The sequence below is a fragment of a genome, unplaced genomic scaffold, assembly GCF_019419815.1.
Source record: "Pyrus x bretschneideri cultivar Hongxiangsu unplaced genomic scaffold, Pyrus_bretschneideri_v1 Contig13, whole genome shotgun sequence".
NCBI lineage: Eukaryota > Viridiplantae > Streptophyta > Magnoliopsida > Rosales > Rosaceae > Pyrus > Pyrus x bretschneideri.
Window position 1 is genome coordinate 1,804,040 of NW_025999424.1, and position 56,456 is coordinate 1,860,495.

A 56,456-nucleotide genomic window follows, 5' to 3' on the forward strand; every position below is an offset into this window, starting at 1 on the left:
TATATATTAATTTCGCCTTTTTTCGCTGTGACGTCGCAAGTTGGCGGGAATAACGAGCTTTTCAACGCCAAAAGCGGTGGAAAATGCTCCGATGACAGCGCTGCTCGTTACAGGAATACGAACTTTGATCTCACTTTACCACGTGGCAGCAGGGAAAGCGAAGAAGCCTCCGCTTTTAAGGGACCGCGACTTAATGATTGGCCCGCTTTTGAAGATTCCACGTGGACCACGTCCAGCTGGATTCAGCTGGTTCGCCGCTCGGTGGAAATGTGGAATGGGCCATGAGCTAACTGGAATTTGTGGGCCCAAGTAAGTAAAAAATAGAAAGATAAAATATATTTTTAGGCCCAATTGAGGTGGAAATTGTTGGCCAATGGGCTGACAAGGGGCTATTTGGAAAATAAGACACTCTTTTGGTTGCTTAAATTAAGGAAAGAATCTTATTTTGTAGTACGGTCATGGAACAAAAGTTTAGACAAAGATCAAATGATTGATATGGTTGGGGACATCTATTTTTTTGTTTTCTTTTAAATAGAACAACTGGTGATGAGTCACTGTTATCTATTTTTTTTCAGGTTTGAAGGAGACTGATTGGAAATTACACTCTATAGATGATTACAATCACGCAAATTCACAACTTACAAAATAATGAACTCAAGACTTCTCGTTAGTTTTTTTAAGGAGTTGCTATTCGCATTTTTTCATCAGGTCACTTGTCGTGGTGGTAAGTTGGGGACATCTACTAATTCCTTTATATTTATTACACCATCAAATACAATAGTAATGCTATTTAAATACATAAACCTGATAACATTGTTGACAAACACTCTAATATAGGTGGATCCCTAATACAATAATAAACCTCATCTTTATTAAAAATAGTGTCCACAATGCGGTTAGTTTTGTGTATTCGACGTTATGAAAATATAAACTTATTGTTCATCTATATTGTTGTAACAAGTGTGTTACCCATGTAATACTTGAAATGAAAGACACTTGTATCAATGTGAAGGTCAAAAATCTAAAAATGAAGCTTAATATGGTAAAAATTAAATAATAAATGAAATAAATAGACCCGTGATTAAGATACCGTATCACTGTATTAGCAGGATGATTGGAATAATTTTCAAGGAAATATTGGGCAACGATGTTACGATTTTGCTTGGCCAATTAATTATCGAAAAAGAATTAGTCGGTGAGGCACCAATTCCATGATAGGGAATCTAAAAAGGATGCAGCAACAAACAAGTTTATCAACTAACAAGAGACGGTGTTTAACTATAATTAATTAATTAATTAAGTGGATTTCAACTAATTAAGTGGGAGCTGTCTCATCTTTAATACCAGCAACCCCTATTTAGCTAAGGTTGGTGTAGTGTGGGTGTCTCTCTTCGACCAGTAGTTTGGACCATTAGACTTATGTGTCCCACATTTTCTGCTATTGATTTGTCGACTATTGAACCTATCATAGAAGATTCCAAGCTCTTTATAGTCGCTAAAGTTTCTATTGCTCATGTTCGCCGTGATGCTAACTATGTAGCTCATAGAATTGCTAGGTTTGCTCTCTATTCGGAGAGTAATTATACTTGGTTTGGCAATCCTCCTATGTTTATCTGTGATCTTCTGGAGGAGGACCTCCTCTTTCCTTGTACTGTTTAGCCTAGTTTATAATCTTGGAATGAAATATATCGTCTTTTTATCAAAAAAAATGTATCCCACATTTGAGTTTTTCGTAATAAAAATTATATGAAAAGGCAACTTGTTATATAGGTAGCCGTGCGTGTCAATGGATCTTCTATACTAGTAGTAGTGGATGAATCGTTTTCTAAAATAAGGTTTAATTTCTTTATTAGAAGAATAAGCACGGTTATTGCTTTGTCACAACATTCCGTCGGATTAGACTCCTAACTTGCTCGTTAGAAGTACTTAAGGAACAAAAAAATTAATCATGAAAAGATAAAATATGGACATCATTTGTTAGAACATTGTAGGCCTTTGAATTTTGGTGAAATACACATAGTAAGAGGTGAGGCATCAAACGTGCAAGGGGCAATATGACTACTCTAGTCAACTAACCTAACCACCTCCAAATCACAAACTAATTATGCATTAACGAAAATGGGGAGAGAAAGAGGTTGACAGCTTGACAGGGGTGGAGATTAGGGCTTGTTGGGTGGGCTAGATGAGATTTAGCCTTAAGGATAGTATTGGATTGACAAAGACTTGTAAGACGGGACTTGTAACTTATGTATAATGATATGTTAGATAACCCACTCTATTGTTGATTCATAACTCATTCTGTCCAGTCTTATCCATCTAACATTTTGATACAACAGACAATGTACTGAACTCAAGTACATTTTAATTGGTCACAACCTATCACATCCAGCCTACCAAACGGCACCTCAAAGCCCTCGAAGTAGCCAACCATCCTCTTGAAATGAAATCAACTGGGTTGAGAGATGCAGCAACCACCTTGATCAGCGCCTGGTCCTCCAATATTTCAGGAACAGCCACATTCGGATCGAACTTCAAAACATCTGCAGAATTTCCGTACCCTGAGTACACCCACGCCTTGTTTACAAATGGCACTGAAACTGGATCACTTGAAGCTGCAGCAGCCATTGATGCGCTGCAAAACCACAAAAACTTGCAAAGGGCCCGGAAAGGGTTGTTGTTGTTGTGAGCAAATGAGTGAGATATGGTCACAGTCTGAGATCTTGACAGCGTGTCGTTTGGTGGCGAAGGAGAAGGATGCGGAAGCTCGGTGTTTGCCTACGTGGCCATGCAAAGAAAAAACTCCAAACCATGCATCTGGATGCATTGTTATTTGAGGTTCATTGTGTGCGACAGCATGTTATGCATTTGAAGTCCTCTTTCTTTTAGTCAAATCTGACATTGCGGACTTTATAGATAAAAACTAGCACTGAAGTTCTCTTCCTTATTTTTCTTATCATATGTTTTCTTCCTTATTGCTCACACCTACAAGAAGAAATGTAAGAAGAAAAAAACCGACAGTTTTCAAGTTACTTAGCTCATTTGCAAGTCCTTACGTAAGAAATCTCTGTAGTTTAAGCGTTTTTCAGTGAAAGTGCTAATGGTAAAATCAAATCAAAGTTTTAAAACTCACGGGCACTTTAATATTTTTCAATCGAAACTTCACAATCATGTCATCAACACAGACCTTCATTTTCCCAAGAAGTAAGTCCACGTTATGCTTCTCATTCTCTTTGTTACATACAAATGGCCATCGGTATTGGAAATGAGATTTGGCCCAATCGATAAACCAATTTTCACGTTGAATGTCAGGTCTAAGTCAACCGTCCGACCAAATACATAAAGGGATACCCTACATTCGATTCCACGTGAATAGGACCGTACGAGACCTGAATGTAGGGATCCCTGTACGTATGAGTCTTTTGTGGGACGGCTAACGTCGAATGGAAGCTAAAGAATTTATCCTAGCCTAAACATAATTTTGTGCCGAATCATCAAAGAATCATGACGCAGATGCAACACAAGCATAGCTTTCTCTATATAAGATAAAAGTACATCACTTTTTCACCGTCCATCTATATCTAAGTATGAAGAAGAACTACATGGATTTTAGAGTACAAAGGGTGTAACCAGAGATGAGGGAGCTTGAGGCAAAGGCGACGAAGGCAAGGAAGGACAATGCCACGGACGCACAAGCCATTTCCGGGAACTTATCTTTGCCCCAGTTCGACTCCCAGTCGTCAACCCGAATCGCAGCCGAAGAAGACGCCGACATCAAAAGGTAAGTTAAAATCTGCCATGCCAACCAAAACCATTCAACTAATAAGTTTCACATAACATAACATAGAGGATACAGCAAATAATCAGAAGATACAGTAAGTAATCAGAATGCAGAATATGTATTGGGTTTTTATTTTTACGCTTCGAGAATCCGCGACCACATAAAAACAAGGATACAAGTGCAGAAGAACAGAATTACAGGAGTGTGAAAATCGTTGCCCTTCTGTACGTTGTACTAATTTAAGTCGTTTAACATTTTTAAGCAGTCACACTGGTCATTCCAATAAGTTTGCTTTAAGATAGAGTGACCCCAAGCTAACAAGATTCTCCGCTTTGTGAGGGTCAGAGGTGACCCTCTATCATACGCAACCTTACTTTTTCTTTACAAAAATGCTATTTCCACAACTGAAATCCGTGACTTTATCATAACAAAGAAGTAACTTTTCCGATGTGCTGATGCTAATATGTTTGTTTTAAGATATTCTAAAAAAATATGAACACAAATGGAAATGTAGAATCATTATTGGGTAAAAAGGCTAGTAGAAAAGGTATAAAAAAGGTGGAATAAAAAAAAAGTCGAGAACCAATTGATCCAATATTATCTCATGATGAGATTCTGTTTGGATTAGAAGAGAAACTTCTATAGACCGTTATGACAACTCTTACATCGAGAATGATACTAAACCAAAATCCCATTGAGTTTTTTGTGAGCACAGTCGGACAGTTTGGGTGAACCGGCTGCCTTATACAAATTTTTCAACCCTCCGAGAAGGCAACAATTTCTGGGGCTAGATTAGGTAGAATAATTAAGTATAATATTAAAATTAATCACTTGCCTGATCCAACAAGAAATCAAGGTAATAGCGGAGATGGTGCTGGATTACATGCTTTCCACTGGTGAAGAAATAAGTTAAATCATAAGTTTGCAGCCCCGAATACACAAATCCTATCACATTCACTGCCAAGCAGAACCTGCAAATTCACGTCAAATTCACAAATCCAATTAATAATCTTCTTCCTTTTTAATATCTTCCTCAAACCCACTATCATTTTTTACCCCAAAAAACACTAATAATTCAACAAAATTAGAAATGGTGATTGCTTTTCTAAAAAACACTTTTGCTTAGAAGCGTTTATATTAGAAGTGATTTTCTTTACAATCTAAGAAATGTATTTAGTATTTCTGCTAAACATAATTAGACGGTTTTTTTATTGACTGAAAACACTTTTAGCTCTTCAGGAAACACAAATTGTTACTATACAATAGGAGAACATAACAAAAACGGAAATACCACTGTAATGATATACGGTATTGTGTTATCCAAGACAATCACACACTTTCATTACACTACAAAACGAACAGCTGTGTGTATTTGACTTGCATGCCGTCACAGTGATATTTTCGTTTTTTCGATATCAGTGCTTAACTGACAAGTGACAAACCTGAACTCCTTGTAGCGATAGAAGGAATCTAAAGCCCAACCCTGGTTCTTGTCAGCCGCCATGACAGAGAAAGAGATCAAACACAACGCAAACCCAGAAATCCTTAACCCAAACAAAGCCCTCCTCACCACGCTCTCCCTCCTCGACCTCTTCAGTATCGACAACTTGGGTCTCAAAGTTGGAATATTTACACCCGAACCACCACCGATTCTACCGCCACTCTCTCCCCGAACCGCCGTGGTCCCATCAAACCCATCTCTGGAATTGGGACCCACAACCTTGGGCTCAGCCCTGAAGGACTGGGGCGGCGCAAGCTGCGGCGACGCCGGCTTGGTGTCTGCAGGTGCGACTGTGATTTCATAAGCGAGAAAGGTTTGATGCGTCGAGGAGGGTGTTGGAGAAGGGGATGGTGTTTCTGGGAAGCTCTGCTTTTCTGCTTCTTCTTCATCATCTTCTTCTTCCTCTTCCTCTTGCACTTGTTTTTCGTTGTGTTTTTCTTCTTCTTTGTGTTGTGGTGGTGTTTCTGGTTGGTCGTCTGAAACTGTTTCCATATTTTGGTGTGGACTCTGAGTCTCAGTCCGAGTCTGAGATGGGTTTTTCCCTACATCTACAATTTGACAGTTTTTTTTTCCGTTTCTTCAAGAAATTAATATGGAGTGACCAAAAGAAAACAAATCCAACTTGTCGCTTTCTCATTCCCTGCACAACAGATACCCACGTGTAATCAGAGTTCGACTCCCGTAAATGACTTGTTCAAATTTTTAAGTACAGACGGTTCGTTTGAAATTCTTTAAAAAAATACTTTTAAAATAATTGAAAGCGTTTCTTATGAAATAAATTTAGGATTATAAAAGTACTTCTGCTCAACTTATTTAGACGATTTTTTTTTTTACTCAAATCCCTTTTAGCTCTTAAAAAACATAAATTGTTACAATACAACAAGATCAAACGTAAAAAATACACCATTGTAGCTGTATGTATTGTGTCATCCAAGACAATCACACAATTTTTCAAGGACCCGTTTAGATTTTTACTAATGGTTTGATAAACATTTTCACAAAAACGTAGTGTTCTGTGTTCCTAATCAATGACGACGTTACGTGTTTTAAGTTTTTCGTAATTACAGTGCTTTTGGTTTTTGATATGGTCACAATGACGTCCTGGCACAAGGTTAATAGCAGCATCCGAAACCAATAGTTGATTGCCACGCATTTTAAACTTTCTTAAGCAAGCATTGCACAATTGGGTTGAAGATTTCGAGTCCGGATCCTCCTAGTGAGGATTCCGGAGATTCGTAAATCATGTCTGTTTATTGTATATCGTGTGGTTAAAAATTATTTTAAATATTTTTATTTAAAAATAAACATAAACAGTACTTGATAAAAATTGATCGCATAATGTACGATAAACAAACACGATTCACATATTCTTATAATTCTCATCAAAAAGATCCAGAGAGAATCCTGTTGAGAAGTTTTCCTCCTAAACTTGTTCATGTTGCTATCGTGGTTGGTATCAATGGGACCACCAGTGACACCGCCAAGCGCTAACTGCTCCACAAATGGTTCTGGGCGGTGGGGAATAAAACCTGCTAAAATCAGTTGAAAGCAGAAACAAGTAAGGGCAACCGAAGCCAACAAGATTCTGTGCTTTGTGAGGATCAGAAGAGGAATGTCTATCATAAACAGCCTTATTCTTGCTTTGCAAAAAAACTGTTGTCATGACTCGAACATGTGACATTTCTATCACAAAAGAGCAACATTTCTATTGCATCAAGACTCGTCATGAGAAAACATAATCAAATCGATTGGATTAATGCAGTATTAGATTATTTCTTTGTCATTAATAAGAATACATGATTCATACAAGTACAGAAACATCAGCGAAGACCATGCCCTTAATTATTAATGTTACAAGCCTAAATTATGCATCATTCATCCAGCCCTTAAGCAATCCGAAGGCGGCCCCGCCCAACGAGCCTTGGCCAGACAGTCAAGTGGTGCGGGCGTCTGGACCGAAGAACTCCTCCGCCGAGGAGTTTATTGCTCAGTCTCTTGTAAAGAATTCCCTTGCTTCATGGTATTTCTCTAGGACAACATTGAAGAGGGGATGAATTGGTTCCAACAAATTGGAATAGGGACCCATGACTGCCCCAGGCAACACCGGAGAGTCTTCGTCGTTCGACCAAATGTGTTGACATACAGAAAGACCACTTAGACAGTAGCATGTGTGGTAAAAGTCTCTCGATTTCCCGGGTTTGTCTTTCATTCCTCCCTTCCCCTCCTGCATTGACAAAATCAAATTGATATGTAACCCCCTCGGAAGTAAGAAACTTACAAATTAGAAATATGACCGATTAAGATAACATTGCTTGAGATGTATCTTGCATCCAGTAATCACAGTGTAAAGTTCTATCTTAAATATCAAACCTGTGAGCATAAAAGTATATATTGTTGCAATGCGATGCTGTGAAAAAGTGGCTCCGATATTACAGGCCTCTTGAGAAAATCATAGCCGATATCATTCAAATTCACTGCACACGAAACATTTAGCCATGCATATAAGAACGGGAAAATTGTAAATTTATAAGATAACCACATAACACATAAATTAGAAAATATGGGTTTAACGAGGTGAATCCGTTCTTGTAAAGGATAGATGGACAAAATCTTAAATATGCCCAAGTCGCTGTCAGCCTACCTCCTGGTGATGTAGTGCCTTCAAAAAATTTCCCCTCTTCAGATATATTAGATGTTGTAGAAGTCTGCGCGCCATCCTTGGTACACTGCCCTCCATCATCCCGAAGCGTGAGTTGTTCATCAATAGTTGAACGTACTCTTTGTAATATTGGAAAAACACCTCCCTGGTCACTGAATAGTTAACATAATACATTCAACTATGATTGAGAAGGATCCTCAAGGAGAAAAGACAAAGAATCACCTGCCAGAAGGAGTAGCAACCGTCGACCAATTTATTAGTCCTCCCCTGAAATCCACACTCTTTCCCCTGTCGAAATGTCAACCAATCCTAATACAATAACAAACGACTCAAACTGCAGAATAAAAGCAGATAAACAAATAACTATACAAATTTTCACATTTAGAAGCAGTTATAAATATCTGTAATCTGCATCGCACGAAAGAGATGAAAATTTTCTTACAATTAGTCCAGGCAAGTCCAAACGATTGACCTGATTGATTAGAACCATTGTAGCTACCCCACAATAAGTGTACCTGAAGGGAAAAAAAAATCGGATCTAAGAAAGGCTCCAAAGGAATGCACACATGTATTTTGACATGTGAGCGAATGGAAAATGGAAAAGGAAGTGAAAATACATCGTCTTAATATTTCACATGATTTGACATTAGTAGTATATGCAATCTTCTGAATGCGTAAATGGGAAGAACATAAAGATAGGCAGGCAAAAAATTGACATTTAAGTCTGAAACATACCCACCATGGGCTTCAGCACCAGGCTCCCCAGAAATACCACCTTCATACGTCTGACAACTGCAAAGAGAGGACGTTTAATTTAACCAAGATATAATGCCATTTGTATCAAGAAGAAAATCTTCAGTCCATGACTTAACGCAATCAAAGGCAAGAGAAAGAAAGTCATTAAAAAACAGATGTGGAAGAATCAAGGACCATTGGGCAAGCACTCCACAATAGCACAACAACAATACAACGCATACTTCAAAATATCAAACAGACCTAAATTTATTTTCAATAAAATGAATGACTCGGTAAGCAACCTTAAGATGAAGCTTCCAACATTTTGAACCAGTTCATCATCCAAAATGTTCAAAATGCTTGCTACCTGCAATGACGAGTAAAATTGTCATGATGAAAATTAAGCAAGCATATAGCAAGCCGGTAACAAAGAACAGAACTATAATGCATTAGAAAGGACGCTCAGACTAGTACTCTGCCCCAATGTATTTGTGTTTGTGTGTGTATGTGTGTAGATAGACGGAGAGAGAGACTAACAGAAACCGCAGTGTAGCAAGCCCGGACATCAATTTCTCCACCATCATGCATCCTAAGAAGAAGTAATTAGTGATGGTAAATGTACATCAAAGGTATTGAAATGATCATTGTACAAATAAGTCCTCAAACTATAGAACCACACAAATCAATGCGATATCTAACCTGAAGCCTCCGCTTGGATGTTTCATTTGCCGCAAAAACTTGTAAATTTTACCTCTGAAAAGGAAAAAAAGAACATGTCAAATCACTTTCAGAAGGCTATAAATTGCACTGTTGTGAAAAAGAATTTTTTCCTTAAATGGAGCATAAACTGATCACCTATTAATTGATGAAAGCGCCTCCTCACCACCGAGGGTTATAAGTGCATTAACTGCAGCGTAAGTCGTTGCAAGATGTGGCATCTGAGAAATCAAAGAACACGCTAACAATTGTAACCAAAAGAATGCAAAGCACTATGTTGTATAAGCCTGGTCAAGCTATCACAACTAACACCAACAGAGTTAAACAAAGAGATATCGATATTGGAAGCCACAACGTCAAATACTGAGACCAATATACTTGCCTGTCCAGGTCCGCCACCATATCCACCCTCTGGGTCCTGGAAGCAAAACACAACTTCGTGACAATCTAAACATACCATTCTATGATAACAAAACACTAAAGATCACTGTTTTCTTTGTTCTTAGTGGTGAAGGAAACTAAAACACCGGCCCTTCATTACATTCCAATCGATTATTCACAAACCTGACAACGGCTTAGAAAGTCAATGGCATTATGTTCCAGTTCATCGTCAACAGACTCCTCTAGCAAAGCCAATGAGTGCAGAATCCAGTAACAAAGCCAAGGCCGACTGCAAACAAATGTACACAACAATTGAACATGCCAAAAAAATCAAAACCCCAATAAATAAAAAAACCATGAAATTCAGCTCAAAAATCACCACAGAGAGAGAGAGTGTTATACTTGGCATCCAAAACGCAGAAGGAGGAAGGGAGTCCTCTGAGGCCTCTGGTTAAATACTCTATGTGACTATCACGCTGAAGCTCAATCCTTCAAAAACCAAAAACCCAACAAAAGTAAAAGAAAATAATCAAAAGCTACAACAAGAACGAACAACAACAACAAAACTTTATCCCACTAAATAGGATCGGCTCTATAAATCTTAGAACGCTACTGCGCTCGGTTTCACCAAACTTCTACAACAAAAACGAACAATTAAAAAAAGAAAAAAAAAAAACCAAGTTCGAATCTCCTTCCTGCAGTTTAATTAGATAAGTTTAAAGTAGAATATCGCTCGTATCGAGAAAAAAAACAAAAGGGAAATTCTTTGTAAACCCGAAGGATTGACTGAGAGTGGAAAGTAGGAAGCTTTTTTTCTTACATGACGGATTGGGCTTTGGGTGGGAGGTTGCCGAAGATTCCGTAGATCCCAAAGACCTGACTCTCCACCATCCACTGATCGCGCTGAGTCACGGTGGCGACCGGACTCTCCATCTCCGCCGTCCTCCGACTGACTTTCCACTAAATTCACCGTTCTGCAATTCTGAGCTCACCCCACTTTTCTCCCGTACAAACAGTGAGCCGAGCTTGCTGACCGGGAAGAAAGAACCGAGTTTAATTGGGCTTAGTTTATGTATCAAAGTCACGAGCTGGGTTCCTATATAAAAAGCCCAAATTTTTTGGGCTGTCAACTGAGTGGATGAGGCCCGTTTTGGATCAGCTGCTTTTTGTTATAAACCGCGGCTAGGTTTGATTGTTTGGTATGAGCCTTACATAAAAACAAAGATTTTCGTCGGATTCTCTTTATAAACATCCTTAAGATCTTTTAATTATATTCGTTTACCGTATATTGTGCGATCAGTTTTTATCAAGTACTGTTTATATTCAATTGTAAATAAAAAAAATTACAATAATTTTTCTAAAAGTGCTTGTAGCTATTTTAATAACACATTCAAACGAGCTCTGGATTGTTTTAACGAATTTCTACAATTTGTAACACTTGTTCTCCAACAATTTAAAAAAAATTTAAGAGATTTTCTAAATCTCATGTGGTAATCTTTTGACTTTTTAATTCTACATCTTAAAAAAAAAAAAAAAAAACTTTGTAACGTCGTTGTCAAATTATTTATAATATTTTTCTTAAGTGCACGGTTCGTTAAAACTGAACTATTGCATTTTTTTTTTTTTTTTTTGAAACCACTGAACTATTGCATTTATGACAAACATTAAAAGTTATAAATTATAGGGGTTCAATTCGATTTTGCAAACTTTTTCAAATATGGACATCAATGTTTTAAAAGATGGTAGGCGTACGTCTAAGTCACTAAGATGGGATGGTCTAGGCAGGGATGATGCGGACTAGGTAGATTTAAGTAAATGTATTTATATCGTATAAATAAGTGTCCTAATTATACTCAAAAAATACATAATTACAATGAGATATATAAATTGTAAAATAAAATGACATGCAAATTAAAGTATTAGAACACATAGAAAATATGAGAACAAGTAGATAACGAGTGTTCATCTAAGATTCAACAAGTCTCTTATAATTTATTAAACAAAAATAAAATGCAAAAAGAAAGTTGTCGATTTCTATTTAAGTGAGAGTCACGTCGTCGCGACCTAGACGAGTCTAGACGGAGAAGGCATGCTAGAAAGACGCCTAAGGAGGTATATGCTCTATTTCTTAATTTTCAAATGCCTAGAGATTGATCAAGCATTGACCACTAGACGTAATCTAGACGATGGTAGTTGGAAATTTTTAGCACATAAAACTTGTTGTGATGCCACTTTTTTGGGTACGTAGTCATTCCCGCGGGCAGGATGCCACCTCCACAAGATAACTTAAACAATTTTGTATTTGCCATGTGGTCCAATTATTGGATGTATCTTCCACGTAAGTGAGTGGATTAGGATTATGGTTTTGTTGATTACTATTTTGATTCCCTTTAATAATTAATCAAGTTCACGTTTTTATTTTCTTTTTGTCAATGGTGCATTTTTATTCACCATTCTTAAACGGTAGTGCTCACAACCATATTTATTATTGTTTGATGAATTTAAATTTTAAAATTTGTGTCTAACAACAACATAGATTTTAAAATTTAAACTCATCTAACTGTTATAAATTTGATGTTGAGCATCACCATTATTTGAAAAAGTTTTTTATTATACCGGAAATAAGGTGCAGTATATCAAGTGTTACAAAATAATTTATTGAAATTATTTTATTTCAAGTATCCAATCAATTGTTTTATCATTTATGATACTTGATATATCTGAGTCATGTTTCTTTTCATTACATTAGAGTGGCGGCCAAAAGTATTCTCTGTCGAAATTCAAGTTCGAGTTGAAGACCTCAAATGAAATAGTGAACTCCTGCCCCAAGTGTATACCTTGTCGGGTAAGTGCCTTTGGCGCTTGGGCATTTTTTGACCAAATGCAGATCACGTGTGCCCACCAAATTACAAAGAGCCTTTCACCACTTCCACGGGACACAACCACCAAATTTCCCCGCCCCGCCGGCTCGAAAGCCTTTGCAGAATCACAAAGGGGACAAATTGAATTTTGATAGATCTACTCTAAGAGCAAGTATAGTGGGAAGACAAGGGTTAGGTGCTAGATGCTTTATTTGACCTCTTAATATGCAACTATTCATGAAATTTAGCGCTCACAAAATTTTGTTGTTTTAATCGTGTGAAAGGCTAGGGGCTAAAAAGTGTTAGGTGATTTGGTTTCGTTGGTTACCTGTAGTGTCCTAAACTGTCCTCTAAAAGTGTTTGGGCAAGACTTGGGGTTAATTTGGCCTCATAGGGAGCCTTGGATACCAACTAGCCTAGGCTGATGGAGAGATATTTCAGTGTAACCGGTACACGAGGTGATACATCACGTGTTATTATACAAATGGTAGGAAATGTGTGCTAAAAAGTTAATAACTTGGAGCACTTCCCCCGTGTGCTCCAACCTGAGGGACAGGCGTAGGAACAGGGCCAAAGAGCTCGAGTGATGAAGACCAACATGTGTTTTGCGAGCGAGCTCAAGCAGGCCCGAGGGAGAGGCTAGACACAAGTCGCCGGCCTGAGCGCCCAAAAGGAATGTGACATGGGTTGATGTCAGGATGATGTCAGCCATGTTTTTTATATGCGCGTGGGTGCGTGTCATCCGACAGAATTTCAGGCTTGGGGCCCGCGGCGCACATGGAAATGTTACCGTTGGGAAGGCCACGTGACTTCCCCACGTCCGTTGGATTTCAACGGCTACAATTTCTAGACCATTGAATTCCAACAGTAAAAGAAATAATAAAAAAATCTTATTTAATATCAACCGTTGGATCTGATATTAACTGTCCACGTTATTCATCTTTATAAATAAATTTAAAAAAAAAGAAAAAACAGTTTAAAAATCAGAAATCTTACAGTTGTGCCACGTGGCACAATTTGGAGTGTTGGAATTTAAAATTTTTTAAATCCAACGGTAGAGATTAATTAGGTGAAAAAAAAATGTAAAAAATTAAATAAAATCCAAAAAAAATGATTTTACTTTTCTGTAAATACTTTCTCATTATATGAAGGATTCATAAAGGATTAGGTTGTAGATAATGTCATGTGACATGCTGTCATTCGTTAAAAATTTGATCGAAATCTATCATCAAAGATTACAAACCGATTGTTACACGTGGCGCGAAATGATTGGTTAAAAATCTTATTGGAAATATATCCTCAAAGATTATGAAAAGGTAATGACACGTGGCATGACGACATTGGATAAAAATCTTATCGAAATCTATCACCAATAATTGTTTTTTCGGATAATGATACGGGAAGCAATGAGAACGATTAAAAATCTTATCCAAAATTACAAATTAAATTATTTTGTATTATTTTATATAAAAAAATACTAATATTTTATTACCTATTACCAGAGCTATTCAATATAGGGATGTAGATACAAAATGCAATTACTGTTAACTGGGTGAATTAAATAGTGAATAGCCTGGGGGGCTTTTTCCACAGTGGAATTGCTCTTAAAAAATAAATTTCCCACTTTTTCTATTAAAACATATGGTGTACTACTTGTGTTTCCATTACAATTAAAAATTTCTCGAGATTGATGACGCGAAGGGACAAATAATAAAAAATAAGCATCGAGATGATGAAGAAGAGAGGAGCTGGGATGGACAGAGCTCTCTTTTTATTTGCTTGTCTATAAATAAATGGGCAGAAGCCTTTGAGTTGCACACAACACACACACCCCTTCCTTCTCCTTCAGATTTTTTGTTTTTAATAATTATTTCAGACAATTTTTAAGCATCATCTGGCAAACCAATTAGCAGGGAAAGCTTAAGAATCCATGGCGAGTAAGGGTGTGATTGTTTCTGCAGTTCGAGCTCTTGCTTCATCAGGAAGCTCAGCATCATCAACAACTTTCACCAGGCACCTCCATGTAAGCCACTCCATAATTTCATATATAATTCAGCTTGTTTAATTGCTGATCACCTCTTAAAAATGCCATCTTTAGCTTATGGGGCTTTTGCGACTAACCAACCGAGCTATAAGTCCCTTTTTATTATTATTAAAAATTAATAATCCAAATTTTGGGTTGTGTTGAATTGATGTGGTTTTGGTATGAGCAGGCATCTGGTGGAAGCAAAAAGATTGTTGGGGTGTTTTACAAGGCAAATGAGTATGCAGAGTTGAACCCCAATTTTCTGGGTTCTCAGGAGAGAGCTTTGGGGATAAGGGACTGGCTGGAATCACAGGGCCACAAGTATATTGTCACCGATGACAAGGATGGACCAAATAGTGGTTAGTAGTTACAAAAAATTGCTTCTTTAAGGCTATAGTTAGTTTGAAGACGTGGGTTAGGCTAGTTGGCCATGGTAGTATGGCCGCCCACTACCCCCGAGTTGGATCTACCTTCCTCGTAGATTAGAATAGTTTAGAATATCGCCTTGCAAGAAACACGAAATAAAAGGCTACACTTTGCTGATTAATGTGACTGATTAGTGTTGGTTAAAAGCTTTTAGACTCAATTATGTTAAATTTGTCCCGCTAGCATGTATATGGCATTTAAAGTTCCCTAATCACTGACCGGTAACTTGTTAATTTGACAAGATTTTCGGGTTTAAGATTAGTTTTCGTTGGACTTTTAAGCTGATTTTTCCCTTTTGGTGCTGTTTGTTCAGAACTAGAGAAACACATTGAAGATCTTCATGTTCTCATAACAACCCCCTTCCACCCTGCCTATGTCACGGCTGAACGGATCAAAAAGGCGAAGAATTTGCAACTGCTTCTAACAGCTGGAATTGGCTCTGATCACATTGATCTGAAAGCTGCAGCTGCTGCCGGTTTGACAGTGGCAGAGGTCACGGGAAGCAATGTGGTTTCGGTTGCAGAAGACGAGCTCATGAGAATCCTCATTCTCGTCCGCAACTTCGTACCTGGACATCAGCAGATTGTAACCGGGGAATGGAATGTTGCAGGTATTGCCCACAGAGCTTATGATCTCGAAGGAAAGACAGTGGGGACGGTTGGTGCTGGACGTATTGGTAGGCTTTTGCTCCAAAGGTTGAAGCCTTTCAACTGCAATCTTCTCTATCATGATCGCGTCAAGATTGACCCCGAATTGGAGCAACAGACTGGGGCAAAGTTCGAGGAGGATCTGGATGCAATGCTTCCGAAATGTGATGTTATCGTTGTCAACACACCGCTTACTGAAAAAACAAGGTACTTATGTCAAGGCTAATCTTCCGACTATTTTATTCCATTCATTGATATTGTGACTCGGAGATGTTTGAAAAGATAGAACTGCAAAATGTAATACTATTCAAGCAGATGTGAATCAAACTTAATCAACGTTGATCTTGTGACACAGAGGACTGTTTGACAAAGAAAGAATTGCGAAGTGTAAGAAGGGAGTCCTGATCGTTAACAATGCTCGTGGGGCAATCATGGACACGCAGGCTGTTGTTGATGCTTGCTCCAGCGGACACATTGCAGGTAACTCATGATCAGGTCATTGTTAGTCGAATTATTTCTGTTGATTTTTGGCTAATCGTTTCATATAATTCTATGATTCCCCAGGTTACAGTGGTGATGTTTGGAACCCACAACCAGCTCCAAAAGACCATCCATGGCGTTACATGCCAAACCATGCTATGACCCCTCATATATCCGGTACCACAATTGACGCACAGGTACATTTATTTTCAATAATTTTCTCCTTTACGCTCGTGGTTTCACTTCTTATGTTCCCACAACTGAAATCCATCATGTAATGTGTAGTTGCGTTATGCTGCTGGGACGAAGGATATGCTTGACAGGTACTTCAAGGGAGAAGAATTTCCAGCACAAAACTACATTGTCAAGGACGGTAAACTAGCAAGCCAGTACCAGTAGTTCGGTGCTCGTGATGAAGTCTGCTACTTCGTGTTCGCTTGCAGACGCTGACGATGGTGTAGGTCCATATGAATAATGTAGCCAAAAGCTTTCAACTTTAGGGTCTGTGCACCCAATGTTTTTATCTTCTTTGTTTCACCGGTTGTATGGCCGTATAGGCCACCGGTTTAATCTGAGCATGCGTCACTATGTCTATGTGAGACTTGTGAGAGTATTTTCCCTTTCAATAATAAGAACTTGTTACTGTTCTAGTTTATAAATGGAAGAGCATTAACGGAATTTGTTATTAGCGCTACAAAATGCTCTCCGCTCATAACTTGGAAAGAGTTTGTAATCAAGTGCTCAAAAGCATTATTTCCGAGGTCTAGAGTTCGATTTTCTCTTGGTCAATATAGTTGTATCAAAAATGAAAAATTGCTCAAAACTAAAGCTTGAACGGTTGAACTTCGTTTATATATATTCATAAAAATAGAAAATTCAATCTGGACCACACGTCCATTGAATTTGAAGACGTGTACAAACAGGATCTGCTCATGAAAATGTGGAAGATCAAACGGACGTTGGTCCGGTAACCTTTCTTTTCAAAAGGCGATTTCGACGGTCACCAAATTCCACAACCACACACATACTCTCACTGCTGCAAAAAAACCAATTTCATCTCTCTCTCTCTCTCTCTCTCTCTCTCTGGATCTGCAATTTGTTGTGTGTGTGTGTGTGTCTCTCTCTCTCTAAACGGTAATTCCAAAACTGAATCCTATCTGCATTTTCTTAGTTTTCTAGCAAAAAATTCATCTGAAGAGGGATAAAGGTTCTTGCTTTTTTAGCTGCTGAATTTTTTTTTTTTAAATTTTCCATTTATTTTTTCTTCTGTTCATCATCGTTCATCAAAGGCTACATCCCAATTGAGAATGTTTGACTAATGATGTAATTTGTGACTAATTACAAAAGGCTAAATGTTGCAACTTTATGGCCATTTGTGACGTTTTGTTCTTGTATCTTGTGGCAAATGTGGTTAAATTTGAGTTCTGGATTCATGTTTGTATTGGTTAAGATTGTTCGAGGTTGTTCGGATTGTTGACGTGTTTCTCTGTGTTGGGTTATCTTAGAGCTTTTTGTTAGAAATGGCGGAAACAAGACCGGCAAAGAGGAAACCTGTCTTCAAGAAGGTTGATCAGCTGAAACCGGACACCAAGGGACATACCTTGGTTGTGAAGGTTGTTAGTTCGAAGATCGTAATGCAGAAGGTGCGTCCTGATGGAATCCAAGTTCGTCAGATGAGGATCGCGGAATGCTTGGTTGGAGATGAAACCGGAACCATCATTTTCACCGCCAGAAATGATCAAGGTAGTGTCTTTTATCCGACATTGATCTTTGATCTTATCTTGATTTTCCGGCGTCCACACTTTTTTACTTTTGTTGTTGTTGGATTGCACAGATTTTAGATGAGATTGTTCTTAAAATGTCTTTAAATTTCCTGTGGACAGTTGACTTGATGACAACCGGTGCAACTGTAATCCTGCGCAACGCGAAAATAGACATGTTCAAGGGTTCTATGAGGCTTGCTGTGGACAAATGGGGTCGAGTTGAAGTAACCGAACCTGCCAGCTTCTCCGTGAAGGAAGATAACAACTTGTCACTAGTGGAATATGAGCTGATCAATGTTAATGAACTGGCTAATCCTGGTGCTGGTGAAGTGGTTAACGCTGTTTGAAAAGTGACCTTCCCTAACGCATTTCAAAACCCCGCTTGGAAACAGATTTCGATCAGTATAAAGATATGGTTTTTCTGGTTAATGAGGTGGTACGTTGATATGTAGCTTTTCCCGGTGCCTGCCTAAGAAAGTTTCTTGTTTAGCAGACGTCGTGGAGCTATTTCTACGGGAGTCTACTGGTACGAGGGGAGGCATTGCAACTCTGGCCTACTACAGAGCTGGTAACTCCAATCAAATAGTGTAAAAGGAACTTTCTTTGCTTTAATTTGTATTAGGCTATGAGTTGTTGCTGTTATGAGATTATCATATGGTTATATGCAAGTGGAGTTTCTGCCCTACGTTTTTTCGTCGTAGTAATTACCCTTCCATCCCCTACCGCCTTGTTTTCGGAAGTTTGGTTGGCTGGAGAATCCTCGATTGATAAGTTATGTTGTATGTCATATTTTTTCTTGGCTGGGAACCAAGCAGAGGGCCAACAGCTAGGAAGGTTTTCTGTACTTAGTTGTTTCGTAAACTTTGAAACAAAAACTGCGAATCCACGATTAAATGATAAACTTGTACTATCATTAATTCTTGAATTTCTTTGCTTACAAGGTACAAGTGAGGAGAAGCACTTCAATCAAGTGTCTCTATCTCTATTTTGTTGAAGGAATTGGAGGTCCTTCATCTGCATCTGAACAGCTTCTTTTGATAGGGGCTTTGGCTCTCGAACGCTGCCATCAGTACTTCCATCGGATACCTTCTGTGCCTTTTCCTTAATAATCCGTTGTAGCTCAGACCGCTCAACGGATGGATAAACAGCCCTAAGCATTACATTTAGAAGTCTCTCATCTTCTTCTTCGATAGGATCCTTCCCGAAGCAACAGAGGTAAATCCCTTCAAGAGCTTTCTCAACCCGAATCTCCATAGGGATAACCGGTGTAGGAGCCTTTAGTTTCGCCCGTCTCTGCATTTTTCATACATCATTTTTTAGTTAGAACCATGAACAAAACTTTGAGCCACACATAAGTTGACATGATCAAAACTTCGAACCAACCAAACCAACCTCTTTTGCCTCGTTGATCAAGGAAATGAAATTCTGCTCTTCGAATTCGATATCATTTGAAACACGCAGCCTCGCCGCCCCTTCTAAAATCTCTTCGGATTTCAGAAGTCCGGCACCAATGGCTGCTACCCAACAGCACATTAGAACATACAGAGGATCCCCTGCCTACACAAAACATCAAAATCCGACTCAAAACTCATCCATTTTTCCAAAATCAATCGCAAAGATTCACAAAAACACAAATTTAAAAGTGCGCATATGACTAGGTGCTTCCCCAGGAAACGCTTCCAAGTGCTTTTCTAGGAAGCACTTGAATTTTTAGTAACATTTTCAACAAACTGCTTATGCACAAAAGTGATTTTAAAAGAAGCATTTCCAAACGGGTCTTTAAAGGTTCGATCTTTACCCTGCCTCGTCGATCTTGGAACTCATAAAAAGCTCTAGAATCATCAGTAGTGCACTTCTTCCCCACCCGCCTCCGAAACTCTGCGAAATCAACGGTGTCTCCGCCGAGGCCTCCTTCGTCGCTGAGAATCCTCGCTATCAAACCGACAACCGGGAGTGAGCCGATGACCTTGCTGGCGAAGCTGGAGATGGAATTTGGGTTGTCCACATAAGCTTTAACAGAGAAAAATCCACTTGAGCTTGGGGCTTTGGAATTCTTGTGTCTCGTGGGGTCGCCATAGATTTGACCAAGGTATAGCAAAGACGGCGAAATGGGGTGGCGGGAAGGGTTGCTGAGGTGGTGGTTTGCGGCGGTGGAGAGTTGGGGAGTGAAATTGGATTTGAGAGAAGGGGAAGTGGATGATACAACCACCATGGTTGCACAAGTGGACGTTAATCTCGTTGGTCATTGATTGGCCTCCCGTTTATATACTTTATCTTATCCCCTGATTTGGGTGAGGCCTAAAGAGAAATATGGGCGGGCCGAGCCCAATAAAAGGCCCATCATTTTCATGTCCAAAGCTACCAAACTTCATTTAGAAGTATAATTATAGTTTTTTTTTTTTAGTACATCGATGTTTTTACATTAAAGGAATGAGAAGTTCGACTAAGTCACATAATGGGTAGTCTAATTTGGTATTGAATTCGCCATTTACGAGATTTGAACCTAGAACCTCTCACTTCCAAGCGAAGAGGAATATCATTAGACCGTAGTACTGAGTGATAATTTTTTAAACGATAAATTTTACTAGATTAGATGTTAGATTAGCCACCAACGGGGTTCAAACTCACTCCGTCATGCAAAGGTTAACTCTTTTCCACCACTGTGGTAAAGGGTCACTTGCCAAATATGATTATAATTGAATTAGAGCTCGTTTGAAAGTGCTCTTAAAACGATTGAAAGCGTTTTTGGGTTCCAAAAGCAATTTAAGTGCTTATTGAAAGAAGCTATATGCTTCTTGCAGGAAACACTTAAAGTGTTTTTCAAGATTTACGTAGATGTTTACTAAGAATTGGTTTAAAAAACATCTTTACCAAAATCACTTCCAGTCATTTTAAAAGCATTTTCAAACGAGCCCTTGTATGGGGATGCGCTATCCACACATCATTTTTTACTTCCAATACACCCCTTTCAATTTTTGAGTCGGAATGATGTTGGTTTATTAAGAAAACACCAAGTGAATACATTACACCCTCCAAACAAATGCTGCAAATTCTCTCAAAACAATACGACGGTCTGCCGGATCCCGAAATAAATTTACATAGTACAGAATAGTCTCTAGCCAGCAATCTTGTAACTTGGATTGGCAAGATTTTCCAGGCCAGAAACCACTTGGATCGATTCTATAACGTCACCAACTTTCAAATCTGCCAAGAAGTCTTCGTTCTGTGTGACGTATCCAAACACTGAATACCTACCATCCAATATGTTGGAATTGCTTGGAGTTAGCTCACTTTCCTTGAGCAGCCAGAACACTTGGCTGGAAGCAGAATTGTCCTCAAATTCCTGCCAACAAAATTTGGAAACCATCTCAACTTTTGCATTGATCAAACGAGAAAAGATGAACCGCGATGTTGATCTTACATCTCTCGCCATAGCCATAGTTCCAAATGCATTGAACGGAAGCTTTGTTTGTGCCTTGTATAGCCCGAGCTCCTGTTAGAATTCGGATTTCGTGATCAATGTCAAAACGATATAAGCAACTAAGTTCCTATCCTTTCTTTCGTCGATACATTATACGTGCAACTAATTAACAGAAACACAGAGGGAGGGAGGTGTGAGAAGCTTACTTCCAAGGTTTCTCCATAGAAAGGTAATTTCTCTCCCTCGACCGTGATTTCTAATGGTATTGCCCTGGTTTTCTCTGTACCTGGATCTATGAAACCCTCTGCAGGTCCTTCAGGGTCACCAGTTTGTACGACAAAACCATCCGCTGCAAGAAAAAGCAAAGCCAAGTCAAAATTTTAAGTCTTGAGTTCAGATGGACTAGTAAACATAAAATTGAAATACATAAGGGTACATGTTTACTACGAGATGTTACCTCGTTGGATTTCCATGCCGTCATAGAAGTGTCGTTCCACCAAATCTACAAAGTTCCCGGCAGTTACAGGGGCGTTGTAACCATCAAGGACGATACGGAAGACACAATCAGAAAGGCTGGGATTGTCCTTAACCTTGACCTTCATATCCACCGTCGCTCTCCCCTTCAACAGAGGCATGCTTTGGTATTCTTCAGGCACCTGGTAAGGAAATCCGTCCACCATATCCTCTTCAACACTGCAGAAACCGAATGCCCCAGGAAGATCTCAGCTGCAGTCAATGACAAGCGCATATATGAGGATACGCATGCTATAACTGACAATCCTCGCACATTTCAATGTCTTTTCAGCTCTAGCTCTAACCTACACTAGGGGGCGTAGGCAGTGTTTTTTTTGTAATAGTGAATGCAAACAATGCCGGCTGATTCAGTCTCGGTTTTACTAATGTTCTTTCTATTGCTCGGTGTGACACAGGACCAGAAGAGCAGATAAAAGCAGCAAATCCCGACATGAATAGTAATCCTGCGTGCATGGTGTTTTCTGAGTTTTCGGTGTCTGATTTAGCCCGAAAATACTTTTTTGGAAAGGGAACAATGAGGCAGTGTCTCGCTCATAAACACGGCAAGTCTTTTGCGGCTATTTCAAACAGAAAAAACCTACATTTTGGTTTTCTGTTTTACATTTTTCATGCTGATCAATTAAGTGTAACGAAATTAGAAAGCCAAGATTGTTGACCATGTCACAAGTAAATTTTTGTACCAAATACTCACCCCCCAACATATTGAAGTAGCTCCTTCTGTTTTGCTGCTACTGCATCTCTATCTCTATCCTCCACAATCTGCTGAAGCTCCTTCATTCCAGCTTCCAGCTTGGCAAGCAATTCAACTCCGTGTTCCTTTTTCGATTCAGCTAATCCAGATACAACTACAGACTTCCCCTGTGTCAGCGCTCGAGATGCCTGCCTCAAATTCTGCATCCCAATTCAGTGTCTCGGTCACCATCCATCCAAATTCCACATACATAAACACAATGAAGGCAATGAAAGAAATTGTTTGATGAATTTTACCCTTTCAACGGAATCGAGTGCTTTGACCCCAGCTACCTTGAGACTCTCAGTGATATCTTCAAGCGGTTTCTGTACTTCCCTGATAGCTTTATTATCAATAGGCAGAGCATACCTCAGCAATGCCCCCGGGTCCTTTATCGGCGGTCCAGAGATCAGTACAGCCAGATCAGGCACCACTGGATTAGCCGCCGCATAGGCATTGCTACACCAATCCAATGCAGGAACTCCTGTCACTAATCCCACCGCCAACGCTATTGAAATCGCGCACTCCTTGATGGAGAATAACTTCTCTTTCTGCTGAAACAAGTGAAAATCTATGTGCAATCAATATTTGCTACAAAAGATCTTCCCTTTCTGCTTAAACAAGTGAAGATGCCTAATGGGTTCTATGCACAATCAACTTTTTTGCAGAAAAATGTCACAGTTTTCTGAAAAGATTCTAATTTAACAAAGTACCCAATGTTCTATACAGTTCATACATTCTAATTTGTAAAAATAAATTAATTTCTAAAGCATTTGATAGAATAAAAATGCTGAAAATTTAAACAAAAAATGGCACCTGTTGATTATGGATCTGGCATCGAATAGGGAGTGGGGAAGAACGGCGGGTGGCAAGGTGGTTGTGGGAAATTGGGAAGGGAGTGCGGAGGCGGCTGAAGAATTTGGTGGAGGAGGAGGAAGCTGGAGAAGCAGCAGAGTAGTGGCAGGAGAGGAGGGCTGCCATCGGAGCTTGGCAATTTGCAGGATTTTAATTGGTTGACATGAGCAGGCTGAGAGAGATAGGAGGAGGGGGATGGAGGGGGATTGGGTAGTCGGTTGGATAAGGTGATTGGTGAGTTGGGGTTGGTTTTGCTGTAGACTTGCTGCTCTGTTGGTCTCTCTCTCTCTCTCTCTCTCTCTCTCATATAACAAAATAATGGGAGATTTATGGCAGCCTGGCACATGGGGATTAGGTCATCATCATCCTCAGTCCTCGTGCTCTGGATAAGATATTTGCAACTCTTGGATTTTGAGTCTTTGATCTTTCACTTGGGATGGAAATATTTGAATGGTACACGTATTTAACTACTTGTCTAATCGACAGTACAAGTAGTTAATTATTTGTCTAATCAACGTTTGTTATGTGATGAATTGACCACAAGAAAACATATCTCTCGAGTTTTTCCGCTATCTAGTTTTGACCATGCTAGTGTTTCGACCTTTAGAACTCAAAGTTTGATTGAATTGGTTGAGAGCACCCCTTGAGTTTTGACTAGGGTAGTGTTTCGTCTCCTCAAACTCAAGTTTGATTTTGGTGCTGTGTAAACACAATGATCTCTCCTTAATGGAAGACTTACCATTCTTGAGTAAGGTTTGAGTATTAATTATTTAAGAGGTGATATAAGAACCGATTGGAAAAGATAAATCAAATTCAAAACTTAAAGTGTAAGAGTGAATGCTATCAATCGACCTATCTACGAACTCATTACAAAATGAGTCTTGAATTTAGGCGCAGATGAATACTTTTGGGCTTAACAATAGTGATTGACCGAAAAGAGTAACGACGAGTTTCATTGCTACTCTTTCCATCCATGATCCATCAACCAAAGAAAAAAATAGCACAAAAAGTTGGTGCACATGAAGACATTTGCTAAAGCATAAACTGTCACTAAAATTCACCATTAAAATCCTCATATATAAATCTAAAACCTAAAAAAAAATTGCCTATGCAGTGCTTCAGTTACCCGTCACTGCTTAGCAAAAATGAAATATTTACATCCTCGAAAACCCGAAATTAATCCGGCAAGAGAAATTAAAAAGTACTAGAAAAATTTTCCATATCAAAACTAAACCGAAGGTGACGAAAAGTTAAAAACTTGAACGGAATCCGGCGATGCGGAGTAAAATCATCAGACTCTAGCTGCTCCAGTAGCTGTATGATCAGAGAGCTGCACTTCTGTTGTAGGCTTTCCGGCGACGTCCTTACTGTCTTTCGGAGTGGACTTGTAGTACCATGCATAAAGAACGAGTTGAACCAAACCAGAAACTGCACCGAGACTGTTGCTAATCTGCATTACATAATTAAAATGCACATTAAGCAAGTATGTTTAAGGCTAATCCGAGAAGTAAAACCTTAATCGGTTGCAGCGAAAGTACGTTAAAAGTTGTTTGTAACTAGTAATTAGTAATTACCAGGATGTAGATGTCAAATTTGATGAGAGCATAAGCGGTCCAGACCAAACCATTGAGGAAGTTGGTCAGTGAGAGGTAAAACGGCATGTACTCGACACTCTTGGTCTTGATCACTTTCGCCTAGCGGAAAGAAAACACGAAATCATGAGAAACTTAACGTAATCCAACCGAAAAATTAGGGAACTAAGCGCGGATTAATCGATAATTACTTACCATGATAGTAAGAGGGGAAGAGTACATAATGATGTTGAAAATATCACAGATGATACCAACCACCATAGACCTGTTCTTGGTGCCGTGCACACATAGCAGAGTGATCAGAACCACTGCGGCGAAGAAGATTACTTCACCTGCAAGCCATAAACCCACCTTCTTCTGCAAAATTTGATACAATAAACAGAAGAATATTAACAAACAAACAAAATGTGATTAGGGGCGAAATTAAGAGTGTACGTAGTTAGTTGATTAATTACGTACCCTTCCTTTGGCCGAAGCATAAACGACGAAGATGGTGAGGTAGATGAGCTCGAGAGCAAGGCCGACGGCGTTAATGGTGACCACAAGAGTGCTGTCAGGGTGAACAAACGGCATGCCGTAGAAGATCCAGAACAAGCAGTTCAGTACTGTTGCCATGTAAGGGTCCGGCTTGAACTCCTCCGTGTCCTTCTTCTTAATGATTTTCCAAAATGTAGGACTGCGTATCCCCAAAATTAATACATGTTTAATTAAATCAGAATTTTTTAGAACAAACAAAATTTAAGCTTAATTTAATTAAAGTAAAGTAAAATTCATTAAATACTTGCACAAAATCTCATATTTCAGATACAAAAGTAAATTAATTAAATTTAATTTAATTAAAGCAAACGAGAAAATCTCATGTTTCAGATGAAATTAATTAAACAAAACATGCAAATATTTCATAGATTCAGAAAGCATGCTTGTACTTTAATGCCTGTAATTAACAGTAATTAATTAAAGTAGAAACTAGCTGATTAACTAATTAAGCTGGTTCAGTAATTAATCGTAAGGTCATCATCACGTCCCAAATCCAAAAGAAAACTCAGTTCAGTACATAATTTCACTAGTTAATGACCGATTTAAACTCATCTAATCACGCACTATCGATTATTCACGCAACAAGAATAGCAAAATCATCATTGATCGAGATCATCACAAACTAGAGAGAGAGAGAGAGAGAGATTACACAGGGGAGAGAAAAAGCCCGAAGGAGATGACATTCCCTGCACACGATCAAAGACCAAAAATCAGAACGCTAATTAATCATCATTATCTCTCTGATTTACAAACTAATTACATTACGATCAGAAAATTAAGAAAAACCACAAACCAACAACAACAAAAATCCACAAAATCGAAGCATCAGCAACATAGCTATAGCTAGAAGGGGAAGAGCGTGACGGAAGAAATCAAAGGGTTTTTATACTGTACGGAGCGCACGTACCGATAATGCCTACGACGTTTCTTGCTGCTTCAGCGCTCACCATCTTTGCAGAGCTAGAGAGAGAAAGCTAGAGAGAGAATCAGAAAATCTAGAGAGAGAGAGAGAGAGAGAGAGAGAGAGAGGGTGTGTGAGATTTTGAGAGAACGGACGGCTGATATTTATAGAGGCAGAAGCTGGCGAGTAATTCGAATCCTTGTACAATTGAATTTCCATTTTATTTATTTTCTGGATTATTTTTATTTTTATTTTTCGCATTTATCTCGGATTTTACAGATTTCCGGAGGCGGGACGAACTTGCTCGTGTATCGGACTCTGTCCGGATGATCAGGAACCGGGTTACGATTCGATCTGGGCCGTCGATTTTGTTGTTTGGGGCGCAAGGAAATGGCGCGGCGAAGCGGCGCGGTGTGGTTTTTGGCGTGCATGAGTGCTGCATGGAATCCGAGCTCTCTACTGTTTCAGGTGGTTACGAGGGTTACGGAAATGGGTCTTTGTTTCCGAGTTAATTACTTACTCTGCCATCGTTTTGGATTGGAGGCGCCATACACGTGTTGCCTATTTATCCGGTGGCTTTTATCTGTCAACCAATTAGCAACGTACATAAATTGTACATGGAGTTAGTTTCTGTTAATCCTAATTAACAGCCTAAACCCAATTACGATTGTGTTAATTACGCATGGATGACACTAATTTAGATTATATCCATATTGGATAGGATTATATAAGACTTTGTGTACAATAGAGAAGAACTTAAATGGACGTCAATGTTACAGAATCATAATTCAATTCCGATATTATGTGAGTAAGTTGAAGCACACAAGAAATTATAATTCTAATTTGAATTGTATAAAAGTTTTTTCTAGGGCAGAAGGGCTAGGTGTAAGACAGAATCCTAGGTCGATTGAAATAAGGAATATAAATTTCATTGGAAGTTGAATTCTATTTCTTCTAGCGCAAGTTATTTTGAAGTTAGCCAGAGGTTATATGAACTTTAATATGTATGTTTTTGGTCATGAGTAGTAGATTATGCTCATGTATATATTATTATCGCCAGGGAAAGGCTAAGTATTTGAACTCAATGTTTAAGATATCGATATAAGTAGAAATATCAATATACAAATGTATGGAAATACTGATGGATATCATCAATATCAATATTGGTTGCCTTCGACGAAATTATGGTCAATTTGCAATGAAGTGGGTTATCAACTCACTCAGATTTAATCCCAATTAAGGAAAAGTTTCTTAAACAAAATCTCAAAAGTTTGAAATCTGGATTCCTGTAAAACTTCTATAGTGAATCATTAAATATAGTCGATACTTATCGATTTTCCTATATTTTGCTTGTTATAGGGTGAAGTTTGCATTTTACCTCCGTTTCCATATTGATCCTTAATTTTTAAATATTTTTATGAAAATATCGACAATTTCGTGAATATTTTAAACACTAGTTATAGTTGATCATGTTACCCTAAGAGTGATACATTTACGTGATTTGTCCATCTGTTTTTGCGCAATAAGCAAACCCTAAAGATGGTGATATATGGACGGAAAGTCAAGTGCTATATCCATTTTGGGGTTTATAGATTTAGACAATCGATTTGGACACTCCCAAAGTTTAAAAGAGCATTTCGATTACGGGTTTCTGTTACATTCACTACAAGCAAAACGGACAATTACTCAATTTATATTAAGAGTATATAAAATAGGATGAGTAAAAGACTTCTGTGACTAATGAGGTGAGTAAAAGGCACACTAGTGGCTAATGATGCTTAAAATACAAAATACAACAAATGCACCTTTGGGATTGAACTTGGGAGAGATTCTTTAGTGTGTTCGGAACACAGGTGGTACACGACATATTATTATACAATTGGAAGGATACTTGAAAAAAAAAAAAAAAACTTTCCTCCAATTGTATAATGACATGTGGTGTACCGCCTCATGTTCCGAGCACACTCGAAAAAATTCTCGAACTTGAGTCACCTATCAATTAAAGTAAACAATCTTAGTAAGTAATTAAACTCAATAATCTGTCCAAAAACTGTTAGATCAACTGTTAAAACGCTTCAACCGTTATAGATAGATTCATCAACTATTGGCGACTAATTGAATAAATCTAAGCAGGCACAAATTGGGACATGATTGTAATTTGGGTCACCATGTTCTTATAGTGAGAAACTTCGACAAGGCTGTCTAACCAATATAGAATGAGACTAACGCAGAGTCGTGCATGAATGAAATACAGTGGGACAATTGGATCTTATTGCTGCTATAACTTGAAGAGAATAAAAATGCTGTCCCTTTCAGTGGCGGAACCAGAATTGCATCAATGTGGGGTGCTAAAATGCGATAGTGTGGTTAAGTACGAATCAACGTTTTAAACCGCGATAGTGTAACACTACGTGCTTTATGCCGTAAGCTTCAATGCGTTTATACATATTGCCTACACTGGGCAGATCACAGATGCTGGCTCCGAGCCCGACAGTGCTCCCCTTTCAACATTCCCAGAGTTTTGTGGCATCGTGGGCGGGTCTATTGGACAGATGCAAACTTCAGGCCAGCAAAAGTAAGACTGCTGGTTGGATTTTGTGGGCCTTTACAAGTCCATCAATTAGAGGGTACCCGCAGCTCCTTAAAGTAAGACTGCTCACAGATGCATAATAGCTGAATTCCAGTAGTATTGGTTTGTAAGAAATCATGATGATGAATCTATTAATATATTAAATCATGTGGTTAGAAAGTGTTTAGGGATATAATAAGTGCTAGATGAACCAAGCTCCACCAGCCTTGCTATTAATTAATTAGTTTAATATATCCACACGCATGTTTGCACCTCTTATCACGTAAATAACCTGTGCGACATAGAAGTTTACCCGGCTCCCCAAAGAAGAGAATATGTGGTGTCCTCAAGTTGTATATATTTTTGTTTCTATCTGACTATGTGATAAGTAAAACATAAACAAAAGTGTATACATATATCCAATTACAAAACAAATTCTCTCCGCGATCAGCCAAAGCCACCGATGGCAAAGACAAAGGCATTTGACTTGATAGGTGAAATGGATGTGAAATGTAGTTGCGTTTGGAGAGAGAGAGAGAGAGAGAGAGAGAGAGAGACCATACACACACAGAAACATATCTTAAAGGCATTGCTCCTTCTCAGGTGTCTGGTGCCCTCCTCCTTTTTGAATTCGTAGCTTTCCACCTTCTCTCCCTCTCTCTCTCTCTCTCTCTCTCTCTCTCTCTCTCTCTCTCTCTCTCTCTCTCATATCATATGGGTTAGTTCCCCCCATGTCAGCATTTCATTCCAATGGATCGATCCCACTTTTGGCTAAAGGGTTTAAAGCTAAGTATAGTAAATCATAGCACTTTAGGACAATTGGACCTCCTCCCTTAAAGTTCCAATCCACTTCTAGGAAAAGATACCCTCCCATTTAGTTTCTTACCTTACCACTGAAGTAACTGGACAACAAAAGCAATCCACCCAACACTCCCCCCTTGGCCCTTGCATGAAGCAGTGAGAGAGAGAGAGAGAGAGAAAGAGAGAGAGAGAGAGAGAGAGAATTGATACTTTTTTTAATAACGTGGGAGGTTGAATATGATAAATAATGGTGCTACTTGGTATATACTCTACATTAATCCTAAAAAATGAACCTACTTATACTAACTTCACGGACAAAGTCTCTTAAGCACAATGGTTATATATATAGTTAGTCGTCTTTTTAACAATAAACTTTTCAGTATACCTGGGTCAAATAATAGAACACCACATGTCAAAACTTTCTTCTAATTGAATAGTAATGTGTGGTGTATTGCCCCATGTTCCAAACACACTGAAAATTTCTTCATTTTAATAGATGATGCATAGTTATCTTTAGTGTATCAAACTCATATAATATATGTGAGTTATTAAATATATATATATATATATATATCCAACTTGATCTTGATTCTTCATGACTAAACAAAGTTCAAGAGCAAGACTGTGATGTATATATGATATGAAATATATAGAAGAGAATTAACTTCTTAGTTCCAATGTTAGTATCTTTTCTTATCTCACGCAAAAAAAAAAAAAAATAGCTACACTGCAACGTGAAAGTATTCTCCCCTAAAACAAAGGTGAAGAATATGTGCACCTAATCTTAAAAAGAGATAGACACGTTATATACACAATGTGCTTGTCGGCGGAAGCTCAGTCCATTTAAAAAGGAGAAAAAGTGATCGATGATGGGCTGTTTCCCTGATTCCATTACTGACTCAGAAACCCTAATTGCTGGTATAGATTGAAGAGAATAAAAGATTGACAAAATTGTACTTCTTTATTTGTTTATTTATTATATTTTCATGTAGATGAAGATGACGAAATTGTACGCTAAAATGTTTAGTTGTTTACCATCTTTCTTGCCTAAAGAAACAGATTCTCACGACTTGTTATCTTCTGGGGAGAAGTGAATCTCATTCCTTCTTAGGATGGGGAAACTGTTTATTTTAATTTGTATTGTTTAATTTGATTCTTTTTTTCCTTTTTTTTTTAATTATTAAGCGCACGGGAGTTTACTACATATATACCCACGTTAGAAATAACATTTTCGTGACATAAATGTTCCTCCTTTGTGATCGAAAAGTCACGGATTCGTGTCGTGGAAACAATCTTTTTACAAAGTAAGAATAAGATTGTACAATAGACATTCTCCTCCTCCCTCCCATTCAACGTCATCACAAAATGAGAAGCCTTGTTAGCTTGAGATCTCCTTATATTTCCACATTAAAGATCAAAGCCAATGGTACACAACTGGCCAGCACATGGAAAGTGGACATTCATTTAATCTAAATTTATCAAAAATAAAATAAAATAATTTTTTATGTGAATTAAATCCCTATGATGCTTATAAGATTCGGTATGTATTTTTTCAGTTGTATTGCTTGAACATTTTAACTTTTTCCATTTCATTACTATTATATTGCTTATTTTCTAAGACAAATTTAAGATGCTTACACATGTGCACCTCCATCATTTTCTCATGACACGTCACATGCTTTGATCTATATAGCTTAAGTCAATGTTGTATAAATATATATATATATATATATATATATATATTTGGTTTTCTTCTTAGCTAGGCCACCAATGAGGGGTTGACATAAAGGAAATGGTGAATTGTGTTAGGGGGATTCAACTATAAGATGAAGACTTTGGGCAAAAGGGGTAAAGGAAGACTTAAAAAGAGTTTGACGAGACTATAAAAAATATATGGAATACTTGGAGCTAACATAATGCTTAGCACAAAATCGTACGCAATAATATTCTATAATTCATATAACCGACCCCACTTAGTAAGATAAGATTTGGTTGTTGTTGTTGTTGTTGAATAAAGTCTTCCTCTTTAACCCTTGACATGCTGATCAGTTCAAACATTCTCCTTTTCTTCGTAGTCTAATTTAGATTAGTGATATCGTTTATAAGAAAAATTATAACAAAGCATTGACTATTTGTCAAAAGGTCTTCATGTGCAAAGGTTGATACAAATTCTTATTTGGGACAAAAACAGAAAACTAGCTAAGTATGCAACATCCTATTGAAAATATGTCTCAACACCTTTCAAATTAGTGGACTGAAATTATTTACTTAAAAAGAAGAAGAAAATAATATAAAAGTTTCTTATGTTTTGTGTTGCTTTTTCCAGCTTAGCCAGCTCGATCTTTTTTTCCTTTATCTTCCACTACAAAAGGAAAAGCTTTGATTCTCTCGGGGGCCCATGACTACGTGGTTCTCCTCCAGTTGCAGTTGCTACAACGATACATCATATGCAATTAATTAACGAGGTTTTTTGATATGGATCAAAAGTAACTAAAAATTAAACCTATTTTAAAAGTCAAAAGTCATTAAAAATTTGACCTCTTTCAAAAGTTAGTCTATAAAATTGGACCTATTTCAAATTTCTCTTAATTTAATTAATTATGCATTGCTACATGGTATTATTTTTTTTTTACATAAATTTTAAGATACGTTTCCGTGGACTTATTCTGTAACATATTTAACGATTTGAACCGTCTATTTTTTAGAACATCATTCATAGATTATTCTTGCAAAATTTAGATAAATTCAAAATCATTAAAGCTTTCATTGTTGTAAAGAAAATAGACGAATACAGTTCTATAAAGAAACCTAAACCCTTAATTCAATGGTCATATGGCTTCAGATTTTAATAATTTTTGGTAGAAATGATTTTTGAGCAAAGATCTAAAGATAAACAGTTTGAATTGTTGAAATAATTATAAAGTGGGTCTCATAAAAATATACCAAAAAATATATAAACAAGTGATACCACGGATTTATTCCGTTAATTAACTAAGTTTGATGCAAACCACATGACAAATACATTTCATCCCTCCATTCCCTTGATTAATTAAGTTTTATTCTTTCTTATATTTAATTAAAAGTATTGAACTAGAAAATAATAAATATTGAAGTTGAATTCGAGTACTAGAGGTGTAACACTGTGGCACTATTCAATGAACCATTGAAAACATCATATTCAACTGCATTATTAAATGCGTGGCACAATATTGCTATAAGCACTAAAATATGATCTTGTGCGTCACTCAAATAGGGAAATAGTAGATAAGTCTTCCGAGAAAAATTTAAGTAAGGGTAGGAATGGTAAACAGATTATTTATTCGTGTCATATTTATTATTTTAACGGATCGTGTTGTGTTAAATTTGTTATTTAATAAGTTCTTAACAGATGACCTGATAACAATCTGGTTCGTTAATGGGTTAGGTTGTTCTTTATCGGGTTAACGATTCATGCAAAAATTTGTCATGCCTAAATCTGTCAAACTATATTTTATCGAGTCCTTAACGGGTGACCCAATAACAACCTGACTCGTTAATAGGTTGACTCGAAACCTATAATTGTATCATTTTACATCGAATTAACAAGTCGTGGAAGAAATCTCCCCAGACTTATGTAGGGATGTCGATTTTATCATTTATAATAAAAAAAATTACAAAGAAATTATGATTCTATGTATTTTAGTTTTATTTAACACCATGATAATTTTTCAATATAAATGTTGCCGAATCAATCAATTTTACCGAAGTTTATCTCCTTAAGTCTCGAGAATTCCAAGTTGTGTTAAATATTGGAAATGAAATGAAAGGAAATGAAAAGTAACCCCACCATTTGAATTTAATTTAATCGAGGCGACTCCTTTTTTGTTTCTTCTGTTTTGGATTTGTTTAGGGAATTGGTTATAGGCTTACAGCTGCTTAGCAAAAGGAATATTTAAGCAAGTACTTTGCTATGGTTTAGGCAAGAACAACAAGAAGAAAACTTAAAAAACAAATCAAACACTAGGTTTTAAAAGGTTTTAATCTGAGTTGTGATCCTTGTTGTATCATGTGAACATACTTTGTCAATAGTTTGTTAATGTCTTCTTAATGAAATCTGTAACCTGCAGGGTTTATAGGCATAGAGTATGCAATATAGTATTTATTTTTGCCCATTCGTTATCAATTTGTTATTTTCAGGTTAGAAATTACAAAAAAAATTTAAAAAATGAGTGCAAAAATCACTTTCTTCTACCAAATGAAAAAAAAAATGTTGAGAAATCATCACCGGGTGGCTTAGTAGTTAGAGATGAATTCCAGACTCGAATTTCACTTGGTGTATCTTGGGTTCAATTTTTTGCGCTAGAGAATTACACGATGTTGCGGAATTGAAGGCTGAAAGGTCTCAGTGAAATGGATTATCATAGCAAAGCTCGTTGATTCCTTAATAAATAAATAAATAAATAAAAAGGATGCTGAGATTCTCCATTAGCAATTGAGTTTTAGAAGATTAAAAAAAAAAAAAAAGATGATTCTCTACTCTCTTAATATTTCTCTCATTATCTCCCCTCTTATTTGAACGGTTACGGTTTAACTACATTAATATCTTGAAAAGATGGGAAGGAAGGAGATGAAAATAGAAGAAGAGAGAATCCTACTCAAAAAAAAATTGATGGAGAAAGAGAGAGACACGGATGGAGCTGGCCGGGTCCAAAATGGCTCTAAAAAAAAGGAGAGAATCAGAACCGTTTATCGGAACGCAAAATTGGGGTGATGGGGATTAGACAATCCCCCGACCACCAAGCATGATGCCTATTTAATGCTTGATATTGCCTGGCACTCGCACCACCATAAGCCTCAAAAACCCGCATACCCCACGGCCCATCCCACATGAACAACTGTGCAGTGGGCCCGTCCCTTGATGCATAAAGACAAAATATTTAAAATTTTAAAATTTTGGTTTTGGTCAAGAAAATTTTAATTTTTTTTAATGTTATTATTCTTTTCAAAATATTCAAAAATAAATAAAGCTTTCGTAATTTGTTAGATGTGACGAAGCTGAAATAGACACTTTGTCATGTAATTAAACAAAAAATTATATAATTCATTTTTTTCATTTTTATTATTGGATGCTGTTATTAGTACTTTAGAAAATGTATTTCAAAGCTTTTTTAAGTGAAATTTGTTTGAAAATAAAAAAAATTAATTTTTAGGCAACTTTCTTTTTCATTTTTAATTAATGGAAACAAGAGTCGAAGTTACTATTTTTTTTTAATTTTATTTTTCTAAAGAATATTATAATCTAGTTTAAATTACATAAAATAAGATTTTATTAGATGCAAAAATAAAATTATATCACTCCAATTAATTTATGGTGCATTTTGTAAGTACACTTAAAATGATTGAAAAACTTTTCGTGAAAATGATTTTGAAACCAATCCTTAGTAAAAATCCAAGTCGATTATAGAAAAGCACTTTAAGTGTTTCTTGCAAGAAGGACATATTTGATGCTTCTTCTAAAAAGTAATTAAAGTGCTTTTGAAACTCAAAATTAATTTAATAAATAAAAGCTTTCAGTTATTTTAAAAACATTTTTTTTTTGTTAAAAAAAAAATATACTTTCAAACGAGCCTTTACACTCAATTTTGTGTCAAAAAATTAATAAATTAAATATATTTAGTAACACAAAGAAAATGGAATTGTGGCAAATGGTTTTCCACACCAACTCCGCTCGCCTGTGGCTAATGTTTCCCTTTAGCGTCTCGTAAGCACCTTCCACATGCAGTATGCACTCAAGTCCGACAATTACTAAAAATACTCAAACAACCCATGAAAAAATGCCACTGAAGTCAATTTCAAAGGGCATTTTCGACATTGCACAAGCATGCGATGGATATAAAACGAGCTAGAGTCACCTCTTTCAAGTTTAGTTGCAAAAAACACCTAGAGGCGACACACTGATCACGATATCCCAATTCCACCACCACCTTCTGAAAATCCTATCCTCCTTCTCCGGCGAACTCTTGTTTAAGCTCCGGCGACCTTTCCCTCTCAATTTCCATGGAGGTTTTGGAGCGTTAGACTAGTTCTCTTTACTATTGAACCCGTCTTACATAAAGCTTCAATATTACTATATCTCTCCGCCATAACGGTTGTTCGGGCAACCTGGAAAAAATCGGTGGTGGTGTGATGGGATTTTGTATATGTCCTTTGGAGGTTCCAGCGAGGTTTCTTTGGAGCACCAGTTTTTTCCGCCACAAGATTATGATTTTCTAATTAGTTCCACACCCCCTTAAAACAAAGTACATATTAATATTCACTCTATAAGCAAGCATCAACGGCGGACATCTCACGCGCCACCCCTTCCCGCCAGCGCTTGGAGTTCACAGAGGAAGATCAAGAGATCAATTGTTTAGCCGGAAAAGATGATGGAGCCGGGGCGTCTTTTCTTTGACCCTTCGCCGTCGGCGGTTTGCCAGCAAGGTGGTGGTGGCAACATGTTGTTCCTCGGGAATCCTGATCACGTTTTTCGAGGTGATTACTTGGTTAAATTTTCACTTTGTTAATTACATATGGTAGCTGATTATTGATTGATTAGTACTAATGTTTATGGATTTTGATTGTTCATAATGAAGGGCCAAGATCCATGATGGGTTTGATGGATCAGGAGAGCTCGAGGAGGCGACCTTTTTTCAGCTCCTCCTCGTCGCAGGACGAACTGTTCGACGAGGAATACTACGACGAGCAGCTGCCGGAGAAGAAGCGCCGCCTCACTCCTGACCAGGTTTGTACATGTCACTCGTCTTTCTACAAACAGTAGAAACCCACAAATAACTGTAAAAAGTCCGGTGAAAGTAGTACACAAGAACGATTTGTCGTGACTGACACCCGTTGTGTCACCAGAACAACAGCTAGGGTTATCTGTGGCTATCAGTGTGTTTTTCACTAGTATAGTCTAATCTACATGAACTTGATTTGAACTTATTTGAGTTAGATAAACTAGGATAACATTATCCACACACCTTTTTTTACTTTTTACACATTCTTCTCAATTTTCGGTTGTCGGATCGAATGAATTGAAGAAAGATCAACGACCAAAAATTAATAAAGATATGTGGAAGGTAAAAATGGATGTGTGAATAGCACTATCCTTGAACTAACTCACATCTACCTCTCTTTCATATCTATAAGTTGCTTTCAACGTTAAATAAGCTAGACGCCTTTTGATAATCATTTTGTTTCTGCACTTTTTTGAAATCTGAAACTGAAATCTTGTTTGGTAACTACTTTCAAATTTTTAGTTTTCAAAAAACCCAAAACTAAAAACTACTTTTTCGTTTTCGCATCTTTGATAAAATAGTTACCGAACATGATTTTATTATTTTAAAAAGGTGAAAACTAAAAACTGAAAATTAAAAATGGAATAGTTATCAAACAAACAATAAATATATTTTTTTTTCCTCAAACAAACCCTAAATATTTGGATATGCTCATTTTGGCTCAAATATGCAAAATATTATTCGCTTTTGAATGGATGGTGACCATAACACACAGACATATATATATATATAGGTGTATATATATATTTATATATTCTGATGCTGGCATATTCATGTGTGTGTGTATATATATATATATATATATTTATATATTCTGATGCTGGCATATTCATCTTATCAGCATCGATTCATTAGATGGTATCTGATCTATCTCAACTTTGTTCTCTTCTGTGACTTTATTATAGTAACATGCAATCAAATCATCAGATATGAATATGATCATAGTAATAAGACCAATCTGATGGCTGCAAATTGATCATGTCACTGTTACGAGATCACAGAGTATTGATTCTTTTTAATCAAAATGTGTAGGTGCATATGCTGGAGAAGAGCTTTGAGACAGAGAACAAGCTGGAGCCGGAGCGGAAGACGCAGCTGGCCAAGAAGCTAGGCCTGCAGCCGAGACAGGTGGCCGTCTGGTTCCAAAACCGCCGCGCTCGCTGGAAGACCAAGCAGCTCGAGCGGGACTACGACCTTCTCAAATCTTCTTATGACACCCTTTTGTATAATTACGACTCCATCCTCAAGGAGAATCAGAAGCTCAAATCCGAGGTAATCATAGTTCTGAGTTCATTCCCAAAATATTCAATATTTTTAAAATACTTTCGAAGTTGATATTATTTGAAAGAAAATTATTTTTAGTACTTCAAAATATTTATTGTGCAATTTAATAGCTATCTTATAAGATTGATAATAATATATTATTTTATTGTTCCAACAATTATGTATTGTATTCTTTTAGTAGAGAGATTTTTTTACTATACTGAGAATACAGCTCGATACACTAATTGTCAATAATAAAAGTGGTTGAATGCTTAAAATAAAAGTTTTCAACTACTTGTATTATAATACTTAGTATATCGGACAATGTTTCCGACAAACTGAAAAGGAGAACATGCGCTAAGCTAAAACAAATGAAATTTGCTGTGGTCCATACATATCAGATTCGAAAATAATATACACCCTTCCATCCAATATATCATCTGTTTCAAACCCCACTGTGAATATAAAAATAAAAGGCCACTTTCAGAGTCACAGATCGAATATACTATGGTATTTGTTTCCCAAGTTATATATAAAAAGATGCATTATATAAAATGGTGAGTGGACATTTCATCATTATTCGTTATTTAGTATTTTTTTTTGAGACATGCTTTCAATGAAACAAGTTTATTGTTACGGTAATTTTTCAAACTACAAGTACAAAATTATGTATACGTGACTTTATACGAATAGCCGCAAACGTTACACCAGCTGTGAACTCTTTCCACTAGATCATTTTCCATATACTTTCCCTTTAAACAATATTTGTAAAGTAGCTCCCAAATCGAAGTGGGAATGTTTCTTAGAAGCGGCACAGAGTCGTTTATATGACTTGATTACTATAAAATTATTTGGAATTGATTAAATATATTAAATAAATACAGATGGTTTCCATAAACGAGAAGCTTGGAGGTAAAGAGGAGGCTAATAGCACAAAACCAGCAACATTTGCAGGGGATGACCACGATGACGAGAAGCGTGGCCCTCTTCTTCCAGCCGGTGATCAGATGACGGAGGTTGTTCCAATAACTAGTCTCCAGCACAGTTGCACCATCAAGGCGGAGGACCGCCTGAGCTCAGGGAGCGGAGGAAGTGCCGTGGTGGACGAGGCCGAAGGCCCTCGGCCTGTGGACAGCGGTGACTCGTATAATTTCCCAAACAACATCCATAACGACTATCCTCATGATCATGATACCCATCATCATCATCATCAATATGTGGCGCCACATGATCATGTAGAACATCATCACAGCGGAGTCCACTCAGAAGAAGATGATGGTAGCGATGACGGCCAGGGTTACTTCTCCGATGTCTTTGCAGCTGCAGTGGCGGAGCAGCAAGCAGCACAGGAGGAGGGTGTTTCTTTGGGGTGGTGGGTGTGGTCCTAGTCGCCCTAAATTGAAGTGTACTACCTATTTGCTTAAGATGGTTGCATGTATGGCGTTGCTGTGTGGGTCGATAAACATATTATAGCTACGCTTAATTACACTATTGCCCCCTGAAAGTGTTCGTTCATAAATAAAGTGTTTTCCTCAACGACGTTATATTGAGGGCAAATATGTCAATATAATTCTCTTCTATGGTCCTACTACGCTCTCGTCATTCTCTAGTTACGGATCTACTGCCGGTAGCTTGGCCGCGAAAGAGAAGGGTTGGTTTCCGATTATGGCTACTAAATCGGAACAATCCCGAGTTCTTCAATGGGATAAACCACAAACTTAGAACACATTTGAGACCATCGTGACGCAAAGTATGTCTATCTCAAGGACCATTTTCTCAGAGGCGACCAACCTCCAAAACGTATCAGCTAGTCTAGCCAATCCCATGTAGGATGAACCCAAACCGGAATCAACTTACATATACAAAATCATCTGCTATATAGAGAGAACAAAGAAAGACTAGCACGCTGCACCGGTCATCGCCAAGGCTAGAGAGGAAACGAATTCCGAACGACACAACACGTACTCAATCAAGCGAAAAGAAACATCCGGTCGGTTGAACAAAAGCTCCAACCGACCGGTGTGTAAAGCACAATGATGCTCAAAGAAGCTCACAAACCTAGCTTTTTTGGTCCTATGTACCTTACCTAAGTCACAGACAACATTGCCAATGATCCAACCAGAAGCTGAGCAATTCTAAGCAACCATATAATTCTTCCCACGAAAAACTGCACGTCATGATACTTGACAAACAATGCACTTCTATTACCTGTTATCGGCTACAACGGGAAGGCTGGCAACAGAGTGCAGCGTCTGCAGACTACCTGAATAGAAAATTGGTTGGCTGGCAAAGCACCGAGAACCAATAACCTAAGTATATCACATGCGAAACGAGTGCCAATGGCAACACCCGAGTCCTCACCAAGTAAAACAGTGAGACCCAGAGATTCATCAGCCACAAATACGTCCAGAACTGCCATTTTATGCGCGCGCGCGCGCGCGCGTGTGTGTGTGTGTGTGAGAGAGAGAGAGAGAGAGAGAGAGAGAGAGAGAGAGAGAGAGAGAGAGGTATAAAGAATGAAAATATTGACTAAAAACCTGCCTAGCTCAACAGCTCAACATTTGCCATTTTTTTTTTTCTTTTTTGTTTTTTCTGTCTTTTTACACCAAGCTCCGACTTCCCACTATACCTATATATTGGTCTCGCTCTTTTCGCCAGTTGATTCCTTTTCTCCCTTTCCAAGCAACAATTCTGAAAGCTGCAGCAGAAAACCTTGCAAAATTCGATCGATCTGCACATATCAAATTTGTCTGGGTACTCGAATCCTCTAAGCAGATAATGTACAAACACTGCTTTCATACTCCGCATCCAAGTTAGCATGTAAGCTTTACTTTTTATGTACAGATCAACACTTCAGCAGCAGCAGCAGTGACCACCTTCAATTAGCCAAACTAGTTGTCTGGTTTGTTCTGGTCCAATGCCACCCAAAATGTGGTGCGACAGTCATTTTCACTACCACCCACTGCTGCTTCACGTCCACCGAGAACAACCCTGTCCGGATTAATCTCCACAAACTCAGAATCACACTTCAAAAGATCAACCCTCTGTATCCTTTCTTTTCTTGTTAGATTTCCTAGTTAACCTTGTTTTTTCTGCTGAATCCAAAACCGGAAGCAGCTTCAGGTCCAGTGCGCTGCTGGGCTCCAACTTGTCGGTGAGATCTGAACTAGGATACATCTTCTCATACAGGATAGCAGCATCAAGGGAGTATATACGCAGGGCAAGTGCAGACATAGTAGAAATTTTGGCAGCAGCTGAAAATGATGACCAATACCACCACTCATTCCTTAGATACTCAGTCTTTATCATGTCCTCCAGCACAATCATCGCCTGGACCATCTGAAAAAACCAAGCATGTTATTTGCGTCATGCCAAGAAATTGACAGAGAATCGTATATATTAAATAAATAAGTGTAGCAACGTCACATTTTGCAACATAACCCTTGATGTATGTTACAACATTCTTTCAGAGGGCCTAAGAATACTCCACCACATAACTAAATAAGTAACAGAACTAGCAACCTCAAATAAACAAAGCTAGTTACTTAGCTAATAGATGGTTAATGCAAGATGCCCAAACGTATTCACTAGAATGAGAAAGATTATGAAAGTACTGTTCAAATAAGTAACAAAGGGAATTAATACTAACTTCATATATTGTCACGGCTGATTTAACAAACACACGCCAGGCCCATCTCCTTTCCAATTGTGCCCTTGATGGTCTTAGAGCTTCTTCAGGGAGTGCGGCATCGATATCAAGCAGATTGATCTTGAGTCTCCTATAAATTTGACAAACTTTGCCAACCAAGGGCCTCAAAGAAGATTGGGGGACCACACAGAAACGACCAGCCCCCACAACAGAAGAATGGCTATTTGAATGTCTTTTCTTCCCTCGTTCCAGAAATCCCAAAGGTAGTTTGTTAGCATTTAGCAACATCATTCCATCACCTGTCCTGGATAGATTGCTACTGCATGCAATATCAACATTAGTCTTTCCTTGTGAAACTAGCTGTTCAGCCGCCTCCAGTCCATGACCAGGTGCACTGACATCTTTCTGAGATAGTATCGCTAGCGTAGAATCACTCAGATAAGGAGAAGGTGGGGCAAACGATGGAACTCCTTCTGAACCTATAAGACCTATTTCCTGTATCAAATCCTTGTTTGAATCATTGGTCACAAACTTGGAACAGATCTCTTCAAAGTCATATGGGCAACCTAACATTCCGTTTTGAAACTTAATCAACTTCGCACTAAGCTCAGGACATGCACCTTTGGAAGTTTCAACACTGTTCAGTTCACTTCTGCGCTCTTCCTGATTCATCTCACATTTCATACTCCCCTTAACTTTAGAAGAATCACATATTTCCTTTCCCTTCTCACAGGCTGCTGAAGCTGGAATGCACCTACCATCATCGTGCCCTTCAATTTCAGCATCCGTGAAGAAGGTTCTGTGGCAAGAGAGGCAATGGTGTCTACTGGGCCAAATGGGTTCCAAACATTCACACCGGTACCCTTTCTCATCATTGGTTACTCTAGCTCTCTTTCCCCACTTTTTGGAGATGTCGGCGGTTTCCATCTCGGAGCATGGACCATACAGCTCCTCCAGCAAAGTGGCTGCCCTAGTACCAAGACAATCAGAAATTTCAGTTTTATCAGCATTTCTAGTCACTGAAATAGCAGTTAGGAGCTCATCCTGTCCTTGGCTTCTAATTTTCTGAAACTTTCGGAATCTTGACCTTTTCCAGTGCAGAATCGAGTCCCTCAGCTCTCTTTCCTTAGGGTGCTTGTTCTTTAACCAACCTATAAGTTCTTCAATTTCTGCATCAGTTTGATAAGAAACCCAAGGTGCACTAAACGAAATGCTGTTGTTTGGTTCAAATAAATACGGACAGCCAACTTTGGACCCCTCTAACGGCAAGCTACCCATACCAGATGGACCACAACTCTGTGCAACAGAACTCCACACAGAGTCTCTGCAATCTTTCACATTTATACCATGCTTCAATGACACACTTCGATCTACAGTAATCTGACCATGTCCGCCCGGAAGAGCTGAAGCCCAGTATAAACCACCCAGGGAATCAATTCCTAGGAACTCTCTCCGAACCGACACCTTTAGAAGCTCGAATTCTGTACTGGCAATCGAATCCTCCAAAAGGGATAAATCATTTTTGACAGAGTTCAACTCAAGGTGGTAGGATTGTGATTCATTCACAGAAGAAGGTGACATCTGCTCTCCCACACGATTACTCCTCACATCTGAAGGGATACTAAGTCCTTTCTGATCTAAAGGCAGAGAAACATCCATTTCAACATCATCTTGTGGATGACCAACACAACCGACTTCTTTACTACACCCATTGATTTCATGTGGCAAACAATTTGACGAAGGTAACTCGATTTGTCTAGAGGATATTTCGCTTTTATCAGAAGCCATATTTGAAGAAAACTTCCCAGGTGCAGAGATGTCATCTGAAGCAGCATGGACATCTTTTTCCCTAAATTCAGTGTCTACAATATGTTGGCATTCTGCATTACTGACAGATGGGTATTTATCAATCCCTTGAGCACCCTCTAGTGCCGAATCATCAGAGACTGCATTTAAGGAGTTAGACCTGCCACTCAAAGCCTGTGATTGACGAAGACATCTTTCATTGGTTTCAACTGAAGCCGAAAGCCCTTCCCTTATACCGGCACTAGCATCAACCTTTGCAGCTCTTGAAACCAAAATTTCTTGTCTGGACCTGAGGACCTTCCATTCTACAGATAAAGAACGCAATTTCTGCTGCAACTCAGTCGATGTCTCGGAACAATACTCAAGGTGTTGACGGATAACTGCTGAATTAAGCAACTCATCACATAAGAACTTCAGCAGGAATGTTCTCTGCAAGCGTAATCAAAGGGAAAGCTGTTAAGTTTATAAACAATGATTAAAATGACAATAATTCACCATCACAAAAGCACAAAATTCGGTGGTCCACTTGTTAGCTATACAATAAGCGATAACAATAACATAAAAACACAAAATCCAATAGCACAGCCACTATTTCAACAACCAGAAAAAGTCAGCCTATACGAATGCAAAGAGAGGCAAGGAAATGGACGACTACATTGTCTGAAATAAAGCTTTACTTGAAGCACAAATAGGGTGATTTTGAATGGACTGCCAAATCCACAAAAAATTTGGCTGGACCAATAAGACAATGCAATCACTTGTGATCAGCCATCTTGCTAGTGAGACTTGAAAAATTATGCATGAAGGCATCAATATGCAAACCTCGTCCACGTTGATATCCCAATACTCGCTCTCTTCCATTTTTGCTGCTAAATGTGCAAGTGTCTCCAAGAAAACTCGCATAGCTTCTCCCTGGTAATTTTTACATCGTCTTCTAATGACATGACGATTTTGCGATGCATCTTGAACAATTTGTTTAGAAACAACACAAGAGGGGCAATACCAGTTTCCCTCCGGGATCCTTGCAAGAGGAGGATTCAAACAGTAAGTATGATACTCAGCATCACAAGTATCACACAACAGTACGCTGTCGTCATCTTTATCAATGCCACATACTTTGCATACTCCCTCATCCCAAGGGGCTTTGGGAATCCCATTTGTGAAAGCAAGTAAATCATCAATTTCCTTTCTCCTTTCAGAACTTAGGCCTTCCAACTTTGAATACTCCGCAAGCTTATGAACAAGAGGGACAACCTGCATTGAAAGAACAACTGAATCTGGTACGGTACTCAATTAAATGCTTGTAATTGGATAGTGAACAGCCAGCGTGCCGATGTGTGTGCCAAGGCGTGGGTAGGGATAAGGGATAGAAAGGTACATACCTCCTCCTCGTACAATGTTTCAAAAGTTTGGGCTAACTTCTCAGTCAACTCAACCAAATCAGGCTGATCCCCATACGCAATACGCAGATTACTCCATAACTGCAAAGTGAAAGTAACGATTATAACTAATGGACTTTACCAGATTAAAAATGGGATCCACCACAATCATGAAAAACCAGATATCAACTTTTAATAATATAACCATATAAATTAAGTAAACAGAAGTTTACAGCTTTAACGTTTCAGTAATGTTTCTAAGAGGGTCACTGGAGATGAGGAAGTGTGCAGTAAAAAATTTCAAGAAATCCAATTGTAATAGAAAACAGACCTCCCTGACATCCTCAAGAAAGACTTCATGTGATCCCCCATAGGATCCAGCTGCCAATCTCAAATCAATGGTCCTGAAGTCCAAAGGCCGAGACACCATGGCCGGGGATCCTAGAAGACCCTCATCATCGTTATCACTTGAATTCATTAGCTTTCTTCCGAGCAAATTGCAGAAAACCTTAGTGTCATCTGCAGCAGCAGCACGACGAAATACAATGCGGCATTGTTTCATGATAACATCATAAATAGAGACATTAATCTTCCGTTTTCTTCCCTTCTCAGCCTTTTGTGGCAATGCTTTACCCGATACATCTGCTAGCAGTGACAGAACCGCTTTCTGTGCTCAACCAACAAGAAAGAATTTCTAATTTAGAATCATGCTTACCATAACCTGTTTAACAAATAAACATAACTTGGACATATAGACAGTCTTGCAGTACCATAATCCTTAGTTTAGAAGAAGGAGCTAAATATTCAAACATTTCTTCATGGGCACCCGGGAAAAATATGTTTAAGATGGCATAAATGAAGCAAGAAGCAAGTTAAGGAGCATTCACAATTTCATCTTGCGTACCCCAAGCAAATATGTTTTGAGATGGTTTAAAGATTCCTTCCACCCAATTAAGCAAACAAATTACATTTTACAGCAGACATGCAAAAGAAATTGCATTTTAGATTTTTTTTTTTTTTTTTTTTTAATTTTTAATAAGCAAAGTTACTGCATCCTAGACCTATACATAAATTACTGCCTCAAAATACCGTAGTTGAAAGGAGTATTATAAAACAGCAAACATGTCCACAGCACGTATTCCCAGTAAAAGTCAGCCAATGCACACATTACATTCACAATGAATCTTCGTATTCTATCAAGTACTGAACCAGGAAAAACTAAGTAATAATCATGTTAATGAGAAACCACCTTTGTAGGCCCTGATGCATTGCCCTTGTAAACTTCTTTACTGATTGAATGTTCCAGTATTTTCCTCACCCATTCAGGTGGATCCTTTTCCAAAGCCTCATAAACACATTTTCTGATTCTTGTTCCGACATTTGTCGGTAGCTTTCTAACAGGTTCCAGCACCTGCGCCCATAGCGGATTGTTACCATCATTCCCCAAATTCTTCTCGACAGCCCCTGGTCCATCAGATACCTCCTCTTCTATGGTAAGTACATCATTCCCCCTGTTAAGTGAAGCAAAAATTTGCTTCGTAGCCTCTGCAAGCAACTGAAAAGTAAAGAAACAGATTAACATGCGTTCTTGTCACCTGTCATTGTACCAGACCTACTCTTGGGGCACATAAAAACAAGAAAGGAAAAAGAAAAAGATACACAATGCTACTGTACCACCAATTGGACAGGTGAAATGAATCAAACTTCCTCAGCGTAACCGACAAGAGACATAAAACTGACATCCTAAAAAGTACAGATACTGTTTCTATACAATAGAGCACGGTACTGTCTAACAATTTGCAATATGGCACAGGTTTTCCCAATTTAAATAAGCCTTATGTGCAACCTAACACGTTCAAATGTTATCAGTCATATGCCACAACTGTCAAAGTGAACAGCTACAGCCTTAAAGGAAGACCAGATACATTCAAAAGCTAATCTAGATAGTATGTTGGTTCTTAAGCGGACACCTTGTTCAATCCCCTGTAGCAGTCAAATACTAAAAAAATTATGCCTGATGTTAGAGGAAGTATGGAGTTATTATCGTTTTGGGGGTGATTGGATTGAAAGGAACATAATAACTTTCTTGGGAAGCTAGGGTAGGAAGTGACTTCTTTACAGGATAGGGTGAAATTTTAAGCTTCTTTGTGGACTGCAGTAGCTACTGTTATAGAAATTTCCTTTTTCCTTCATTCTGAATGGGGAGCTGCAGTTGACTAAGTTAAAGAGGTATGTATTTCGGGAGATGGGAGTAGCTGAACTCTATGTAACCGTGAAGATAGAACAAAGCTTTGTTTAGATGGGGGTTCATTTACAACAATACACAAGTAAACAGCACTAAATGATGGAATACTAAAACACCATGAAAAGAGAAGAGCTGATCTTACAAGTGCATCTGCTTCCATCCCAGCTACTCCAGTTAAAGACCCACAGAGCACTCCACCATCACCTTGTAAGCAGCGAAACACTTTACTGCTTTCACGAGCAGTAATCTCAGGTGAGTCAAGGTTACCATCCATGGCTAATACAGCCAGGATGTATCTCCGTGCTAACTCCGGCCAAGTCAGTTCATTAATTGGGAGTATATTAAGCTTCGCTCTTTTCACAGGAATTGAAATATCAACATCTTTCTTCCTTCCCCGTTTTGACTTTAGATCTCCAGAATCAAAATTGGGATCTACCAGGGCAGCAACCTTAGACTGCAACTCACCTATGAGCACTCTTAGCAGTGATCCATGAGCCTTTGTCAACGCTATGCCAGAACATCTGCTATAAGTAACAGATGCAACTTTGTCTTGAGCTGCCTCTTTCATTGCTCCAGTTTCTATATGTATGAATGCATGTGGATTATTCCTAGAAATTGTCGAGCCAGACTCCATGGTAGAAGATAATTGAGTACTTGAATAATCAATTCCATTTGCATTTAACGCTTGAGTGCCCTGGATTTCCCTATCGAACTTCTCTGAAAAATCTGACCTGCCGAACCAAGGGTTAATAAGATCCTCCTCAAGTTCTTCCAACGAAAAAGCCTCCTTTAGACCCAAAATTTCATCAAAGCGCGATAATAATTCCCAAACCTGAGTAGATAAAGAAAAAGGGCCAATAAGCTTCATGCATGTCAATCATGTGGTAACACAAACTCAAAAGTAACACAATATAATACAATGGAAAAACTACAAGAAACATCCCATACCTGATAAACATCACCAACAAGGGCAAGAGGAATCCTCAAGCACAATGGCTTCCCAAGAGGAGGTGGATGACCACTCTTGAGGTGATCCTGGGCCAACTTCACTTTTTTGGACCTCCTAAACAAACCATCTAACACTTCTTCTTTACCATGTAATCCAGCTCCCATTTTAACCACTAGAAGCCCATTTCCAACAGTTAGCTGCGTAGAATTAGAACTTCTATTGTTAAGAAATTGATATTGAGAACAGGATTGGGCACCAGGAAGCTGCTCCAAAAGTTCTTGCACAAAGTCCACATCTAAACCAAATCTATCCTGGTCTAGCCAATTTGCTAGTACGTCATAAAAAGAGCCAGGGTCATCATCGGCTCGAAATTCAGAAGAGATGCTGACAGAACCTGGTGAACTACAAAACTTGTCCAATGGAGATTGGTTCACTTTGCCACTGTCATTTGTTATAACCTGATTTGTGAAGCGCTGAGCATTTTCAACATGCTTACAGAAAAATTTAAGAATGCCCTTCTGTTTAAATATTTCAGAACAAGCATTAACAACTTTTTTTGAAATCATTTCCCAAGCTGCAGATGAAGAATGGTCTTCTACTGATATCTCACCAATGTCATCCATCATACCTAAATCAGCAGATGAAAGAGTTCCAGATTTTTCATAAACGGAATTATCTTCAAGTTGCGGTTCAGCTGATGTCTGGACATCACTGGCTTCAACTGAACAACTCCTCAGGCAGGACAAAATATCATTTTCCATAGGCGAAGGATCTGACAGAATCATCTGGATACTTCCATCATTATCAAAAGTCAAGTCATGACTGTCTTGATTAATTTGACTGTAGAAGTTGCCAAGTTGTGGCCTACAGAGGATAGTTGAACCCTCGGGTGGCAAGGCAGAACAAGAACATCTTCTGACCTTAAAAACAGGTCCAGAATCACAGCCATTCAAAACTTCACACACAAATAAAGAACCAGTAACCTTATCATGCCAACATGACTTATAACCTACAGGATAGATCTGATTAGAATCATGATAAGAGGGCCTTGTATCAACTTCTCCCAAAGAAAGAATAAAGAAATCTTCATACTGCACCGGAAATCCCCCCTGGAGAATAAAACATACACAAATCAGAAAAGTAAAACAAGCTGAAACAGCATCCATGTTATGTTGCTTACGCAGAATCATTATTAGTTTTACATTATAACAAATAGAGAACATATAAACTTACATTACTTTGCTGAGACCCAATGCAACCATGTTCTTCTGTCCCAGCTTCTGTAAGTTTTACATTATTTCCAAAACCACGGGCAGAAACTTCCATACTTAGACCATTGGAAGGGAGCTCCTTGCAATAGCCTCTGAGCAAACTTTCCTTATTTTCAGCTAATCCATTAGCATGTAAGAGTCTTGACTTTCTTTTTCTAGATACATAAGTCTTCTCAGTATTAGAAAGAGACCCCTCCCTCCTTATTTCAGATCCCATGGAATTGTAGTTAGGCGTCAAGCCAAGAAAATATGCAACTTCAGATACTGAACCAAATGTCTTCCCATTTGGTGCACAGTATACTAAATACTGTTCACCACTGGCTGTTGACTGTCTAAATTCTACACGCCAACCATCCTCCAGTACGCCATGCCTTTCAGAAACATAATCTCTAAGAGCCTGTAAAACTATCTCATCTGGACTCTGGGATGGCATTCTAATAGCTGTATTATTGTTGTTACTATGCTTACCAAGCGAAAACCTCGAAATTAATTCCTCAAAGCTTCCACCCATAGTCTGTGTATGGTGCAATATATCTTCCAAGCCCACTTTAGCTGCGTGTGTCATTATCCCAGCAGCTTTTTCCAACCCACATCCGTTTCCAGAGTACGAGAAGTTTGAATATGTCACTGGGGCACCAAATGGATTGCCACCAAAAGAATTACCACCGGGAGTGTGCTTTCTATAATCAAAATAAGTTTAAGCAGTAACTACTTATGGACAACGTGCATTTAAAGAAATTTATCAAAATATTAACCAATGAGTAATAGACAAAAGAGTCAATAACGACGAGTTAAGAAAATGTAAGGAAACAGTCGATAATGTAAGATAACTCTACCATTTAGTTTTAGAAAATTGGATCGTAAAAACCCATACCAGCTACAAAAATGTTAGAATCGCTTATGGATCATGCAAGCGGTAAGGCACTAGTTTATGATAATTAAGCTCGCCTGTTGCTTTAAAGGTAGCAGCTTAAAGCCGGAGAAAAAGAACAACAAAAGGTGTACATTTAAAGAAAGTAATCAAAATATTAACCGCTGAGTAAATAGGCAAGCATGGCGAGTTTAGAAAACGTAAGAAAACGGTCCATAATATAGGATAACTCCACTATTTTAGTTTCAGAAATAAAGCAGCGGCAAAACCCAACCACCACATAAATTTTAGAAGCGCTCAAGGAAAATGCAAGTGATAAGGCGCTAGTTATGCTCTATCAGTTTTAATTTGATTTATGGGTTTCAGCTTTAAGCTGGAACACGACAACAAAAAGAATAATACCAAAGTTGTTCTGCAGGGGCTACCTAGGCGTAAAGACAAACTTACGACGGTTCATATACCCGTAGTACTCACTACTCATTTCAAAAAAAATAATATATATATATATATGTAGTTTGAAGCTACTTCAATTTCCTGGTAGGGATACGGATACCACATGACCAAAAAGAAGTTAAAAGCTTCCCTTTTCTAGTTTTTGTACATGGTTTATACGAGACCTTTGGGTTTTTCCAGCCCATGATGAGTTATCCTAAGTCTATTAGGAACTATAATCTTAGAGGATTAAGTTGATTTCCCAGTTGGAGTGGTTATCTCAATTGGAGTTGTTTTCCCAATGGATTGGTTTTCCCAAATGGAGTTGTTTTCCCAATTTAATTTGTTTTCCTAATTGGAGTTGATTTCTCAACTGGAGAAGGATTCATAACTAGATTCCAATTAGGATTAGTATTCCTTATTGAAGACCTCTATTATGTCTATATAAAGGGACTATTACACTAGTTTTGAATTGGAATTTGTAAACAATAAATTGTATACCACTCAAGCAGTCAGAGTGAGAGAATATTGTAAGGGCAAAGTGTGTGTGAAAGAAGAGAAAGAGAGAGTTATTTCTTGTTCTTTCAGGCTTTTCCTCAAGTCTTAATCCTAGAGGCTTGGAAAGATAATCCGTTGCACTCATAATAGATATAGTGATATTGTTGTTGCTGCCCCGTGAACACAGGCACACATAGCCAAACCACGTTAATTCTTGGTGTTGTTTATCTTGGTTTTTTGTATTCAGTTTCCGAGTTTGTTCTATTTTTTACACTCTTAAACGTGGTATTCACAACAGACATTACCCTGTTGTTTATGCTCCCATTCCACAATCCAATATAAAGTAGTCATAAAGAAGAAGCTTATTACGTGTCTGTCCCATTTTAAGAGTATAACTTTGTTTTAAATTTTCCAATTAACACAAAATATGTAAACAATATAAAATGCATCTATTTGGAAGTGGATTTTTCGTGCCAAAACTGGAATTTCTTAAGTGCACACAGAGCTAGTAGCATAGTGTTTTGTCTGACACGTGCACAGAAAGAGCAAGAAAGGCACACAAATGTCATGCCTCTTGATCTCATACAAGCAAAATCGGAGAGGCCAATTTCTATGGAGATTCCCTAGTTCTAATTCAACGCCATTGGGTGAATGGGCAATCCATGTGGCATGGCACAGAGTGAATATTGAGGGATGTAGAGCATAATTTCTTTTTGGGTATTCCAAAGGTGGTTAATTGGAGTGATAATCTAAGTTAAAGCCGGATGCTTCGAAAAATATAAAACAAACATTCGAATGAGGAGTAGCCTTTTCGGGTGCAAAACACGGGCACACGAACGCAAAGCAGAACATTCCAAATCAGTCACTAAATAATGGCATGATCATGGCCTTAGATGCTTGCATGCATGCATTGATAGCAATTAAGTGCTGCAACAAGAACTAGCCTATTACTATTAGCATGTAATTTATGATGGGAAATGTAGTAAACCACACAAGAACACAGCATGGCATTCTTAGTAAGTCCAAAAACCCTTAGCTACCATTCCTTTTTTAAATTAATTTGCATATACGAGCTCGAAAGATCGAAAGCAGAACTAGAAAAAGCAAAATTAAGTTCAGTAAGTGAATATCTCAGCAAATGCATGAAACCCCCTACCTCAATTCGCGCATTTCCGGGAATTCATCGACGTCGCTTGGCGGCGAGGCGTTGATATCGAGAATGTGCTTGGCCTTAACCCCAAGCGGCCACCGCTTGCTCCTAACCCCACCGCTCAAACAGTCCGCACAGACCCACTCCACCAAATTCACCGCCTGGCGGCCGCGCATTCCCGCGCATGTGAGGTGAAACCCGCGCTCGCAGCCGTCGCAGACCACCACTTGCCCGCGAACCTCGGGCTTGCCGCAGGCGGCGCATGCGGATCCTTGAGCTGAGCCGGGAACTCCGGCCAGGCCCCCGGGCGGCGGCGAGGGGTGGTCGTGGTAAGACCTCACGACGTCGAAGGAATCAGGTAGGGTTTCGGAAGGGGAAGGGATCTCATTGAGATCGATGCCGAGTACGGAGCGAGTTGGCTCGGCGTTGGCGGCGGCGGCTGCCGCTCCTCTGAGTTCGTCGGCAGCTGAATCGGTGAGTTCCATTTATCCGAGTCGGGGTTCGGAGCTCGAGGTCGGTGCCCGTACCATTTGATCGGACGGCTGAGATTTGACACGAACAGAAACGAGAGGTCTTGGCTTTTGGGTTCGAGGGAACACACAGAGGAAAAAGAACACAGAAATGAAGACCGAAAGTGGACCGTATCGACCTCACTCTCTCTCCAAACGTTTTTTTTTTTTTTTTTTTTTTTCGCTTTAATTTTGAACTGCGATGTGAGGTGAGGGGAAAGTGGGGGCGGACTCACCGGAGATTTATATGTGTACTCGGCTGCCGTAAAACGACAGTTGTACACGTGGACCAATCAGGAGAGGCGCAGACTGGGCTTCACCTTCCCCAAGAGTACGAATCTCTCCCTAGTAGGATGAATCTCGTGACTTGTGGGGGTTTTGTACTATATACGGTTGGAACACATGTATAATACTCTATTTACATGTCTTTTTTATGGATTAAGTTGTATCTTTCTCTCGCATGAATTTTTGTATTGTTCATCGTAGTTAGCTTTTTGGCATGGTATGCATGGTGATTATGGATTTACGTGATCAGTTATTTTGAGAAGCGTGTTGTATTTGTTGACAAGTGTGAGGTGTTTGACATGCGTATTTATTTCTCCTAAATGATGCAATTTGGCGTCCGAGATCTATGGATATAACTTCGTTCAGTGTCACGACAGATGTTAGGCATGATTATCTCAAACGAAGTAGGCTTACGTGTCTCATACGAAAGATGAATCAATGAAAGATGATGCTCTAGAATAGTATACAACTTCATTTAATTCACTAACGGCAAGGTGACCCTAGTTACTCGTAATGGCAATGTAGTCATTCGTATAACAAAGGTAAGGTGTCAAAGAGAAAGTTCGAAAGAATTGGGATTTTTTGGAGATTGGATGCAGTTACTAATTCATGATTTGGCATGTTCATGATGAAAACTTCATTCTCAATTCTACGAGAATTTTTATGAAAGCCCTTCATTTGCTTCTCTTCGATGGAAGTTTTATTTTCCCATAATGTATCCTAGACAAAGTAGGCATGTAAACATATCGTGAAAGATGTAGTAAGGCACTCGAGACAATAAATGGCTCCATCAAGTGCATTTACACAAAAAACTGACAAATTAGTTGCTCGTATAATGTGACAAACATGAGGTGTCATAATGCGTATCTCTCACGAAAGATGTATGTGAGTGTTCCAGATAGTGGATATAGCTTTATTCAGTGCGTTCGAGACAACTTTAATGACCAATACAGTTACTCTTGTAGTTTGATAAATGTGAGGTGTCATACGACGTAAGCGTCTATATCTCTTGTAAAAAATACATGTGATTACAAAAATAAACAACTCCATTAAGTGCGTTTATGGCAAAGAAACGTCAATGTAGTTTGTAACATCTCACATCACCCGGAGGAGTGGATCCTGTAAGCCTTATGGTACCGTTTGGTATGTGGGACGGAACAGAACGCAGTGGGACAAGGCGTTCCGTCCCACGTTTGGTGTGCCAAATTGACTGGGACATGTCGTCCCATGGAACGAATTTTTGTCATTTTTTAGTTCCGCCCTGTAACGACTTGTTTCAGCCCATGGGACACAAAATTATATTTTTTTTGGACAACAATACCCCTCTTCTTTTTCATTAATTCCATTGTCTACCCTCCCTCTCCCTTGTAGCCTCCTCCACCACAAACCCAACAACCCAAAAGCAATCATTTTTTTTCTGTGAAAATCACTCTTTATGGACAAGGATAGTGATGAAATGTCCGGATTCAGTTTGAAAGAGCAAGAGAGAAGACCCTGATTTATTGTAATTACAACTCTTTGGGAAAACGGAGATGCTGCATTTTTTGTTTTGATGATGATGATGATGCCAGGATGACAACAGACTGGTTTTGCTCAAAACTTCTACCATCGATGGCTGATCAATTGATCTCTGAATTCAATTTCCACCAAAACCCCCAAACAAACAAACACCAAACCCGGTTCTGTCGCATAGCAGAGAGGAGACCATGGCCGTCGGTTCAGTCCCTCCGCGCTCCACCTTCTTCTCCAACGCTCCGACGAAACCTCTGTAAATTGAAAAAAAAAACAATTTGGGATTTTTCTGTATTTTGTTTGAAGATAAATATGGGTTTCAATTGAAGAGAAAGTATAGGTTTGATTTTTACTGGGATCAGTTTGGGCATGCGAAGAACAAGAAACATAAGGAAAAAGAGAAAGCACAGAAACGGGAGAGAGAGAGTCAAATAAAAAGGGTAAGTTAGTCATTTAATCCCGTTCCGTCATGTTCCATCTTGCTAGTACCAAACATGACACAAAATTTTTGTTCCGTCCCATCCCGTCCCGTCCCATTCCATCCAATTCCGTCCCGTCTGCGTACCAAACGATACATATATGTATATTCTCATCTCTATCTATCACAAGGCCTTTTGGGAGCTCACTGGCTTCGGAGTTAATCGGAACTCCGAAGTTAAGCGAGTAGCGCGCGAGGGCAATCCCATGATGGGTGACCCACTGGGAAGTTCTCATGTGAGTTCCCAGAAACAAAATCGTGAGGGCGTGGTCGGGGCCCAAAGCGAACAATATCGTGCTATGGTGGTGGAGCGGGCCCAGGATGTGGTGAACCCCAGGCGGGATGTGACATAGTTACTCGTATAATTTGACAAATATAAAGTGTTAGATAAAACAGACATTACTTATCCTCAAGAAATACATACGTTTACACCGGATATGGTAGGCATCTCCATTATGTACATTCATGGCAAAGAAATGGCAATGACATAATTGTCATTCCACAAACTTCCTTTTAACTGGATAATTTGGATCTCTCGTCATTTTGTAAGCAATTATAAATGGTAGACGCATCCTTATGTGCTATATGTGCCCGGCTGCCGTAGACGACAGTCATATGCGTGGACCAATCAGGAGATGCGCAAACTGGGCTCCACCTTCCCCAAGAGTACAAATATCTCCCTAGTAATATGAATCTCGTGACTTATGGGTGTTATGTACTGTATACGGTTAGAACACATGTATAATACTCCATTTACATGTCTTTTTATGGATTAAGTTGTATCTTTCTCTCGTATGAATTTTCATATTGTTCATCGTAGTTAGCTTTCTGGCATGGTATGCATGGTGATTATTGATTTACGTGATTAGTTATTTTGAGAAATGTGTTATATTTGTTGACAGGTGTAAAGTGTCTAACATGCGTATCTATTTCTCCTAAATGATGCAATTTGGCGTCTGAGATCTATGGATGTAGCTTCATTCAGTGTCACAACATATGTTAGGCGTGCTTATCTCAAACAAATTAGGCTTACGTGTCTCATACGAAAGATGAATTGATGAAAGAGGATGTCCCATATAGTAGACAACTTCATTCAATTCACTAACGACAAGGTAACCCTAATGTAGTTAGTCATTCGTATACCAAACATAAGGTGTCAGACAAAGTAGGCATGTAAACATATCTTGAAAGATGTACTCAGACGCCCAAGACAGTAAATGGCTCCATCAAGTGCGTGTATGACAAAAAACTAGCAAATTAGTTACTCATATAATGCGACAAACATGAGGTGTCAAACATGCAAATCTCCCACGAAAGATTCATGTAAGTGTCCAAGATAGTGGATATAGCTTTATTTAGTGTGTTCGCGACAACTTTAATGATCAATGCGGTTAATCATGCAATTTGACAAATGTGAAGTGTCAGACGAA

The 56,456-nt window shown here is 38.5% G+C and overlaps 9 protein-coding genes across 10 annotated transcripts; 3 read left to right on the forward strand and 6 right to left on the reverse strand.

Moving 5' to 3' along the window:
* Positions 1–3,509: 3,509 nt before the first annotated feature.
* LOC103964007 (CASP-like protein 4A1) lies at positions 3,510–5,846 on the reverse strand. The gene is made up of 3 exons (XM_009376884.2): positions 5,221–5,846; positions 4,614–4,749; positions 3,510–3,790 (listed from the first exon to the last, which is right to left on the reverse strand). The coding sequence occupies exons 1-3, from the start codon at positions 5,769–5,771 to the stop codon at positions 3,596–3,598; spliced, it is 882 nt and encodes a 293-aa protein (XP_009375159.2). The 5' UTR covers positions 5,772–5,846; the 3' UTR covers positions 3,510–3,595.
* Positions 5,847–7,027: 1,181 nt separating this feature from the next.
* Positions 7,028–10,813, reverse strand: LOC103963949 (protein farnesyltransferase subunit beta). Its single transcript, XM_009376826.3, has 14 exons — positions 10,592–10,813; positions 10,174–10,260; positions 9,955–10,060; positions 9,773–9,808; positions 9,529–9,611; positions 9,373–9,426; positions 9,211–9,262; positions 8,976–9,040; positions 8,674–8,730; positions 8,381–8,453; positions 8,161–8,247; positions 7,921–8,083; positions 7,650–7,753; positions 7,028–7,503 (listed from the first exon to the last, which is right to left on the reverse strand). The coding sequence occupies exons 1-14, from the start codon at positions 10,702–10,704 to the stop codon at positions 7,267–7,269; spliced, it is 1,317 nt and encodes a 438-aa protein (XP_009375101.2). The 5' UTR covers positions 10,705–10,813; the 3' UTR covers positions 7,028–7,266.
* A 3,602-nt stretch (positions 10,814–14,415) lies between these two features.
* LOC103963948 (formate dehydrogenase, mitochondrial) lies at positions 14,416–16,864 on the forward strand. Its single transcript, XM_048578891.1, has 6 exons — positions 14,416–14,655; positions 14,846–15,017; positions 15,398–15,938; positions 16,087–16,211; positions 16,296–16,408; positions 16,497–16,864. Exons 1-6 carry the CDS (start codon positions 14,563–14,565, stop codon positions 16,608–16,610), a joined length of 1,158 nt encoding a protein of 385 aa, XP_048434848.1. The 5' UTR covers positions 14,416–14,562; the 3' UTR covers positions 16,611–16,864.
* Positions 16,865–17,130: 266 nt separating this feature from the next.
* On the forward strand, positions 17,131–18,659 carry LOC103963947 (uncharacterized protein At4g28440-like). The gene is made up of 3 exons (XM_009376824.3): positions 17,131–17,345; positions 17,717–17,954; positions 18,095–18,659. The coding sequence occupies exons 2-3, from the start codon at positions 17,732–17,734 to the stop codon at positions 18,319–18,321; spliced, it is 450 nt and encodes a 149-aa protein (XP_009375099.2). The 5' UTR covers positions 17,131–17,345; positions 17,717–17,731; the 3' UTR covers positions 18,322–18,659.
* Positions 18,660–18,863: 204 nt separating this feature from the next.
* LOC103963945 (photosystem I assembly factor PSA3, chloroplastic) lies at positions 18,864–20,220 on the reverse strand. The gene is made up of 3 exons (XM_009376823.2): positions 19,773–20,220; positions 19,367–19,531; positions 18,864–19,267 (listed from the first exon to the last, which is right to left on the reverse strand). Exons 1-3 carry the CDS (start codon positions 20,184–20,186, stop codon positions 18,941–18,943), a joined length of 906 nt encoding a protein of 301 aa, XP_009375098.2. The 5' UTR covers positions 20,187–20,220; the 3' UTR covers positions 18,864–18,940.
* Positions 20,221–20,946: 726 nt separating this feature from the next.
* LOC103963944 (peptidyl-prolyl cis-trans isomerase CYP38, chloroplastic) lies at positions 20,947–23,836 on the reverse strand. Of its 2 annotated transcripts, none has more exons than XM_009376821.3 (7): positions 23,476–23,836; positions 22,917–23,213; positions 22,621–22,820; positions 21,853–22,088; positions 21,602–21,744; positions 21,396–21,467; positions 20,947–21,317 (listed from the first exon to the last, which is right to left on the reverse strand). In XM_009376821.3, the coding sequence occupies exons 1-7, from the start codon at positions 23,638–23,640 to the stop codon at positions 21,090–21,092; spliced, it is 1,341 nt and encodes a 446-aa protein (XP_009375096.2). In that variant the 5' UTR covers positions 23,641–23,836; the 3' UTR covers positions 20,947–21,089. The 2 variants fall into 2 exon arrangements, with proteins under 2 accessions (XP_009375096.2, XP_009375097.2); XM_009376822.3 differs by having other exon boundaries at positions 22,917–23,210; positions 23,476–23,834.
* A 966-nt stretch (positions 23,837–24,802) lies between these two features.
* Positions 24,803–26,593, reverse strand: LOC103963943 (bidirectional sugar transporter SWEET6b-like). The gene is made up of 6 exons (XM_009376820.3): positions 26,551–26,593; positions 26,293–26,329; positions 25,566–25,782; positions 25,302–25,463; positions 25,089–25,208; positions 24,803–24,964 (listed from the first exon to the last, which is right to left on the reverse strand). The coding sequence occupies exons 1-6, from the start codon at positions 26,591–26,593 to the stop codon at positions 24,806–24,808; spliced, it is 738 nt and encodes a 245-aa protein (XP_009375095.2). The 3' UTR covers positions 24,803–24,805.
* Positions 26,594–35,812: 9,219 nt separating this feature from the next.
* On the forward strand, positions 35,813–39,551 carry LOC103963942 (homeobox-leucine zipper protein HAT5). The gene is made up of 4 exons (XM_009376819.3): positions 35,813–36,424; positions 36,526–36,674; positions 37,762–38,001; positions 38,877–39,551. The coding sequence occupies exons 1-4, from the start codon at positions 36,316–36,318 to the stop codon at positions 39,378–39,380; spliced, it is 1,002 nt and encodes a 333-aa protein (XP_009375094.2). The 5' UTR covers positions 35,813–36,315; the 3' UTR covers positions 39,381–39,551.
* Positions 39,552–40,502: 951 nt separating this feature from the next.
* LOC103964006 (methyl-CpG-binding domain-containing protein 9) lies at positions 40,503–52,978 on the reverse strand. The gene is made up of 10 exons (XM_048578892.1): positions 52,249–52,978; positions 49,254–49,971; positions 48,020–49,129; positions 47,214–47,903; positions 46,076–46,381; positions 45,158–45,493; positions 44,830–44,928; positions 44,270–44,701; positions 41,642–43,876; positions 40,503–41,331 (listed from the first exon to the last, which is right to left on the reverse strand). Exons 1-10 carry the CDS (start codon positions 52,725–52,727, stop codon positions 41,029–41,031), a joined length of 6,708 nt encoding a protein of 2,235 aa, XP_048434849.1. The 5' UTR covers positions 52,728–52,978; the 3' UTR covers positions 40,503–41,028.
* Positions 52,979–56,456: the final 3,478 nt, after the last annotated feature.

Bases quoted from the DNA above. Each gene is read 5' to 3' on its own strand.
- LOC103964007 (XM_009376884.2), bottom strand. From the start codon at position 5,771: ATGGAAACAGTTTCAGACGACCAACCAGAAACACCACCACAACACAAA. The intron at 4,750-5,220 runs GTTTGTCACTTG...GTGAATTTGCAG, and splicing joins TATCGCTACAAGGAGTTCAG to GTTCTGCTTGGCAGTGAATG. The intron at 3,791-4,613 runs GCAAGTGATTAA...TTGGCATGGCAG, and splicing joins TTGATTTCTTGTTGGATCAG to ATTTTAACTTACCTTTTGAT.
- LOC103963949 (XM_009376826.3), bottom strand. From the start codon at position 10,704: ATGGAGAGTCCGGTCGCCACCGTGACTCAGCGCGATCAGTGGATGGTG. The intron at 9,263-9,372 runs GTTAGATATCGC...ACTTCTTCTTAG, and splicing joins CATCCAAGCGGAGGCTTCAG to GATGCATGATGGTGGAGAAA. The intron at 8,248-8,380 runs GTAAGAAAATTT...TTATTGTATTAG, and splicing joins TGGACTTGCCTGGACTAATT to GATTGGTTGACATTTCGACA.
- LOC103963948 (XM_048578891.1), top strand. From the start codon at position 14,563: ATGGCGAGTAAGGGTGTGATTGTTTCTGCAGTTCGAGCTCTTGCTTCA. The intron at 15,018-15,397 runs GTTAGTAGTTAC...CTGTTTGTTCAG, and splicing joins CAAGGATGGACCAAATAGTG to AACTAGAGAAACACATTGAA. The intron at 15,939-16,086 runs GTACTTATGTCA...CTTGTGACACAG, and splicing joins CCGCTTACTGAAAAAACAAG to AGGACTGTTTGACAAAGAAA.
- LOC103963947 (XM_009376824.3), top strand. From the start codon at position 17,732: ATGGCGGAAACAAGACCGGCAAAGAGGAAACCTGTCTTCAAGAAGGTT. The intron at 17,955-18,094 runs GTAGTGTCTTTT...TCCTGTGGACAG, and splicing joins CACCGCCAGAAATGATCAAG to TTGACTTGATGACAACCGGT.
- LOC103963945 (XM_009376823.2), bottom strand. From the start codon at position 20,186: ATGGTGGTTGTATCATCCACTTCCCCTTCTCTCAAATCCAATTTCACT. The intron at 19,532-19,772 runs GTAAAGATCGAA...TGTTTTGTGTAG, and splicing joins TCCAAGATCGACGAGGCAGG to GCAGGGGATCCTCTGTATGT. The intron at 19,268-19,366 runs GTTGGTTTGGTT...TGAAAAATGCAG, and splicing joins TGATCAACGAGGCAAAAGAG to AGACGGGCGAAACTAAAGGC.
- LOC103963944 (XM_009376821.3), bottom strand. From the start codon at position 23,640: ATGGCAGCCCTCCTCTCCTGCCACTACTCTGCTGCTTCTCCAGCTTCC. The intron at 21,745-21,852 runs GTAACATCTCGT...TTTTTCTTGCAG, and splicing joins CGGCATGGAAATCCAACGAG to CGGATGGTTTTGTCGTACAA. The intron at 21,468-21,601 runs GTAAGCTTCTCA...GAATTCTAACAG, and splicing joins TCTATGGAGAAACCTTGGAA to GAGCTCGGGCTATACAAGGC.
- LOC103963943 (XM_009376820.3), bottom strand. From the start codon at position 26,593: ATGGTGAGCGCTGAAGCAGCAAGAAACGTCGTAGGCATTATCG. The intron at 26,330-26,550 runs GTACGTGCGCTC...GATCGTGTGCAG, and splicing joins AAACGTCGTAGGCATTATCG to GGAATGTCATCTCCTTCGGG. The intron at 25,783-26,292 runs GTAATCTCTCTC...GGGGATACGCAG, and splicing joins GGGCTTTTTCTCTCCCCTGT to TCCTACATTTTGGAAAATCA.
- LOC103963942 (XM_009376819.3), top strand. From the start codon at position 36,316: ATGATGGAGCCGGGGCGTCTTTTCTTTGACCCTTCGCCGTCGGCGGTT. The intron at 36,425-36,525 runs GTGATTACTTGG...TTCATAATGAAG, and splicing joins TCCTGATCACGTTTTTCGAG to GGCCAAGATCCATGATGGGT. The intron at 38,002-38,876 runs GTAATCATAGTT...AAATAAATACAG, and splicing joins ATCAGAAGCTCAAATCCGAG to ATGGTTTCCATAAACGAGAA.
- LOC103964006 (XM_048578892.1), bottom strand. From the start codon at position 52,727: ATGGAACTCACCGATTCAGCTGCCGACGAACTCAGAGGAGCGGCAGCC. The intron at 44,929-45,157 runs GTCTGTTTTCTA...TTCACTTTGCAG, and splicing joins TTCTTGAGGATGTCAGGGAG to TTATGGAGTAATCTGCGTAT. The intron at 41,332-41,641 runs GTTAGTATTAAT...TGGTTTTTTCAG, and splicing joins CAGCCGTGACAATATATGAA to ATGGTCCAGGCGATGATTGT.